Source organism: Phalangium opilio, unplaced genomic scaffold (assembly GCF_054372755.1).
Source record: "Phalangium opilio isolate 3A_F unplaced genomic scaffold, DU_Popi_V2 ptg000209l_1, whole genome shotgun sequence".
NCBI classification, from domain to species: domain Eukaryota; kingdom Metazoa; phylum Arthropoda; class Arachnida; order Opiliones; family Phalangiidae; genus Phalangium; species Phalangium opilio.
In genome coordinates, this window is record NW_028324217.1 from 14,948,493 (window position 1) to 15,020,581 (window position 72,089).

Consider the following 72,089-nt stretch of genomic DNA (forward strand, 5'->3'; position numbering starts at 1 on the left):
GTGATCTCAAACACGGTTATAGATAAAGCCCCGTCATGAGTCCCGCGGAACACGCGACACTTGCAGTTCTACAACTATGGCAGACCGCTGCCAGTAGGTAACACCAATAAACAGCGAAACCACGAAAAATAGTCCAAATTACAGACTATAATAATAATAATATAATAATAACTATAATAATAATAATAATAATAATAATAATAATAATAATAATAATGTTTATTGTGTTATAAAACAGTACATTCGTGCCAACTAGTTATAACACATTCGTCAGTCTAGTCGTTAATTTAATTTAATTTAAAATTAAGTGGTGACTTATTTTAAAAATTTTAAGCAATAGTGGAATAAATTATTTTTAAGGGAGGAAATTCCCAATTTTAATTTCTTTATGTTAACGTCAATTCTTTAAGAAGAAGGTTTTTTTTATTAAAAATGTCAATATCCTTTCCATAGGTGTGATAATTGTGAACTCTTCTTGATATGGGTTAATTAATTGTGGGTTGTGGATTTGAAGTTTAGGCTAGATAATATTGAGGGGCATTTGAGTTTGTCAGTTATTATCTTGTGTAACAAGATGATGTCTAATTTTATTATAAATGTTTCTGCGATTGAGTCCATATTAAGTTCCTTCAATATTAGTTCGTAGTCATAGGATGCATCCTTGATAAATTGGGTATGATAATGTTCAATATATTTCCTTTGAACTGCTTCTATGGACTTTATGTTGGTTTTAACATTGTCATTATAGGTAGTTGCTCCATATATAAGACATGATTTGACTAAAGAGAGGTAGAGCCGATGAAAAGCCGTTGCCGAGTTTAAGGGTTTTGTGATCTTTAGGATACATCCAAGTGTCCTTTTACATTTTTGTGTTATGTATGATCGATGTGGTTTAAATCGTAGTTTGGAGTCGAAAATCACTCCTAGGTGACGTTTCTCTCTTTATGGGTTTCCCATTTAATGTATAGCTAAATAATGCCGATCTAATTTTCCTTGTAAATGAGATAATAACCGTTTTATCTAGGTTAATTGGTATATTATTGGTTTGACACCAATCGGCTAAAATGTTTAGATCATTTTGTAGGCTATAGCAGTCTTTCAGATTTGATATAGTTTTGGCAAATTTGTGGTCATCGGCAAATTGATATAGTGAGCATGAAATATTATTTGGCAGATCTGCAATGTAGATATTAAATAGAAGAGATCTGCAATGTAGATATTAAGTAGAAGAGGACCCAGGGATGATCCTTGTGGTATTCCACATGACACTTTTTATTTTACGGAGGTTATTTCCCCATTACATTTTAGCTGGTTGTGTCTATCGGTTAAGTAGTTCCTCACCCAACATAACATATTTCCATCCATGCCGTAGTGATGAAGCTTTTTTAGTAATAGCGGATGCGATACGCGGTCAAAGGCTTTTGATAAGTCTACATAGACTTACATATAAAACATCAACTTGCCCTTTCTGGAGGACCTTTGGCTTTATTTGGTTCAAGAAAGATAAATGATTTGTTTCCACAGATCTTCCCTTCACAAACCCATGTTGTGAATCAGGTATGTTCTTGGAGAACCAAGTGTATATAATTTATACATGATTGTTTCAAAAACCATACCAAACGAACAGAACAGAGAAGTGATATAGGCCGATAATTTGTTGCGTCGCCAGTAAATCCTTTCTTGAATATGGGTGAGACTATGGCTACCTTCCATTCCTGTGTAGAGACAAATTGTATATATTTGTTAATAATGGGGCTAGAGTCTCCTTGCAGCCTTTGATAATGATGTTAGTAATCCCATCTTTGCCTGTTGATAATCTGGTCTTTAGCTTGTTGATAGCCTCTACAGCGTCTGCGAGAGTGATTGTCGTGATTCTGAAGGTATCTTCTATTTTTTGGTCAATTAAATACGGGTTGTTTTGGTTAGTGTTATCATCAGCGATATTTGCGAATGTTTCTGCGAATTCTTTGGCAATTGCCGAATTGTTAGTGATGAGATTTTTATTTTTTGTTAGAATTATTTCTTGTCTTTGAGCTCTTGTCCTCTTGTTAACATATCCCCAAAATGATTTTGGGTCTCTGGTTACAGAGACTTTGATCTTATTGGAATATGATTTTTTATCTCTTGTTATTAATTTTTTGATTTCGGCTCGCAAACATTGAAACTGTTCTTTAGCCTTTATATTACCGGTCCTTTTATGTTTTTTATGGTAATACTTTTTGCGTTTTAGGGTCTTTATCAATTCTGCCGAGAACCACGGTGGATATGAGACATTCTTTTTATATTTCCTGTCTTTTTTCGGTATATATAAAGTGATTGCCGATTTAATTGCTGTCGTTAGTTCTGATACGCAATAATTCACATCTTTAGATTCAGTTATTTTGGACCAATCATGGTTCCGGATATAATAATATAATCCCAAGTAATCAGCATGGTAATAGTCAAGTGTTAACTGATCGTCATTTTGGAGTGTTTGTTTTAGGTGGTAATCTAGTATTAGTGGCGGGTGGTAAGGGTCCTTCTTAATTAGGGCCTCCTTTGTTGTTGTTATTTCACAGCAGTTAGTGTTTGAGAAGCATAGATCTAGTTGTTTACCATAATGGTTTTTGATGTGGTTAATTTGCATAAGTGCGCACGTGTGGCAGGTATCAATTATTTGTATTCCTTTATTTTTGATATTGCCAATGCAGTGTTTTGTGCTCCATGTTTCCCAATCTAATCCCGGTAAATTAAAATCTCCCAGTAGTATTATATCTCCTTTGTGTTTTGGTAGTTTCTCTTCTAGGTTCGATTTTAGTGCGCAATAGGACTCGATTGTAGTGTCGGGTGGTATATATATGTTACCTAGTAGTAGGTTTTGGTTATTTCCTACTTTTATTTCAAGCCAGATTGCTTCAAATTCTTTTTCTAAATCAGGGCGTCTAATAACTTTGAATGAGTTTTTTAATGCGATAAGGCTTCCTCCCCCACGGCGACCATCAGTCCTATCGTGTCTGTGAATTTTATAATTAGGCGGGAAAAAGTCCTCGTTATAATCTGTAGGTTTTAACCAAGCTTCTGTGAGACAGATAATATGGGGTTCAATAAGAAAATTATTTGTATAAAGTTCGTCCATTTTATTACATATGCTTCTTGCATTTTCTTCATCTATAAGTGGCTGTTCCTCATTCATAGTATGAATCTCAGTTGGAGGGGGTTGAAATTTCCGTGTTTCACTCAGATAGCCATGGAAATCCATGACAATACAGTCTTCGGGGAAATTTTGAGGGTTATTTAGTAAATTAAATTCGCTTTCGTCAGCAGTACTGACGTGAAACGAGGAGTAATAAGCAGATTTCGTTTTTAGTCTTGTACATTCAACAGTTTCAAGTTCACAGTCAGTTTCAATATATTTTTTCAAATCATCGGCCTTTAGGTTGGGTGGTAGGCGAGATATGAAAAGTGCCCTTTTTTTGGTTCTCGAATCGGTTTCGCTATTGCCTTGATAGTGTATAGTTTTTTTGAGCCAGCCTGAAGGGGCTTCTTTTTAGTCATGTCGGGCGGTTTTTTTGGGTGATATTTGTGGTTCTTTTATTGCTTGGGATAGTAGGCCTATCATTAGCGTCGGCAAGGAATGTGATTCTGGGAATACCATTATTTCGCCCTGTCATGTCAACTCTATGTCGGTCAAAGCTATGGGGTCTCACCCTTCTCGCTGTATCCTTTGAGAATTGTGATTTTTCGCATTAAGTCACACAATGTTTTTTTAATGTTTTAAGTTCTAGTTGCATGCCTTCTACTACATTTTGTAGATCTAGGTAAGCTTCTGTTAGTACTTTGATTAATGAGATAGAGTGATCGAATATATTGTCTTTTTCGCGGGTTAGGCTGTCCGTTCTAAAAAACTCATTCAGTATGTCTATGAAGTCGTCCACTTTAGTTTTCGGGTTACCTTGTTTTGAGTCCGTATCGTCATCGTCTGTTTCGTCAGAATCGCTTGAGTATTCGTCTTGATCTTCTACTTGTTTGTTGCGGCATTTCTTGCACTCATGGGAGCTTGATTTTCCATTGTAGATATTTTTCGCTTCTTCCACCGTCAATTTTAGGCACTTAATATGCGTTTTAAATTGACAAGTTTTGCACGGTATCGAGTTTTGTTTTGCTGCAATTATTTTATCACAAAGAAGACACTTTGCGGGAATCTTCGCGACGGGTTTCGCGATTTTTTTCACCATTTTTAAGAGTGTAAACAAGTTGGGAAAACCAAAATATTACCTCTCCGAGTCAAGACGACAACTTACAAACTTATTTACCCAGATATGGAAATGTTTCTTAAGTTAAAATGTATGAAATATTAAAGCAGTATACAAAGCATAGCAAATATACTGTAAATCAGACGACATTTTACATCCAATAATGATATACTTGTACACATTAAAATCATCCGATGGGGGAGAAACGGGAAATGAAGAGATAAAACTTTGGAGGGATATTACCTTTACGTGTTTGTAAAGGCCCAATTTTCTACTCCTCAACTGTATGCCCTCTATGTTCAAAGCCATATTCACAACAGGGTTGCCATATAAACACTATCCTCTCGTTTCACCTCAACGATTTTCTTAGTTTGTCAACATGACTGTTAACGTTAAGCTTATTTGTGGCTACACACACTAAAAGTAAATGCGTACCATAAAAAGCATGAAAACACGAAGCTATTATCCGATTACGATCAGACCTTTCACTGGTCTGGGCTGCGTTCAGCAGAGCTCACCAAAAAAGACAGCGGATTTTGGAAATGTTTACCGGTGAGCTCTGTCGTCATAGCTTCTCTCCGGTCATCGGCGTTTTATAAATGACGCTAGCGCAATAAAGCGTGCAAGGTACCAAGGCTTAACAAAAATTGTATGATAACATATTTATAGAGATAGATAACAACTTTTGTAATTAAAATTAGAAACTAGCATATCTCTCAAAATTCTCGCGTGATCAACTGGTTTCACGCCAATTAAATAGCTATAGTCCCAAAGAGCTATTTATATTAATTCATCCATGGTTTTTTCGCCAAGCTGAGAACTACACGTTTTACGTCACGTTATCCAAAAAGCCGACTATTTTCTTTGAGGACCGCGCTAGCTCAGCGCTAAGCACCGTGACGTCAAAATTCAAAAACAAAATCCCGTTATGTAGGACACTGTTAACAGCGCTGGGCTCTGCTGAACGCGGCCCAGATTTCCACCATGATTATAATATCTAAGCCTAAAGTGTACTTAACTTTCGGCTCACTCTGAACCGTTAACGTCTCTGCATTACAGAAACGAAATCCAAACCCAAGCGTTTACTTTTTGGTTCACTAGGCCTATTGATAAATCAAAGTTCATTTGACCAACATAGTAGCATTGTACTTGAATTCACTTTAGAAAGGATTATGCTATAAACAGATGTAGTATAGCTTAGGTAATATATAAACATCCATTTTAAATAATAATATTAAAAAACTATTTTGGAATATCAAAATGAAATAGAGCTTTAAAGCTACAAAAGTACTAAATGCATCATAATTACGAAAAGTATTTCCACATATTCACTTTATATTAAGGATAAAGGGAATATTATGGTTCTGTAGGATTCCTTTACACATCAAAACAAAACGAACTTCTAACGCAGCGCACTACTGTAACAACGGACGGACACACACAGACAAAAGCATAGACTGCTTTTTAACTCTTTCCGTATTAATTTTGAATTGAGAAACAAGATTATCTTAAATATTGAAATGAATATAATTAATATTTAATATTTTCTTCGCTAGTTATTCGCCTTATTGAACGTTACATCGTTTTAAAAAAGAACAATTAAACATTCTTGAGAGACTTGACTAATATTGGCGTTTGAAATGAAGCATACGCCGGTTGCTTCGCCTTATTCAAATAGGTAGTATATAAGGGTGTCGAACTACAGTTAAAAGCAAGAACAACCGCAATTGCGAAAACCTATCGTGGACAACCCACCCTAGGGAGGCTAGACGTTTCTCGTAACCCTAGCTGATCGCCGCGAATGTCTTAAACCAAACGATGACGACGGAGTAGAAGCCAGGTGTGCAGACTGGTGTCCATGTGGGATGGACAAAAACAAAGACCAGAAGATGGTGGTGTAGAAGCCAGGTGTACAGACTGGTGTCCATGTGGTATGGACAAAAACAAAGACCAGAAGATGGTGGTGTTAGAAGCCAGTGTGTACAGACTGGTGTCCATGTGGGATGGACAATGACCAGAAGATGGTGGTGTTAGAAGCCAGTAAGTACAGACTGGTGTCCATGTGCGATGGACAAAAACGAAGACCAGAAGATGGTGGTGTTAGAAGCCAGTGTGTACAGACTGGTGTCCATGTGGGATGGACAATGACCAGAAGATGGTGGTGTTAGAAGCCAGTGTGTACAGACTGGTGTCCATGTGGGATGGACGAAGGCCATAAGATGGTGGTGATTAGAAGCCTGTAAGTACAGACTGGTGTCCGTGTGGGATGGACAAAGACCAGAAGATGGTGGTGTGAGAACTCGCCATAGAGTAGCCATTTCCGTGACTGTGAAAGCAGTTCGGAAATGGCGAACACGTTTGCTCCGATTTGGAAACTGCGAACGCGGTCACGTGGGTGTAACAACAGACACACACACAGACACACACACACACAGACACACACACAGACAGACACACACGATCGTTACAGAACCTCTCCGTGACATACGTCACTCGGAGAGGTAAAAAATACTAATAATAAATAAAAATATCACTAACACGGTTCTCTTCCGCGGAGAGCTATAAACTTGCGACTACTCCGTTCAAAGGCTAGAATAGCCTTTCTATTGGTGTATATCATAATTTGGTCTCATATTGTTAAAGAAGAATCGGTTTCTACTCAGTTACTGAAACAAATGGTTCCTGAGTTGTTGCAAACGACGTTTCGGTTAGGTTTTTATTTTTGCCTAGGATTGAGATAATAATTCGCGGATTCCGAACAATATCAAACAAAAGCAGTATGGCCAAAAAGCAAGTTTCGCGTTATCGTGAATATTAATAGAATTTAAACTTACTGCTAAATATCCAACTTTAATCGGTTCCATGTTCTTTCTCAAAGAATAGTTTAATATTGTTTTTAATTTAAATGAAAAGGTACTGAAATTACCAATAAGTTATCAAAGATTTAAGCAAAACCTACATAAACCAGTATTAGATGCAGTTTCTGTATCGAAGGGACTATATAGCTAATAGAGTTTCGTACGACTACTTTAAGAGAAAGGTCTTTCAAGTTGGCTGACTTATATTTAACTATGTAGTAAGATCTTTTTTTGCGTTTGTTTGAAATTATATGGTTTTTGATGATAATTTTATTTTTCTTTTAAGATTATCATTTCTCTTATACACATAAAAAGTTTTTCCATTTCTAACTGAATGGATATAGAGTAACTTACATTTTTGAAAATAAATTGAAACTCCAGAAAGGCAAAACCTTTTATGATGTGACAATATTCATAAGATAAGTTAAATAAGTTTGTCACTGGTTACTGAGAGGTTATAATGAAGTGAGGTAGGTGAAACGTCATGAAGCGACGCCAGGTGAGGCGCTGTCAAAGGCTGAGTACAGACTTAGTAGGATGATGGACTGAAAACCGGGTGAAGTCAATTTTCGGGTCGTTCTCGAACTAGCTCTCAGTAAGTCTCCAGCATTACGAAGTATATGAAGGGTCATACTTATAGAATATATCTTATAAAATTGCTTTTATAGAAGCAATCATAGATAGGAGGCGTTATTAAAATGGTGAATACCGTATAAAATAGATTTTAGTTCTTTATGTCATATTCATATGAATTTGATTGCATTATAAAATTCATTCGAAAAAATAGACGGATTTATACATGCATATTGTATTTCTAGTAAAGTGGCATCGTAACAAAAATGACGAGCCCATCAAACATATTAAAGCTTGAACGGTTTATATATATACTTTACGAAATAAAGTGTTATATTGATATTGAGAGACATTCAATGCGACTATTGATTTTTGAAATAAAATAGAACCTAATAGAATAACTAAAAGGCTGTGAAATCCAACATTTCATATTTGAACTTAATTTTTTCAGAGAAGTTTATGTTGGAGCTAGGAAATGCATTGAACATTTCCCCTGTTATGAACAAAATTGGACATGAACCAAGGTTCTTAAACTGGCCTTCGCTAATATAGGTTGGCTTATAAGGGGGTATTTTTTCTAACTTTTGCAAACGATAGCCTCATATACTTCGGGGACACAACACCTATGTATTTTCTAGGACAGAAGTCACTGATTGTCATAAAGAATGCAACAAGACGTCGCAATTTTCCTTCCATCTATCTCTTCTCGGGCCTCATCTCTGACTGATCAAGTCTCCCCTTGCAGGAGCAACTCGCGGAGTCGCGGGACACGTCACGTTCAGAGTTTTAAGAAAAAAGTTGAAAAAATAATGAACTTTAAAAACGCAAAGGCCATGTGTCTAGTCTTATTTTATCAAGTGTATGTTTGTTCCATTTTTACATCATCGTCGCTTAACTTAACGTTATGGGAAGAAATTTCCGACCAGAGCTGGAGGTTTTTTCCACTTTGATGACTACTAAATTATAACATCGGAAGAAATTTCCAACCAGGATTGCAGATTTTTTCCCGTTTGATGGCAATTAAATTACACCATCGTTCTTTTTCTTGTTATAAGGAATTTCTCAAATTATAGGACATGTACACGTTAAAGGCAATAAATTTAAAATAATCTGCTCTATAAAAGTTTCAATGCAAATTTTAATGATCGGTTTATATGATACAATAGCTTTAATTATATTCGGTTTCTAAAGTCAAACAACATCAAATGATTAGATTACTATAATCGAGAACCACTGTAAGACGTGAGAACCATGGACTAAGTAACAACATTTTCCGAACTAATACTTTATTTCCCAAATTCAATGGGCCGAAACGGATGTAGATATAGCGTCATCAAGGAAGATGGAGATAGGGAAGTTTGGTCAGTATAGGAATCTCTATTCACGAAATGTAGCAGGTCACATGACTTATATTCGGCGTTAGTTTGAACTGCGCAGGAAACCGGTAGTGCCGCTTATACTCACACGATGCGCGAGAAAAGTGCGGCGCATGCGCACATGCACATTCACGCCGAAAACGGGATTTTTGGGCGACCGGAGTTATAGCGTTACACGAAACTTCCCTATCTCTATCTTCCTTGGTGTCATCTCTTGGCAAAATATATCGATTTGGCAGATTTTAAAGATGGCGGCTCCCAATTTAGGCGGTGTTTGAATTCCGAGACTTTTATAATTAAAACTTATTTCATGCTTAATTAATTACAATTATATTTAATGAAAACAAAAATAATAATTTTTAATATCAACGGTTTCTTTTCATTTTAAAAACACCACGTTAATAGCAAAAAAATCATGTCGGTCAAATTAATACCTTCCAGCTTAATTACTCCTAGGAACCACTTTTATTTCGTAGTCAGTCGCTAAACTAACCAAAGGATTATTATCCTTTTCCATTTCGCTTTTGTTTTTCGGACCATGGTACGTTATATGTGCCTTTTGCATTACGTTGGCAATAAAGAGAAACAAGTCGTTTCGAGCCATTTTCTCCCCAATACACATTCTCTTTCCTTCGCCGAATGGAATGTAACCTGTTATTTTCCTTGTCATGTAATTGCCGGATGAATCCAGAAATCTCTCAGGTTTCAGTTTGTTTGGTTCTTCCCACAAATTCGGGTCAAAATGGGTAGCGTTTACATCAAAAATTACCATGGTTCCCTTTGGAATTTTTCGCCCTCCGATTGATGTGTCGACGTTTGTAGCGTGAGGAAGTAGCATTGGTACTGGTGATCGCAATCTCAAGATTTCGGAGATAAAAGCCCAAGTATAAGGACAGACATTTTTGTGTTCTTGCACTGGGAAGCTGGTACCTGCGATTTAAAACCGTCAACATTACCCGTCTAACTGTATCGAACCATTTATTTTAAGCACAAATATAATGAACTACTAACCTATATTGTCGTCTATTTCTTTCCTAATGCGCTCCTGGATGTCAGGATAGGTTGCTAATGCCAAAAAAATCCAAGATAAACTAATTGTTGTAGTGTCCGTGCCGGCTAAAAACACAAAACGGTTACGCGTAAAATAATAAGTTAAATTTCTTTGAAAATTAATTAATACCTAGAAACAAATCGCCTAAAATTTTTTTTAAATGATCGTCAGTCAAATAATCTTTGTTCGCAGATTCCTCTTTTTCGGCTTCTATTCCAGATAATATTACGGAATCGGCGAAATGCCTTAACTCCCCTGTAATTATAAAAAAAACAAATTTTTTTACACTTAAAACCAATCTTGCCAGCATTTAGTCTCAAATGTTTTGACCCGTTTTCAAACCAACGGGGCATATTTTAATTCTCAGGGGACTCACCGAGAGTATATCCCTTTTTAATAGCCTGTAATTTTTCACTTAAAAAATTTCCAATTCCTTCAGCGGTCACTCTGATTTTCTTTTCTAAACCATTGAAGAAAGGGAAAAGAAGCGGGGAGAAATCACCCGGAGAAATAAGCATAGTATCGTGGAATAAATCAGTTCCGGTCTTAAACAATTGTATTTCAGCCTCGGACAGTTTATTAAACCTGTTAATTACCTCCATTAAAAATTAAAGTGTATTAGATAAGATTAGCGATTAAATACCCAAAAGCAGTTTGAGCTATAATAGAAAAAGTTGTTTCTTGCAGGTGATCCCGTGGATTGAAAGGTCTCTTTTTAGACATCATATCTTGTAACATTTCTTCTACATTATCATTTACAATCTTAGCAAGTACATCAGAGTCAGAGAACTTTCTATTGCAAACCAAAAGAAAGCCATTAATCGAAAATTGGACTTCAAAATGAGCTACGTACCTTACAGCTGCGAAACCAACTTTTCGGCATACTTCCCATTGTTTGTTATTTCCTTGAAACACCATAGCGTCCGTATGTTTGATGGCATGTTGAACTTAGGTATACCAAAGTCTTACTAATATTTTAAGTTTGAAAATAAATTCGTCGAATCTTACTGGAATTGAATTCTGGTCTTGAAATTATGTCATTTCGTTTTGTCAACAAGCCTTCTCTCGTCATCTCCCAGTCTGCAACAATAACCATCGGAACAGAGCCAATCCACAATGTGTATATTCCATTGTACTTCCTCTTTAACCTCTCCAAAACGTCACATATGTTATTTTTATTTCTGAGAAAAACTGCGTTGAAAAAAAATAAATTAATGTGAAGAATAATGATCGATTTAATCTGATATTACGCACGTAAGACATTCCCAAGGAAGGGAACTGGTAAAGGTCCGGGTGGTAGAGATCTAATTACAATCCAATATTTGACGATGTAAAATGTTAAGAGTCCAATTGCAACAGCATAGAGCCACGACCAATCCACGGAAAACATTTTCATGAAATAAAATCAGTTTACTTAATCCTTCCACTAAATATCACTCTCTAGTAAAACGACTTTGAAACTTAAATACTGCTAGGCTGGTTATATAAAATGTTATGTATGAGATAACTTTGCAAAAAATGATAAGATATTTTTATGTAATCTATCAATTTTAATCATATTGAGTAAATATGGATTGCAATGTACCGACGTGAAAATTATGTATTCAATTACGTGCAAAGTGGTTGAAAAACCGTTGAAAATTGCGAACCCTAAATATAACTTCTATATAATTTTTTAAGTGCCCAAAAATATGTAATTCAATTTACTAATTATTCCTAAAACATTTTAATTTTTGCTTAGGTTAAGTTCATGGTCGTACGAGAAGGATTGTTATCTTTTTTAACTCAAGGATTTTTATTTATCAATGTCAGATTGGAAATCGTTTTTGTGCTCTGGTAATAATTATCTGTAAAGAGGTGGTAGACTGTAGAGTTATTAGATAATAGTGACACTTTGAACTAATTACACAAGATGTTGAGTGCATTTCACTGTTCACGCCTCCAATTCTTAACTGAATATATAACTCTTCCACGCTTGCGATGAAGGTAGCGGATTTGCATTGGGGTGTGCAAGCGACTTCTTGAACCCTTTAACTTTATTTCGGCATCGTAGGTTTTTCAGACAATATAGCCAAGTCACTCAGAAGTAATTCCAAATAGATTTACACGTTAATGAAAGCGTAGATCAACTCTATACTTAATTAATTCATATTTTTCGCAAGTTTATTAAATCCATGAGTCTTTTAATAATACAGCGTTCTAGTAAGCGACATGCTAGTGAAGTGAATAGGCATCAGGCTGCACCCGCAACATAGGACATGTGAAGAGCAACTGAGTCAATAATAAACGCTGCTAATCGAGTTGTACAAGCGAAACGCTGTCGGTGTTAACAACAGCCTGATGAAAAATAAAAGCAATGAAGTTTTTTTCTAACTATAACATTTGTGTTTTAGTCTTTCATATGACGTTCTTTGCTTTTAGTTTCACGCCTATTTTAAACTTAACCTTACATTTATCGTAAATCTTATTATCAACGTATTCTTAAATATCTTTGATTATTTCATTTAAGGCCGCACTGTTGCAAATCCATGCTTAACATCCCTTGCATTCTAATTGCTATTTAAACTCGGCGCTGAATTCTAGGGACGTTAGTCATACGAACAGTTTTTGATGCAAAGTTGCTAAACTTAGTCCAAATTAACCTTTTCACTGTGATCTTAAAGCGGATATTTCACCAAGTTAATACTTTTAACGAAAAATAAGGATTAAAAAATAACCATATATAGCTTAATAACAACTTATTGTTTATACAGTGTATAATCCTAAAAAAGCAAAAGAAGTTTGTCACGCTTTTTACTATAGATTCCGGGTTTCGCATCACTTTCACTATTGGGGTGAGCGATTGGCACGTTATAATGAGAATATGTCTAGGGGTACAATTGAAAAGTCGATATTGAGGTTGTCAAAGCAGTTTAGTTTAATCTTAAACTAATCATAATTTATACACTAATAATTCTAAACATGAATTGTTACATAATTCTTAATTAGAAAAAAATAAAGCTTCCATGGAAGATAACTAAACCTTGGTCAGGGAAAAATATAGTTAGCTATGGGAATAACCCAGCGATCACGTATTAAATCAAATATCGAAATAACAATATAAATTAATATTATGGGAATAAACCCAGTGATCATGCATTAAATCAAATATTTAAATAACAATGTAGATTAATCGTATACACAGATTTAACATAACATTGTGGTAATAACCATAAACCATGAAGTCATAAAATTTAACCACCAAGGTCGGTACGATACTGATTTGGAAGATGAGCCAGGGGGTTGTCCAGCGGTCCAATATTCGTCAGGATCGTTGATATCCAGATGAGCGTCGAGTTTCTCTCGAAGTAATCCATATTAATTAGCCGGACATTCAACGGTCACCATCAGTTTAAGAAACGGGTCTTTGGGTGTTTAATTTTAAACATTATCCTGAAGATAACGAGGCAAGTTACTGGATTACCGCAATAAAAGAACAACGGGTTGCCTCGAGGAGTCGTACTTGTTCGCAGCCCCGATTTGGGTACAGGGCTAAGAAATTAGTCAGGTTTTCGGCTCTCGGACCCGAGGTCACTCAAACGTCTTTCTCGTTGCTCTGCCTATAGCCCAATCTTTTTTTGTCTACTTTTCAGTTTCTCTATTTTTAGTTCTGTTTAATCGGAAACTTTCCACGATCTATTCTACCCATTCGTCCCCGGTGGTAACTGGAGATTTTCCACGTTTTCAAAACACTCTTTCAAATACATTTAAAATACACTCTAATACAATGACAGAACTAGTAAGCTCCAAAATATCTTTACAAAGTTTGCCAACCTCAAGTTTCTAGGATTTTCTTACAACAAAAAGGGATTCGGATGAAGGGTCAATCGCTCCGCCCATGTGCATAGCTGTCCGCGCTCACCTCAATTTAGCGAGCCCGAGCGCGAATTGAGCGAGGCTCTTCGAAATAATTGATAAAGTCACGAGCTCGAGCCGAGCCCGAAAGTTTATGAAAAAGTTTTCTGAGCTTGAGCCCGGGCTCACAATACGTCACAAACAAAGTGAGCCTTGAGCTGAGCCGAGGTTCAACTGTAAAATAAACGAGAGCTTGCGCTGAGCTCTCTTACAAATGTTTTGGCTTTCCTGAGCTCGAGCGAGGCCAACTGAAAACTATGAGACCGCTCATTTTGAAAGGGCGCTCACTGTTTTGAGACTGCGCTCAGCTTGGCTCAGCGCCGTATTCAGTGCCAACAGAAACTAGCGTAATTCATTGGTAGATGAAGTTTTAAATTTTTTTTTTAATACAAATGTAGTGCAAGTCATTTGGATAGTAAATATGTATTGTAGTTTTGCATTTATCGCGTAAAAATAGCTGCAAAATTATTTATTTCAACATCTACACTGTTTGGAAGAAATTTTCTCCGGAAATATGAGACCAAGCTCGAGCTTGAGCTTACTAAATTGAATGAGCCCAAGCTCGAGGTGAGCCTTAAATTCTATCGATTTTGAGCCCGAGCTGAGGCCGCGAAAGATATTAGAGAGAGCTTGAGCTCGAGCTTAGCCCATCAAAATTATGCGAATGAACCCGCGCCCGAGGCGAGCTCATTTATAAAAACTAACTGAGCTTGAGCTCACATTGAGCTCTAAGGAAACATTGTTTCAATTTTGAGCTTGAGGTGAGCTCGTTGTCAATTTCTATAAAGTAACGTGAGCTGAGCCCAAGCGATGGTGGACAGGTATGCCCATGTGTGTTATCAGATGATGTTTTTGCTAGAAGGGAAAGGGAAACCGGTATACCCCAAGCCCTCTAGCACGTCACCACGGGGCCAACCCCTCAATAAAGTGAACGACCAGCGTTCCATTGAATAGGTGACCCCACGTATGATAATTAGTGTAGCAAGTTGCAGGCTTTTCCTAATTCACTTTAGCAGAAGACTATGCTATTTCTCGACATATGAGAAAGTTGAAATTTTGACGACTTAGGCCTAAATTATTAGCAGATGCAACCCCAGATTCGTGTTACGAGACATTTGCCACTTTAAAGGAAATTGACATTCATTCAGGGATCAAAAGCGCATAGATCAGAAAGTGAAGAACATTAAACCTTTCCAGCCTATAGCAACGGTTTCGTGTAAAATGAGAAGCAAGGGGGGACACAAATGGGTGGTTGGTGAGCCTCGTTTCCAACTACCAATCGAGTCAGAGATATATTAGGTCATCGTTAATGTCACGTGACAAGCGGAAAGTAGTTCGCGATGGTAGCGGCTCCTGGGGATAGTGGGGAATACTATTGAGAAATCGGCTGCTTAACTAGGCTTAACGGTTGTTCTTTAGCGCTCTTTCGGTTCAATCGTCGTGGAATTTTCAAGTTTCGTTAAGTTGAATTTTGATATTGTTTTTCATACATTCTATTGCACCTTTAAGTTTTCCGTCTTTATCAATCAGGAAAAAGTCATCCTTTTCGTAGCTTTCTAAAATGTTTGCTAAATTCAAATCTGACATTTAGACAAATGTGCCAATTCCCGACTACCTAAATGAGTAGATTATATTAAGCCTTGGAATTAAACTATAGCAGACGACATGAAAATAAAGAAATAAGTGAACTATATTTTCGAGCCAACTTACGCGTGTACCTTGTGTAAAACTACGCGAAAGTAACTCTCCGCCGCGGCATAAGACCAACTCTTCCCATCGCTCTGTAAGGGGGACGGAAATCTTGAATCGACTATGGGGGAACTCATTTTTCACGTTGCGGTTTAGGCTTCTCGTTCTTCACTTTCTGGTTATCTATGCGCTTTTGCTGGGATATTATCATGAATAGATACGCAAAGACAGGAAGCTGCAAATTGAAACTCCGCAATTCTTTATTGACAACCCACGGTGTGTTGTATTTCAAGAAAAATATTTCGCAAGCGTTAGTAATGACTGTTAACAAAGGGTTCGTGTGTTCTTCAAAGTTTTAGGTTTATGGAAGAATTAATTTCACCACATTTGTCAGAATACGACAGCTGACCCAGGGCAATTGCTTCGAGGATCTGAACCCGTCTTTGAACGAATTGCATCCCTGTCCGAGATCGGAAACCCCTGATTAATTTGTCGTCATCAATGTGCCCACTTTTATGGTCATTTTTCGCGTCGGACTCATCGAATTCTTCGCATCCTTCATCACTCTCGTTCTCGACATGTTGAAAGTTAACATGGAAGCGCCTTAGCTTAAAGGTGTCACTCCTTTAGACCGACATTAATCCATTAAAAAAAGAATAGTGTATACACAAGTTGGGAAAACCAAAACATTACCTCTCCTAGACTATAGGAGGACTACCTACAAACCTATTTACCTAGATATGGAATTTATGCTCTTTATTGATAAACAATTCCAGAGGTGAAAATAATTAATTATGGAAGCGTCATTCAAAGCAAAGATAATAAACAGTATACCAGACAAAATTTTTCATCCAATAAGTATTTGTTTTGTACACGGGCAATCAGCCAATGGGGAAATGAAGACTACAATTTGCCAAGATATTCCCAAATGTATTGGTAAAGGCTGAGTTGCCTAATCCTCGATTTTATACACTCTTTGTACAAAGCTACATTCACAGCTAGACTGGCGTGGAAGCATCCTCTGGTTTCACCTCAACATTAATCTTATTTGCTACCCTGACTGTTAACGTTGCATAATAGCAAACTGATTTGTGGCTGGCCGCACTGAAAGTGAATTCGCACAAAAACGCATGGGAACTCCGAAGCTTACGATCAGACCTTTTACTGATCGAGTTGCCACCATGACACTAACATTACATCTATCATAAAACGTGAACCAACTTTCCGCTCACTCTAACTCGTTAATGTCTCACAAAACCCACATTTTTACCTCTCCGAGTGACGTATGTCACGGAGAGGTATTACACCGGCCGTGTCTGTGTGTCTGTCTGTCAGACCCCACGTGACCGCGTTCGCAGTTTGCGTACCGGAGCAAACGTGTTCCCAATTTCCGGACTGCATTGACAGTTCACGGAAATTTGGGTTTGTCTCCTCTGGCTATTCTACTTGAGTTCCAACACCACCAGCTTTGGTTTTCGTCCACTCCACATGGACACTAGTCTGTACTTGCTAGCTTCCAAGCACAAACATCTTCTTTTCTTCGTCAATTTCACCTTGACACGAGCTTCTATGCACCACCATCTTCTGTTCTTCGTCAATTCCACATTGACACCAGCTTCTATGCACCACCATCTTCAGGTCTTTGTCCATTCCACCTTGACACCAGCTTCTATGCACCACCATCTTCTGTTCTTCGTCAATTCCACATTGACACCAGCTTCTATGCACCACCATGTTCAGGTCTTTGTCCATTCCACATGGACGCCAGTCAGTCCATTCTGGCTTCTTTTCCTTCGTCACCGTTTGGTTTCAAGATATACGCGGCGATCGGCTAGGGTTACGAGAAACGTCTAGCCTCCCAATGGCAGGGCTTCCACCATCGGTTCACGCGAATGCGTTTTTATCTATTATTGTAATGGAAACGAATCGTGTATATACCCCAAAATTTGAAGAAAGCGGGCAAGAGGGGTACCCTTCACTTTAAACGTCAATATTAGCAAAGTTTCGAAAGAAAATAGGAACAACTTTATTTTAAACGATTTAACTATCTTTAAAGTTATTTACTGGCGATTAAAATAATTAATATCATTTATATTTAATTAATTATTTAAGATAAACTTAATTCTATGTACTGACACAAGTGAGAGTTAATATAGAACGAGTAATGGAGATTGCATCTGAATCGAAACAGTACACGCATATCAAAGTTAATATAAAGCGAGTAGGGTGAAAAGATCTCTTACAAAACGATAACATTTTCTTTTTGCAGAATATTAAATGGAAATACTTAAATATTTTTCGGCATTACGATTCTTTTAGTAGTTGTGTAGCTATAAAGCTCTGTTTCATCTCAATATTCCAAGAACATCTTTTGATATTAACATTTAAAATTTGGTGTTTACTTTTTAATTCATCTTTACTACATTTATATATAGTGTAAACGTAACTTTTAGCTTCATGAAATAATAAGGATGGTAATACTTCATCTCTCCATACGTGTTGAAACGACTGGGTCTATGAGATAAGATAACCTACATCTTAACCATAATTGACCTTGTTTCATATCCTCTTATAGGAGGTCTTAACGGTTCAGATTGAGCCGAAAGTTAAATACACATTTAAGTGATAGATATTAGGTCCTCATTAGAATTATTGTGGATACGCAGGAAATTATTAAAACGCTTTAAACTAAATGATCATGGCAATATCTCGCCGATTAGAACTATGTATTTCCGGTTTGCCTCATTGGCTTGCGGACCTGTGTTTGGAAAGTAAATTCGTCTCGGCTCGGAGAGGTTTATTTTGGTTTCCCAACTTGTAATTCATTTCACCTCATGCCTCAATTCTTTACCTTTTGGTCCACTGCTAAAAGATATAACTTCATTGGAGTGACCGAATCTAAACATAACTTTTCTTGCATCTTATACACTCTAAGAAATTGGGGTGTGCTTTAACACCTTTAAAAGTAGTTTATATGGGTCCAAATTTGACACCGTTACAGGTGTTCTTTTACACCCCTGAAAGGGTTTAATAACACTTATTAGAACAATTGGTGTTAAAGATAAGAATAAAATGGTGCAATAAAGGTGTAGTTTAACACCTTTTTAACTCTTATATCGAACTAAAAGTTAATTTTTTACTCTCATATGAGTGTTGTGCTATTCCTTAAAAGGTGTAGAATAGCACCTTTCCGAGTTTAAAGAACGTTTTTAAGAGTGTAGCATAAAGGTACGTTCACAAAGGCGCGTTTAGCTGAAGCTGATTGCCGAGAGCGTAGTCTGAATCTAGTGTCTGCTTCTCGCGTGACCGTTCACAAAGCCGCTTAAGCGGTATTGGGAATGGCGTACGCTGGTTGCTGAGGCTGATTGATGGAGTCCGCTTCGATCTGTTGAGGATAGATATATTCGAGAAAAAGCTCTTGCCCCTTCCCATCTTGCAGACGAATTTTAACCTCTAGCAGACTATTTTAGGCATTGGGATAAATTTCGCGTGGTACTTTTGTAATAAACATGACGAATTTGAAAGAGAAAAAAGAAATTGACAAAGCCTTGAAAGCCGATCTACGGCTTAAAGATATCCAAAAAAAGGAAAACCTAATTGAAATCGTGAAACAAAGAGATGTGATTTGGAATAAATTTGCGAAGAAGCACAGAGATAGAGATGCTGTCGACTGCTTATCTACCCGCTGTCCCCAAACGAACTGCGATGAAGAAACACTTTTGTGAACGATAGAGAGGAAGCTCACGCTGAAGGCTGAGAGCAGACGCTCACCTCGACAGCTTCGCGCGAGAAAACTTGTTTCAGCCATCCGCGATCAGCTTCAGAAAAAAGCGCCTTTGTGAACGTACCTTGACACGTTTCTGAGTGACGCAAAACACCTTTCAGAGTGTCGTATAAAACCTTTCAGAGTGTCGCATGACACCTTTCAGAGTGTCGCATGACACCTTTAAGAGTGTCGTATAACACCTTTAAGAGTGTCGTATAACACCTTTAAGAGTGTTTGATTTATTCGCGAATAGCGCTATATTCATAGCAAGGTTCTACCTTGAGAGAACTTAAGAGGACAGTTCTAACATGCAGAGCCATACCCCTTTTTCAAGGATAGTTCTCTCATGCAATGTGAAACTGCATACAATCCAGCGTGAATCTGCATGATAAGTTTGTCATTTTCACCGACTTTATAACTTCTGAAAAAGGCAGAAAGTTTTAACTTAGTATAAATGCATCGGGTGTTAAATTGGTTTTGGAGGCTATAATATCCCAGCAGTAGATATAGACGAACTCGTTAAATTTAACAATATCTTTTAACGAAGAGTTTTTCGAACACCAGAAACGCGTTTGACTTAATCTACTCTAAAATATTTAAAAAAAACCATTTTCTAGTCTAACTTTTCTCAAAATAAAGATAAGACATGTCACAAAAGCACGTGCCCCACATATTGGCCTCTCAAGCTGGCGTCATAAGTGAATCTATTACAGCTCCCTATAAGTACTGGACGTAGGTTATGCTTTTGCAAACAGCGTTTTCTTCCAAGACATCTAAGCCCGCCATCTATAGCTCAGTTTTAAAAGTATAGTTTTCCCATTAACCCGGATCTTGAGTAAGGTTAACCTACGGAAGTTCCGGTTGATGATAATGGCTGTCAGACCGCCGTCAGTGTCGTGATTAGTGTGAAGCTTATTATCGCGTTATAATTTTGATTTAGAATGGCTTATGTTAGGATCAATGTAACTAATTGCAATGGTTGCATGCCCACATTAAAGAGACCCATCTGAACACGATCAATGTGATATTAAAAGCACTTAAGCGTAAGCAACTAAAAAAACGTTTTGTAAAACTGAAAAATATTGACCAGCATCTTTCGCAATCGGAAAACGTTAAAGCATTGAAAAAATTTGTCACACTTAAAAAAGGAAAACAAATTTCTATGTCGATGCACATAACCTTTAATTAGTAATAAATCGGTCCAACTATCCCCGCTAAAAACCTTTAAATCGATCGGTGGAAGCTTAGCTCAGTGCTGTACTGTACTAGGGATACATTAGAAATATTCTAGCATGATGAAGGCTATTTTGATAATTTGAATTCATATTAATTTCCTTTTCAACACAAGCGTTTAAAAAATACCTATAGACCGCCAATTATTTTTTAAAATAGGGAAAATAAAGTGGACTTCTACTATTATATTCACAACCCAACACTTTGTATGGAACAACTTGTTTCCTTCCGCGCTCTTCTCTCTCAAACCTTTCCTCCAGCCTACCACTTCCGTTTGCTTCGCCCGCTTATTAAAAATTACTTTCGCGCCAAAATCATTCCTCTGGTTTAGTTCAAAAAATTCGCCGCTGCGTTTCGCATATACCCATTTCTCTTCAGTGCTAGGAGACAATGCTGATGCACGGCGATTTTATATCGTCCAGTACTTCTAGGGAGCTGTAATATGATCCACTTCTGCTGGCGTCTATAGTCCATAACGGTGGAACGAATTCTACGCTACATCGCGGCCACAGGTCTATTCAAGGCCTGAATATGTGGGTGCACAATATGCCTCTGGCATCGGTGCAAGGATGTGAGCCCCCCTCTCCCCAATAGTAACAATAATAGTCGCCCTACTGTGGGGCCAGTACCTAACCTAGTCTCGTTTTTATAGTGTCACACAATACTTTTAAGAGTATCACATAGCACTTTCAAGAGTGCAATAGCGTTGCTAGGGCTTGAAATTTGGGGGGGGGGGCTTAATCTTATTATTCGTATATTAAAGATATACAAACTTTTATTGATAAAGAGTACGGAACCGAGCTATTGACTATGAGACAATTGTGGATGAAAGAATTTCACTCGTCTTTTTACCTCTCCGTGTGACGTAGTCCAGGAGAGGTTCTGTAACGGCCGTATTTGTGTGTGTACCTTTGTGTCTGTGTGTCTGTCTGTCCGTTGTTACACCCACGTGACCGCGTTCGCAGTTTGCGTATCGGAGCAAACGTGTTCACCATTTCCGAACAGCTTTCACAGTCACGGATATGGCTCCTCTACTTGAGTTCTCACACCACCATCTTCTGGTCTTCGTCCATCCCACACGGACACCAGTCTGTACTTACTGGCTTCTAATCAACAGCATCTTCTGTTCTTTGTCAATCCCACATTGACACCAGTCTGCACTTACACTGGCTTCTAACACCACCATCCACTGGTCTTCCATCTATTCCACATAGACACCAATCTGTATCATTGGCTTCTACTCCATTATCATCGTTTGGTTTTAGGATATACGCGGCGATCAGCTAGGGTTACGAAAAACGTCTAACCTCCCTAAGGTGGGATCGCCACCAAAGGTTTTCGCAATTGCTCTTTTTCCCTACTATTATAATGGAAACGAATCGTATATATACCCCAAAATTTGAAAAAAGCGGGCACGAGGGGTACCCTTCACTTTAAACGTCAATATTAGCAAAGTTTGAGAAGATAATAGGTATAACTTTATTTTAAACGATTTAACTATTATTAATGTTAATTATTGAAGATTAAAGTAATTAAAAATAATTATATTTATTTAAATATTAAAGATAAACCTCTCGTGCAAATAGAGAGATTATCATTGCCTCCTATATCTACCAAGGCCCGTGCATGCGATATATTTCATTCATTGCCTCCTATATCTATCAAGGCCCGTGCATTGTGATATATTTCATTCATTGCCTCCTATATCTATCAAGGCCCGTGCATAGCGATATATTTTTCAAAACAACAACAAAAATGGGAAACCCCAACTCAGAAACATAATAACGTTTTCATTGGATACTTAAGTTTATATAATCTTCTTGACACGGAGAGGTTATATTTTGGTTTTCCCAACTTGTTTAAGTTTAGTTTTCGTTTGCTTTTAGTCCCCATTACTGTTTGATATTGAAATTCATCTCTACAAAGATGAAACTTAACGAACTTTTCATTATAATTTTTATACACTATATTGTTAAAGAATTTTAGGGGGCTACGAGCAATTTTTTGGTATAGTTTACAGATTCTTTTGAGGGGGCTAACTTTGAAATTTGGGGGCGATATAGCCCCCATAAAAGGTCTAGCGGCGCCACTGCGGGAGTGTCGCATAACGCTTTTAAGAGTGTCACCTAACACGTTTAGCAGTGCTTTATGAATGTACAATACCGTCGGATTACCAATTTCCTTGTTAATTTTATTTAAAGGATAAAAAATACTCTTTCATGAATATCATCTTTAAAAATTTTTAAAAAATTAAGGTTTTCAATAATGTTTTACTGTTCGGATTGACTTTATATTAAAACATTAATGAAAAAGAAAGACCTTTTTTAAGAAACCCGCAGTATACTATAATTTTACATGTTTAATTTCAAAACGGTGTTTTAATAGTGTTATTTTACACCGAATTTACACTTTAAATTGGCCCCTAAAAACTCAAGGTAATAAAACTCTCTTTTGGGTGTTTTTACGGTGTTTACACCATTTTAACACTTTTTTAACACTTCCATTTCTTAGAGTGTATTCTCAAATTCAAGGTTTAGCTATATACATAAGGACAAAAACGGATTTATGGGATAAGAACGTCGGATCATAGCTTTAGCCTCTAGTACCATCCTCGCATACTTTATCAGGAAGCGTCATCTGCTTATACTTTTGGCCCCACCCTCAAACATGTAAATAGCGCCTTCTCAAGTTCTCGTTATGAATTGATGCATTTGAAAATGGCAGCCGAAATGGATAGTTTAAGCGGACCAAAACCAAATTTTTTAACTCCCTCGTTTGTGGAACAAATTGTTAAAAGTACCATTACTGCTTCTGGATTTGACGATTTAAATACTACAACGATGAAAAAAAGGGTAGTTTCTCACTAGTAATTTTCAGAAACGGTCATTGTTACTATCATCGCGTCCCGGAACCAAGGCTTAGTTCATCAATTTCAGGACCTGGATTGAGTGTATCAACTGGTAGGCGTTTATTATTTTTAATTATTATAAATTAAAATTAAATCAAATAAATCACATTATCTTTGTAGCTTTTTCATTAAACCGTCAAATTTCGAATGAGCATAACTACTGTAATCTTTCACTTGGAGAGCCAAACCATAGCATAGAAAATAGTGAAAAATACCTTATTTTGCATCCATTTCGAATCATTATTTGTGGTACAAGTCTACGTGCGAGCTTTCAAGTGTTAGGTGTAGAAAAATCCTTCATGTAATAGTGGTACCCTTCAAGTTTCGGAAGAACTGTTGCCGCTGTTAAACTATCTGTCTTCAAAAGGAAATTACAGGGTCTGTGAAGGTATTTCCCCTGATGAGATATTCATCAATAATGAACAAAAGATAAACAGTGTGACTCTAATAACAGCAAGGACACCGTATTTAAGATACGAATCTCCTTCTTGCTCATTTGTAAAACCCCATCAACAAAAAAACAGCAAAAAATGTCCTGACTGCCAGAAATGGGTCAATAATCGCAGAGGTTATTTGAAACGAAAGGCAGTGATTGAGACTTTACCTTGTAAAAAACCGAAGGTGGATATTTCATCAAAGAATACTCTTGCCAATCTTACACCTAATAGTCGCAAAAAGAGACTATCAAATTTAAGAAACGAAAGAAAGTGGTTAATAACCAAAAACCAAGGAACGGAAAACAAGTTGAATGAACTTTAACTTCCACTTAATAAAGAGCAAGATAAAGAAATAATTAAAAGAATTGATAGCGACTTCAGTGAAGAACTAGATGAAGCCATCGAGCGATGTGATAATTCAATTGTTGCAGAGCAAATTAAGAAAAGCTTGGAGTAATGACAGAGAGAAACTTCACAAAAATCAAGCAATCCAGTTTTTCTAGGATCAGCAAAAAAAAATGGTGGGTAAATTTGGTAAAATTTTAAAGGACAGCTGTCACCAGAATCAAATTGTTATTTCTGAACACTCTGATAGATTTTATATCAAAGTAACGATTTTTTGATGTCATCTACCTGTTTTCATTGTTTTTAACCCAATTGTTTGTGGTGAGAGTTGTCCTTTAAAACAGAGACGTGAGCCGGGAATACATTTTGTAATCATTCAGAATCTGGAAAAAATGGAAACGTATGGTCAATGATAACGTATCGTCTTGCTTTGGCAATCTACCTTCGAAGCCCTTCAGCATACAGAGCACTAAAGAGTTTCAAAATTTTACAACTTCCCTGCGAGGATTCCCTTAAAGACTTGACAAGAGCTAGGCTCCAAAGGCCTGGTATACAACATGAATATTTAGAAGATCAGAAGATTCGTTATGAAAAAATCCAATCTGAACAGGTTCACAAAGGTCTTAAAAAACCGCTGGGTGAAGGTATTCTAATTTTCGACGAAGTGCACTGCATAACAAAAGTGCTTTGGAATTCGAAAAACAGTGAATTATCTGGTTTAGCAATGTGTCCTGATGAATACAGATCTCTAGCTGACGTGTATAAAATGATAGAAAATGAAACCCCAGCACCAACTGATTACATACTGCAGTTTCTTTGGAGGGACATTTCCTACAAATTTGATGTTATTGGTCCATACATTACGTCTAGTGGACCGGTTAAACATACTACTCCTTACGCAATTGTTCTGGATGTTTTGGATGCCTTCCATAGCTATGGATTTAAAACCAGGGCTTTGGTTTGTGACGGAGCCAGCTCAAATTTGACATTGATCAAGTTTACACTTAAAATGCAAGGATCATTTGGATATGTCCAACGTGAAGATGGAAGGAGCCATAATATTACAGCCTCTTTCAAACACCCTTGCTGGGCATTTCAGAAGTTGGCTTGGTTATTTGCAAGGTGATTCACAGTTTCTGGGACTATTATACCATTAGTTTTTTCCTTCTTCTTTGAAGTAGGCTTCCGTTTCAGTTTTGACAAAATTCCTAGTTTGTCTCGTAGAAGAAATCCTCCCCTCGAACCACTTTCGGAATAAAATGCAAACAAGAAATCTTTGAATCTTGCGTTTACAATTTTTGAAATGAAACCTCTATAGAAGGATAAGCAATACTTGTTGCCATGACTTAATATATTTGCGGCTTTCAGAAAAAGCATTTCGAGCTATTTATCTTGCTTAATTGTTGGGCATGAGATCTATAAAATTAAAGTAAGAAGGAAATTATTATGATATTTTTAAATAAGTAGACATAGGTTTACAAAAACTTACAATGGCTAGTTTTGTTCCCAATTCCTTGAGATTTTCCCGTCTCATTTGCGCTTTAATCTTTTGGTCTACCATTAACAAAAATTTGTCAAAAGCCTTTTTAAGAAAGAACAGGTAGCCCTTGTCTTTTAGCTGCAAACTCAATGGCAGAAATTCTTTCTTCTCAGCTGGAGTCATAGACAGGCAATGTATGAGTGACAAATGATTTCTGGCCTCATTAGAAGTAGACTTTCTTTGCCGTAAAGCACTTTTTACTAGAGAGTGCATTATTTTTAATGAAGCACCTCCCAATTGCAACAGACGAGAATCCACAATGACCTTAGTGACACCGTTTACTTTAGGAAGATTAAGCTTAAATTAAAAATCCTTGATATAAGCGTTGAAAGAACACCCTTGGAAATAGGTATTATTAGAGTTGTGAAAACATCTAATTTGTCCTACAGAAAAGTACCTTGGGAATTATTTATATTTTGACATAAAATTAATGCAAAAACACCATAAATTTACCATTTTTGATTCCCCTAGATCCATCTCCAAGGCTTGCAACCACATGCCATTCAGTAATGACAGTCTTTCAAAGTCTTTTGAACTCGAAGCTAAGCTTTCATCCTCATTTTCGTGCAAAGTGAGACAGGCCTCAATATCTAACATTATCATTTACCTAAATGAGGCTCTGAGATTCAAGTTGTTAATTTCAGAATCTTTTTTTTTTCATTGAAACAATTCTCAAACATCTTAACGCATTCTATCCATAGACAGGTAGCGATTTGATTAAAGTATGAATCACGAATTTGCTTATCACCACTGGCCTCTCACGCCAGTTTTCTATCACATCCTTGTACACATTTAAAAGTAGGAACTTTTCTTCGGTCAAAAATAAATTTATCTCATCTAGGAACTCTTTAATACTAATTTCTTTTAGGTAACTCATGTTTTTGTCAATAGTGCTTTTTATTTTGTTATTTTTCTTACTCTGGGAGGAACTAACCCTACCTCCTACAGACTCCATCATTAAAGCTAAAAAAAGTAAGGGGATAGATTCCGATAGACGCCAACAGATGGAGAGCGCGAGTTTTAAATATTATAACCACGCCCTTCGAAACAACGAAGTATGCGAGGATGGGGAGTGAATTCGCTAACTCCGACGTTCTTATCCCATAAATCTGTCTTTGATAAGGAGTTAAGTTTAAAGGAAAAATTCAGCTAACCTAAGATTATATCTCAAAAGAACGGCCTTTTTCTAAAATTACGTGTAGTATTGAATTAAAATTTGGCTTCTTATCTCAAGAAAATTACAACGGGTAAATTTCACTAAGTTATTTCTTCCTAAGAAGTTTGCAGAACTAAGTTGGAGTTAGACAATATTTCTGACTTTAAATATCAGTACACAATTAAACTTTGCAGCAGTAGCAGCACCTCTTTGGTTCAATTGTAAAATTAAAGTAAATACTTCAACATCCGAGGCTTAAAAAGCACTGAGTCACTCTTCCGTGAGTTGGCCGAGGATGGTCAATGTTTTCAAGATCAACTTTATTTTAAACATTAAACTTTACATACAAAATTACGGGCGTTTCGTCTCAATGGAAGAAAACAGCTTGGGGTCTTATGTTTTTTTGGAGGGTGAGGAGCGAGGGGTCGGACGTTTTTGAAAAGGTTTACGGGATTTCGAAATCCTATTTGATTTCAAAATTCGATAAAATTCAACGGATTTCGTCGGATTTTGCGCTTTTTCTGCTAATTTCGACGGATTTTGGGATATTTCCCTTGATTTTGTTGGATTTTGGGATAATTCGCTTGATTTCGTTGGATTTTGAGGTCACTCGAGTCCCTCGAATTTTGAGATTTTTCCCGTGATTTAGTCAGATTTTGTGATTTAATTTGGTTTTGGATTTCGTGAATTTTGTGACGGATTTCGCAATTTCTTTACGGATTTTCTTTCCTATTTATGATCTCGCTTCTGATTTTGTGATTTCTTTGTTGATTTTGTGATTTCTTTGTTGATTTTGTGATTCCTTTACTGCTTTTATGATTTCTTTACTGATTTTGTTATTCCGTTGCTAATTTCGGACTTTTTATGAGATTTAAAAATCAGCATTGATTCCGGATTGGATTTCGCGGGTGGCGTACGGGATTTCATGAATGATCGACCCCTCGGTGGGGAGGGAATTAAAATAATGGATTACATTATTTTTCGTTGAAATCAACGCGATATGTTTCTTTGTATATAAGGTAGAAAGGAAGAAGAAATATTTTTTATTTGTTCCTTAACTAATTTCTTTTCCCGTTACGCGTAGCGAAACAGCCGAGAAAGATTTCAAAATACGTTTAGATTTCATCAATAATGAAAGGTTTTAATCTGCCTCGCTGACCAATCGCGTAAGACTAGGTCTTCCCGATAACACTTCTGTGACAAACCTCCATGCAGAGACAAAATTCAGTACACTTACAATACATTATCTTAATTATTAAACTTCCAATCATAAACCTAAAAACGGTCATGTTGAACCCTGACTGACCCCGGATTTTTGGGAAGCTCTCACAAGAGCAGTTCCCGTATGAGCGGATTTCATAATAGCGGTCCTCATAACAGCAGTTCCCTAAATATAGCGGTTCCCTAAATATAGCGGTTCCCGAAATGGCAGTTTACCCGTTACAGCAATAACCAATACAGCGGTTCACGTAAACGTGGCGTTCCGTTACAGCAGTTCTCTAAAGAGCGGAAAAATAGATATGCGAAAAACGATAGTTGTTTATTATGGTGTAAGCTGGCCCAGCTGGGTTATATGAACTCAAAAGGAACTAGGTCAGATATGGATAATTTGGTTAGGTTAAAGTTGATTATTTCAAATAAATAGTATTAGGTCAGGTCAGGTTAGATTTTGATTCGTTTGGTGAGACTTAGGTTAGTAACATTTTGGAAATAGTGTAACAATATTACGCCTTTTCTAAAATATTGTTGTTTATCTTCATTGACTTCCAAAATAATAATATTGATTTTTAAAAATATTACTGTTTACAATTATCTACTTCCAAAATAAAATAACCTTTCTCGAATTATAATATGCATTTACTAAAACCTCATTGTTTACAATTATCTTCTTCCGAAATAAAATAACCTTTCTCGAATTATAATATGCCTTTTCCAAAAATTTATTGTTTACAATTATCTACTTCCGAAATAAAATAACCTTTGTCGAATTATAATTTACCTTTTCCATACATTTACTGTTTACAATTATGTACTTCCGAAAGAATATAACCTTTCACTAATTCTAATATGCCTTTTCCAAAAAAAATAATTGTTTACAATTAGCTACTTCCGAAATAAAATAGCCTTTCTCGAATTATAATATGCATTTTCCAAAAAATTACTGTTTACAATTATCTACTTCCGAAATAAAATAAACTTTCACTAATTATAATATTCCTTTTCCAGAAAGTTATTGTTTACAATTATCCACTTCCGAAATAAAATAGCCTTTCTCGAATTATAATATGCCTTTTCCAAAAAGCTATTGTTTACAATTACCTACTTCTGAATTAAAATAACCTTTCTCGAATTATAATATTCCTTTTCCAGAAAGTTTTTCTTTACAATTATCTACTTCCGAATTAAAATAACCTTTCTCGAATTATAATATGCCTTTTCCAAAAAGCTATTGTTTACAAATGCCTTTAATAAAGTTATCGTTTTCGTCTTTACATTTATTTTGAAATAATCAGCGATTACTATTATCAGTTTCTATTTATATAGAAAGGAATACAGACAGATAAGTTTCATATAAGTTGTGTTTGTTCCTTATAGAACCTCGTAGAATTATTATCTTAATTCCAAATATTTCATCGCCAAAATTAACGCTTGCTAAAATGTGGATAAAAGCTTTGAAAACGAAACACGTGGAATTTTGGTTTGGACGTTAAACTCTCGCGTTTACCAAGGTCTGCGGTATAGAGGATTTTACTTCCACTACGTCAGCAACTGTTTATTTCAAATAAAACAAGACGGCCCAAGGGCTCGTAATAGTAGCCATATCGTACGAGTGAATAGCCCCTCTATACCCTACCCTAATGAGTGGATAAACCCTCTATACCTTACCCTAATGAGTGAATAGCGCTATCTTTTTCTATGCTTAATTGATTTACCGTGCATAAAATCAGAGTTAATAGCCCCTCGATTCCCTACTCTAAACATTGATTAAATTATAACCGTATAAATTTACTTATTCTGTAATTCTAATATTCCGGAGAATCGAAGAACAGATAGTTTTTAGTGATAATCCCCTCGATGAGTTTACAACATAGACTTATGCCGATGCACACTTATCGCATCTTATAAATTTCTAACAAGGACTTATGCCCAGAAACTCTTGAAAGAGAAAGTTTAGTTATAGTGATTACGCATTTTAGTTATTATCCCCTCGAATCACCTATAGCAATGCTAAAATGATCAAACGCATAACGCTCATTTAACACTATGTTAGCTCTATCTAAACCCACATTTGAATTAACTGCCAAAACGTTCCAGTCTAACATAACATAGATGACGATAGCTACCGAACGAGAACGAAACACACAAGGAGCGCTGTAGGAAACGGGGAAAATCGTTATCTATTTAATTAGCACATACATAAAAAGAAAATAAATATAAAAACCCCAAACATTTAAATTCATAAGTATCCGACCCCACAGATGAAAATTCAAAAGCTTCCGACCCCACAAATTAAGAGGTACCCCACCCCACATCACCCAGACATTATAGAGATAAAAATAAATAATAAAAAACTCGAAGTTTCTATCAAGTCTCTATAGTTCAGTGGTTAGAATGTCTGTCTATTGCGCCAGCGACTCGGGTTCGATTCCCGGGTCTGACCTGAAAAACATTTAATTAAAATTAAATCTCTAACCGAGCCCAGTTACCCCTGTGGGTGGGTTGTGGTAATATAAAGTTCCTTTTAAGCTAAAATCTGACGATAACGAAAGCGAAAACTCCGGCCACAACTACTACTACTACTACTACTATTACGGCTCGGGTCAAACTAAGAGCCTATCGTATACTACGATATGGCTAAAAAATGAAAACGTCATCAACAGCTTGGAAAACGGAGAATTGTAAAAGCTAAATGTCATTCTCGATGGATTTAATTTTTTAAGTGAAACTTTCATTTTTGAGGTCTCATAGCTATTTTTCGGGGAGAAAGGCTACCTCATCGGCCCTGAAGCTTGACAAGGGCCCCATAGAGTAACGTTCCTGCGGACTGAATATCTTCCCTATAGGTCAACCTCCTTGGATTTGGTTTTAGAAGAGCTCCGTATTCCTTCTTTCGAGCCTATATATGGTTTTATTCCTTGTAATTTTAGATTAAAGCTTATCGTATCTTTCATCAAAAAATTAAAAAAAAAACTTCTATTCATGTAAGGGTTGGATATCTTTACAAGGATAAAATGTTGAAAATATTTTTCTCTTTAAGTTCATAAAATAATCTGTAATCAGCTATCCAAAGATTAGTATACAATCTTCCCTCTTAACAGAAGTCCATTAAATTAGCCTAGGAAGTAACAAAAAACGGGGTTTTGGACTCCCCTCTCTTGTGTAGCAATACTGAAGAAGGGCGACACATAAGCCACCTCGCGCTAATTTTTCTCAGATCTCCGGTTCAGGTGCGACTCTATTGAGAGAGAAAAAACTATTGGCTGAAAATGAACACTTTATCTCTAAAGGGACCGGAAAACGCCCCCTTCCACTGTAAAACCGAGCCCTCTTTAGCATAGAATCAGAGAAGGGATGGGGTGTGAATTTTCGAACAGTCAAGGTCATTCAGGTTTTTACGACTCTTCATAAATCTATTGAAAAAAAACCATTTAACGACCGCGGGTGTTCCTTTTTTATTGTTTTATAAAGCAAACAATCTACCCTTTAGAGATCCAGCGTTCATGGGATGAAGAAGTCATGCCCCGCTCACGTCAATAAAGACTTCCTAGAGAGGAGCTCGAGGTTTCTAACAGTGTTAGGAAAGGGGGGAAATTTAGCCCCCTATCCATAGAGTTAGAAGGAGTTCTTACCCCAGCAGAGACGTACGCTATACCAGCTTTTGTAATTGTTTACTTCCTTGGCTAATTTAATGGACTTCTGCTATTAATATGGAAAAAATGTACAGTTCCTAAAAGAACGATTTTATCTGGCAGTTTGTTATTCAGCTCCAGTGTAGACGAATTCGTTCAGAAATCCACTTGTGTTTTGCTAGTGAGACTTGAGCAAGGTCTTTTAATGTACTGTTTTAAAACATCACCACAAAATTTTACTCGAAAACGTTGGAAGGATTAGATAGACGCCCGATATCATCACAGCAACTAACCGGTTTAAAATTGCTCAAAGTTAGTGTTATTCATCCTCAAATGGGTTCCTTCGTATTGGATGACTTTTGCAATTCTCCATTTTGGGTATGTTACGTGTTTATTATTTTACCAAGGTTCTGAAAACATTAATTGTTAATGTTTGCGTTTTAATTATGAACTCTGTAATTATAATCAATAGGACGATAATTTGACATGGAACTCAAATGATCCAGACTTTACTCCATGTTTTCAAAAGACCATTCTGGTCTGGGTGCCATGCGCGATACTCTGGTTGTTCCTTCCATTGGAAATCGCGTTGATTGCCAAGGCGGAGCGGCGAAGCTTTCTTTTTTCTCATCTTTCCATTACGAAAAGTGTAAGTCCACTGACACCAAACGAGCGCGAAGCATCATTACTCATGCAAGTACGCATTGTACGTCTGACGTAGCAGGATGCAGGCGTTCTTGCCACTGTAATACTTAAAAAGTAAATGTTACTTTTGCTTTGTGTTTTCAGCTCTTGACTTTGTTACTGGCAGCAATTAGCGTCTCAAAATTTGGAAAACAAATATACTACAGTGATTTTCAAGTCGTGGACAATTTGGCAGTCGTCCTTCAATTTGGAACTTACGTAAGACAATTTAAAAAAAAATCCATAACATTTTGATGGTATAAACTGAAGTCGCTTGTTGCAGGTCTTGGCGTTATTCCTAATTATTTACGGTAGAGGGGGTGGCATAGTGTTGTCCGGAATCCTGACAATGTTTTGGTTCCTCTTAACACTAACGCAAACTATCACGCTGAGATCCACCATCATGAAATACTATTTACAAGTAAGTCCAGGATTCTTTTACATTTGATAATAATATTACGGCAAAATAAAAACAAGATATATTTCAGAAAGACAAAGATGATTATTTCGAGTTGGTAATTCAGTCGGTAGTTTACCCTTTAGTAGTAGTTACCCTCGTATTACACACACTGAGTGACACCTCTCCGCACTACAAAGAACATACACACGCAATCGAAGTCAAAATGGTAACACTACATGTATGCAAGTTTATTATAAGTGGTATATGTATTGTATTTTTTTACGATTTTTTTCAAGAAATCAACTGAAGATGATGCATCGTTTTGTTCACGTGTGGTTCACTCATGGCTTACCAGGTAAATCTGGTCCTGTTCTTGCGTTCTTATGTACTGCCCTTACTTGAAGAAGTCATTAAAGCTCAGAAAATTTTATTTTAATTCTAACTTTCAAGTGCTTCTTTTCAACTATAGCGCCCTGTGGAAAGGTTGGAAGAAAAACCTTGAGCCATCGGACGTGTACGACTTGAATTACGCGGAGCGAGCACTGACTGTCTCGCACATTTTCGAAAAACACTGGAAGACCCAAGATGAGACCAAAAGTGACGGCAATGAAATGGAAATGAAAAGATTTTCGGAGGAAAGAAGCAGAACCAAAAATCCAAGCAAATCAATCAGTTGCCCCTTGTTGAGGACTGTTGGGCCTTGCTTGATAGCTGGAGTGGTCTTTCAAGTTCTGTCCGACGTAGTGTCTATCTGTCCAGCCCTTTTGACAGGGTAAAGAATTTCACATTTTCAGCCATTTCAGAAACGTCATAAGTTCATAACGTTAATGTTTTTATTTTTGGTAAATCAAAAATATAATATTAAATTCAAATAGAAAGATGGAGATTCACTTAAAACGGGAAATTAAGTTACTTTGTTGCTGTCAGTTGGTTTTTTGCTCGTACTGAAGCTTAGAGAAGAATCCAACACATTAGCAATGATAATGTTTGTTTCGGTAGATCAGCTTTCTGAATATTTCATTCCTATGAATATTCTTTATAACTGATTCTGACGTTTAGATAGCAAGCGGTTTTCACCCTGCTGTCAATTAAGTAAACTTTGCGACCGAGTTAATCAGCTTAAAAACTTATGTTTTCAGTTCCATTATTGATTATTCGACGAGCGAAGATCCTTTGTGGAACGAGATTTTCTACGTTTGCCTTTACGGTTTGGCCGGTATTACGCAATCTTTGTTGCAAGAAGGCAGCGCCATTTTCCACACCAAACTAGGACTGAGACTCAAATCCGCCACCATGTGCGTTCTGTACAAAAAAGTAAGCCTGTGTTATCGTGATAGTGGAACGCTAGTTCATTAATGAGATTCGCCGAAGCAGACATTTCGCCTGACGAGCAGCGATCGACGTGACCTGACAATGGGCGAAATACTGAACACGATGTACGTCGACACGAGCAGATTCCAAATTCTGTCGCCGCAACTAGGTCTCTTGTGGTCAGTCCCTGTACAATTAGTACTGTGCTTCGGCTTCTTCTATCAAGAACTGGGCTATGCAGCTTTTGCTGGAATCGTGCCTATTGTATTTCTTCTTCCACTGAACTATCTCAGCACCAAGAAATACAAAGAATTGCAGGTAAATTTTTATCCAACCGTTATGGGAACCATTCGCATAAATTAATCTCCAGTAAAAAAACTACTACTATATATCACGACCGGCACAGTTTCTATGAATCGTTTAATTGTCTCGTTTACTAGACTGAGTTGATGAAGCTGAAGGACAACAGAATGAAAGTTATGAGCGAAATCTTGAACGGGATCCGTGTCTTGAAGTTGTACGCCTGGGAAAGATCATTCCACAGAATCGTTCTTGACATCAGGAAAAAAGAAATTGCACTCATGAAGAAACAAACCCTCTTCGAAGGAATAAATATATTTATATTTGCTCTCATACCGGTTTGGGTACGGACGTAAAAAAAAATTACAAGTAGATTATTATTATCATAAGTGGATCATATTACAGCTCCCTATAAGTACTGGATGTAGGTTATGATATTGTAAACAGCGGTTTCTTCCAAGACATCCGAGCCCACCATCTATAGCTCAGTTTTACAAATTTATTTTGTCCATCAACCCGGATCCGGAGTTACGTTAACTTCGGAAGTTCCGGTTGAGGGTAATGGTTGTCAGACCGCCGTCAGTGTCGTGATTAGTGTGAAGTCTAAACTTTATCGTGTTAGAAAGTATTGCAAAAATTTGTCACACTTAAAAATAAAAACAAACTTCTATGTCGACGCTGAGCTTCTTATTACCTTTAATTGGTTCAACTACCCCCTATAAAAACCTTTAAACCATTGAAAACTCAGTGCTGTATTAAGATGTATTAACAATGTTTTAGAATGATGAAGGATATTTTGATCATTTGAATTGAAATGAATTTCCGTTTTAACACAGGCGTTTAGAAAAGCGAAAGAACATGTAGAGCGCAATTTATTTTAAAATCCAAAAAAAAGAAGGTAAAATACTACTATCATCCTCACAATCCAGCAGCAAGTACGGAACAATTTCTTCCATAAACGCTCTACTCTCTCAAACCTTCCCTCATTGGCTACCAATTGCTTCCGCTTGCTTGCCTCACTTAAAATTTATTTCGTGCCAAAATCATTCCTCTGGTTTAGTTCATAAATTCGCCGCTACGTTTCGCATATACCCTTTTCCCTTCATTGCTGGGAGAAAATGCTGATGCCCAACGATGTTATATCGTCCTGTAGGGAGCTGTAGTATGATCATGGAAGAAGAAGGGTGTAATGGAATGGTGAGGTGAATAGGCAGACGGCTACGCGAAATGTAGGGTCACGTGGTAAAACTCTCCTCTCATCTCGGCACTAGCTGTAACTCGATTACTGCTCTGCGCAATATTGGCGTGCATGCCACCTCCTTGCGCGTACAGAGAGAGTGATACACTGTTTAGATCCGCTCTCTACCGCCTCTACTACTGCGCAGAAGCTTTCAACGTTGGTGATAAACTCGGGAAGGAGTGGATGAAAAGGGGGAAGTTACGATTTTTCAACGCGCTCTCTTTAACACTATAGGACCCTTCCATACACCCTTCTTCTTCCATGGGATGATCCACTTATGTTATTATCGATCCGGGGGGAGACGTGCTGATATTTCAGCTCCGTATCTGTTTCTCGTCCATGCGTTCTCACTCGAATTAAAAAGACAAATATCCCTGAAATCTCTACGAATTCACCAGATTCAAGAATGGCCACAAAGCCACATTTCAACGATGAAATAAAAACACGGGTTGAAGTTGCTCTTTCTGTTTAACTATTTATCTTCAGAGCTTGCACAGTCTTTCACGTCCATATTGATTTTAAGTTCCTACAAATCATGTTGTTTCTTAAAATTTAGATTACTACACCGTGTTTCGCCATATACGTATTAATTGACAACGATAACGTTCTAACCTCGAGGAAAGCTTTCGTCACGTTTCAGTTGGTTCGATTATTAGCAACGACAATGCTTACTTTTCCGGGTTTGGTAAATGCCCTAGTTTTGGTAAGAACAGTGTCATTAAGGGTCAAAATTAAAATCTACTACCATTTTTTTTTCTACTAAATACAGGGTGTATCTGAAATGGACGTAGGAGCGAAAGTATTTGGGTTCCTGGGGCCAATATAAGGCGAAACTGTCGTATGACATTTGGTCGTACGCCAACCCATTTGGAAGTTACTTGAACCTAACACTTGCTAGTTTGCACAAATCACAGCATGTTGACTTCGTCTAAAACAGTAGGAATTAAGTTCAAGATAGGATGATTATTGCAAATTAGTGGTCGCCAGCTAAAACAAAAAAGCCTCATAGCCATAGAGTTTATAATCAATTTTTAAGGGGTAGAAAGTTGTACAGTTGGTGAAGTCCTCATAAAGAACATCAATGTAAAACAACATGTTACGATTTAGTGTGTTGAAACAACTGACCGATACTAACGGGAAACTCACAGCGATAAGTAGCGCAAACTAATAAGGAACACAGACATTTTGCTTCATTCTTCAAACAATCGAAAGGTTGCATTTAGTTTAAAGATTAGGTTAATGTTGCAACTTATCGAAATCAGTATTCGTGAATAAATGTTAGTGGGCGAATGTTTGGGATGAGATGTTGGGCAACGCCTGTTAAGGATTAAATTTTAAACATTAATTTGTAAAATTTAGTCCTTATAAAAATCAACAAATAATGAAGAAACCTAAATGTTGAAAATAAAATAAAATTTATTATGGTTCAAAGTGACCAAAAAAGAGAACATTCCTTTCTCCAAAAAAATTACAGTGAGGGAATAATGGCGTTTTTCTTGGGGCCTCACCCGAAACTTCACCCGTAACAAATTAGGTACGCTATGTTGAATAGCGTACTTAGGAGTGCTCTTCATGAAACCTAGTATTCCTTCTCAAGGTCACACACTACTAACTTGTTCAAGAAAGGGTTGAAAGGCTCGTGATAGGCCTACACTGATTACGAGGTACCACCAAAAGTAATAGCAGAGAAAAATTTTAAGAAGAAATTTTCGTTCTTAACCTCGGAACCGAACGGATGACCGCAAATAAAAGTAAAGAAAATTCGAGAAAAAAACCAAAAGTGGAGGTTTAAGAAAAAACTTCGCAAATAAATTAATAAACGATTAAACCTTAGTAAATTTGCAGACCACCCTAAAAACTTTAGACTAATGACGTTAACTAACTGGCAGCAATCTGCCAGCGTTGAGAACGACAGGAGACCTACGTGCAATGTAATATACCCATAAGGAAATGTACATTCTTACTCCTTAGAATTATTCTATGAAAATTGCCAATAAAAACGGTAAAAAAGGTTCTTCTTTTAAAGGTTCAAAGTGTTTTAAAGCATGTAAAAAATAATTTGCTAATTTAATGGAAACAAGACGTCGCCGGAAAACCAAAATGAACGCTTTTGCAATCTTTCGATTGTTTGAAGAATGAAGCAAAATGTCGGTGTTCCTTATTAGTTTCCGCTTCTTATCGCTGTCAGTTTCCCGTTAGTATCGGTCAGTTGTTTCAACAAACTAATCGTAACATGTTGTTTTACAATGATGTTCGTTATGAGTCACCAACTGTACAACTTTCTACTCCTTAAAAATTGACTATAAACTCTATGGCAATGAGGCTTTTCTTGGTTTAGATGGCAACCACTAATTTGCAATAATTATCCTATCTTGAACTTAATTCCTACTGTTTTAGACGAAGTCAACATGCTGTGATTTATGCAAACTAACAAGTTTTAGGTTCAAGTAACTTCCAAAAGGATTGGCGTACGACAAAATGTCACACCACAGTTTCGCCTTATATTGGCCCCAGGAACCCAAATACTGCCGCTCCTACGTCCATTTCAGATACACCCTGTATATGAAACGTTTTCCAGTAATGAAAGATTTGTAAGGGTCTGGATTTTTGAAAAAACTGCATTATTTGTTGTGTTTTGGTACATAATTTTGAATATTATCATAAGTATATATAACTAAACGTTTCGGTTCACCACATTCGTATGTGGTTGCCACCTAATTATTGTAGATGCCAATACAAATCGAGCTTTCACCGAATCACAGACAGTTTTAGTTACGTTATTTTTAATAATTCAATCCAACTCAAGAAAGAAAGAAATATATAAAAAACTGAGGCTATTAAATTTTATTTAACAACCAACGAACTCTAAATAAATGGAAACCCGTGATTATTAGATTATATTAAATTGGCCTAGGCGTAGCTCTCGTGAATGTTTCCAATTCCTCTGACTTGAAGTAGGACGGCTCAAAAGGGCATTAGAAATTATGGAAACGGGTATGACCTGGCACCCTGTCGCCTGCTTGAACGAGACTTTTGGTTTTAATTTGTATACTTTTGATATTATGTATCATTCGATTGTCATCGTCTTTCCGTAAAACGAAGTTTTTAAATTATAGTTGGCATCATTACATAACCGAAACTAATTTCTTGTTTTAAAACATTAAGAACAAAATATTTTCCCAACAAAGAGTTATTGATTTTTGAAAAAGAATGGTAGAAGATGGTCACTATGACCTTCCATTTAGTTAAAACATATCAAAATGTAGCAGATTCTCAAAGTAATTCCTTACAGACACACGTCTCGGTAAGGAGAATTGCAAACTTGTTGAGTCGCGCGGAAACCCAGCATTACGTGGAGCAGATGGCTAGTGACGCCCAATATGGTATGTAATTTTATCATTTAATTGAAAAAATGAGATGGGTCACTTACTATATCCAGTGAGCACTGCTCTATTCGGCAGCTATTCCTACCCAAGCAGGTGAATTTAATCTCAAAATAATTTTTTGGTAAAAGGTAAAAGTACGAACTTGAGAACGGAGAGAAAATTGAGGGATTCTCTCCTGATCTCAACCCACCAATACAGAGCAATGTTATAAACAGAAAAAATCCTCTTATAATAATGTTTATTAAAATTGTAACTTTATCCCGCGGGTCAAAAGGAATTCCGGCTAAGCACCATAATAAATTCTAAAATAATTCAATCAACGTTACGTTCTAAAAGAGGAAAGCTTGAAGTTCTTTTATATTGTTTCCAGATATTTTTCAACTTGCAATTGATCAATTTTGAACAATTTATATCAATATAAATCTCGGCAATTAAGATTAAAAAGGGAAACTACAGGATTGTCATATTGAGCTTCTCTTCAGTTAAAGCATCTAAAAACGACACAAATTCACTAAATCCTTTACACGTGTCGGTTTTTAGAATTGCAAACTTGTTGAGTCGTGGGGAAACAAAGCATTTTGTGCTGCAGAAAGAACGAGAAAGGTCGCTTACTTTTTCCGGCAGTTATTCCTACGCAAGCTGATGACTTAAAGCTCCTTTAAAAATTTCATTTCAATAGAAGCCAATCTATATATCGTTCTTAAATAGGAAATCCCGAAATTTAGAAATTCTTTCCACATTTTCTTAACCTAACAATTGTTCAATTTTCACCAATGTTAATATTAATTTATTTCTATGAACATTTCAGCAATTGAGATTGAGAAGGGAACGTTTCAGTGGAACCTGGAAGAAGAAGCAGCGGCGTCACTTCAGGACATCAATTTGAAAGTGCCCAGCGGCTCGTTGGTGGCTGTGGTGGGTCCGGTGGGTTGTGGCAAGTCTTCGCTCTTGTCCTCTCTGCTTTCCGAGATGCAGAAGGTGGAGGGTGAGGTGAGAGTGGCCGGGAGAGTGGGATACGTCACTCAACAACCCTGGATACAGAACGCCTCACTCAGACAGAATATACTCTTCGTCGACGAAATGGACCAGGAAAGATACGACAACGTCATACGCGCATGCGCCCTACAACCGGACCTCGACCAGCTACCCACTGACGACGAAACGGAGATCGGAGAAAGAGTACGTAATATCATAAGAAGATAATCTTCTTCGTTAAGTGTCCATCATTAGGTCTTTGGTTGAACGTCTCTTGCCGCTTCCTAAAAGAAATTGGGCGCCAAAAATACAAGAGATCTTTTTGTTTCCCTAGTGGCGCCGCCAAGTCACTAACGGCTTAAGAGAGCAGTGTATATAAGCGTGGCCTTCTTTTGGGAAAACTTTATCGAAAATATATAAAAAACATAATGCGCTGCATTGGTTAGTAATAATGTGTTCGATTACTAATTTTCCATGATAGGGTATCAACTTGAGTGGTGGTCAGAAGCAAAGGGTCAACGTGGCCAGAGCAATTTATCGTGATGACGATGTTTATCTCTTTGATGACCCGTTGGGGGCGGTTGACTCACATGTGGCCAAACATCTCTTCAACGAAGTCATCGGACCGAAGGGATTTCTTCGAAAAAAAGTAAATAATGAAAACGTTAAGCGACCATTGAAGAGTTTAAATGCTGGTAGTAGTTGAATATGGCATCCCGGAAAAGATTTTATATCTTGACTGTGAAATAAATTTCAGCTTACATCTCGTGTATACATATGGTGAATAGATTTTGATTTAAATACGTCCAACTTAAATAAAAGCAGCTCTCAAAGTGATGAAAATTCTACAGAGCCGGTAGGCCTTCTACATATGACCTGACACCCTTCCGTAATGTCAAATATTGATGCTATAATTCTCAAGCTATATATAAATCTTTTGCGTCGCTTGCTTTTGAAAATTGCTTCGGTTTGGTAGTTCGTTGCTCGCTCGACAAATAGCAATTCAATTTGTTACAGACGAGAGTTTTGGTGACGCACAACTTGAGCTGCATCCGAGAAGTGGACGAGATTTTCTTCATGAACAACGGACGAATCGTCGAGAGGGGAAGCTATGACGAAATCATGTGTCGTCAGGGAATGGCCAGAGATTATTTCAAACAACACATGACCCACGAGAATAAAGAAGAACACTCGTGAGTAGATTTCGAGTTATATCTACAGCTTCTACAGCCGCTACGTAGTAGAAAAGCGAAAAACGTTAAGTCGTGGAAGTTAGCCATGTACTGTGTAAAATAACCGAGCGAATTTCTTTACGGACTGCCGCCGTGTGACGTGTACTCTTAGTAGAGATAGCCCTATATTTAAATTTCTTGAATTGATTATTTCAAGTTGAAATATGGGGGCTGTATTGTAAGAAGAGCGGCAAGCGCTAGGTTTCCACTGTAGAATTTGTCTCTCACCCTGTATCTATCAGCTTGTGCAGCTCACCCAAGGTAAAGCCCGACGGGATATGGAAACGCCTATTGATAATTCTCTCATAAATGCTGTATATAAGAGCGGACTTATCTAAATTGACCCTGAATTACACTTCAGACGGTATGATGAACATCTACGAAGTGGGTCTTAGTTTGACCTGCCCTGTTTTTGTCGGTGGGGGCGGAGGAGCGGCGTCGTAGTAGTAGTGTCAGAATACCGCTTTTGACAGTATAAATTTTTTCGTTCGTCATTGAAGGGAGAGTGAATGGGAGAGAATTGAGGTGGGGTGATATTTTCCTTTCGTGTATTTTAAGAGGAAGAGGATTATACTCTAATTATGGTTAAGCATTGTGAATTGAGTTTTACGTTTGCTCGATATACTTAAAGCGAGGGAGAGCATTATTTTATTGCCTTAATTAAAATGGGAGATTTCCTACTCCCTTTAAATTCTCTGTCACCCGTCGTCAATAAGGATTTTACGCTTTCAATCACGCTCCCCTATCCCCTATTTCAACATTCAAAGAAATCGAAGGAAATTTTAAAAGCAAAAGCAAGTGCATACTGATGTTATTTTTAGAATGGTCCTAAGGCAACCGGGATATTACAATTATTGGGTGTTTTACCGAATTCTTTCTCTTTCAAACGCTTCTGGCCATAAGTTCATGTTAGAAATTTGTAAGATGCTAAAAGTATGCTTCGGCATAAGTCAATGTTGTAAACTAAAACTTTCTGTACGTGTATTAATCGAGTGATAAGTACGTAATCATTTTAGCACTGTTAGAGGTATCTCGATCATCGAGGGGTAATCACTAAAACTTTCTGTTCTGATATTAAGGGTTACTTGTGTGTACACATTTTAGCATTGTTGTTTATAGAATGGTCTTACGGGTAATCATTTTAGCAATGTTAAGGGTAGCGCATAGAGGGGCTACTCACTCAAAATTTCTCCTTGTGCCGCACTATTACGATAGGTGATTTCGCAAACTACCTCAGGACGTGCCAGCTTGTTTTAGTATTTGTGCAATGTCACTACGACGTCATAGGTTTATTGCAGGGAAAACATCATTTAGGGTTATATTTTCAAGACTAAAGTCAAAGGATTAACTGTCTGCTTGTTTAAATGTTACAGTTGAATTATTGAAAGCTTTAACAGCTAGATGGTTTGTTTCCTGTTTAACAATTATGATATTTATATTTATTTCGTAACCAAATTAATGAAGAGTAAACATGTTTATAGGCCTTGTAGCATGGCCTGTCTAATTGTTGTAGACGACACTTGACAATCACCCTCTAGAAATACGGTCGACCGAAATAAATTTTTTTACTGTAGTAGGACTTTGTGTGACGTCTCGAAAAACAGTTGCACGTGACCAGCCCGAATTTGCGAAATCACCTACTATAACATAAATAAATTTATTGAGGTAAGGATACGGGTAATCTTTTTAGCACAGTTAAAAGTAGCGCATTGAGGGGTTATTCACATAAATTTTAAGTACGCCAGTACAGTAGGGTACGATATGGCTGCTTTTACGAGCCCTTGGGTCGTCGTGCTTATAATCAGCTTTCAACGATTTTCGGTCCAGTTTATTCTTCTTATAGGGGCGAATACTCAAAATTAATTGTAAATTTTGATAGAGAATAAAGTGTACATGCGTATCATTTTTAAAATGACGCACATGTTTCATGATAAAATATTTTACTGAAGTAGTTTTGGTAAAAAAACTAATAATCAATGTATTATGATCGTGTTTCCAAAAGTGAAAATTTGAAAATATTTTACTTTAGGCAATTTCCTATACTCACCTTTTGCATTTCCTATATTTGTCTACAAAGAGAGTATTTATTAATTTTGATAATGAAATTATTGTAGGGTGTTAAATATCAAAGCTGAGAGATTTCATCTTGCATCCCATGGGAAAGTCTCGGAAGATGGGTCAAAACTCATGACTAAAGAGACGCTCAAAGAAGGAAACGTATGTACTCTATAATAAACGAGGAGAGTTTGGCCATTTCTTCTTGCAAAGTAATTTTGCCTACACATATTTTTTCTCGTGATAATGTTATTGCGCATTTGCAGATATCCGTATCGCAATACAAACAATATTTTAAAGCCTATGGTATAACATGGTTCGCAGTCCTCCAAGCAATAATCACCGGAGCTATAGTTTTTAATTTCGCGTCACTGTATTGGCTGTCTCTGTGGTGCGCCGACTCCAAGGAAGATTTTAAAGCAAACCCAGATCTAAAGGCAACCCGTATAGTAGTCTTATTAGTTCTTGGTCTAAGCCAATCCATTTTGGCATTTATCAACGTAATCGTCAATGATTTTCACTGTCTACGAGCGGCGAACTGTCTACTTGGGAAAATGCTCGACAGCGTATCTCGCTTTCCCATGTCCTTTTTCGACACGACTCCCGTTGGAAGGATACTCAATCGTTTCTCTCAAGATATCGACGCCCTCGATCAGCAATTACCCGAAGTGATGAGAAATACCAATTGGGGATTGATATATTTAGTAGTTTTCCCATTAGGAATCGCAATATATTTACCATTATTCATAATCCCCTGCATCATTCTGCTCGTTGGATACCTTATCCTCCAGGTAGGAACTGTATTTTTGTCTTCATTCATAAGTGATTATATGGTACTAGCTGTTACCTGCGGCGTCGCTCGCGTGTAATAAGAACTTCCATCAAAATGATATAAAAGAATGGGTAGATTTTACTGATGACTAAAATTTTTCTAGCACCCTAAGAGCCCATCAGCCCCTAGGGTGCATTTTTTATTACTTTTCACGCGGATATTACTCCAGAAAGAAGGGTTTTTAAATTTCTGGCCGCCATTTAAAAAGATGGCAAAAAATCGAACCCGAAAGACCATTCAACCCGTCTATAGGTTAAAGGAAACCAGTATACTAAATATTTGCGAAATCGGTTGAAACGCGCGGACTTGGTTGCATAGAGAAGATTTTTTTATATTTCTACGCGCCATTTTTTAAGATGGCGGCGGATTAGAAAAAATCTTTCTTAGTACGCGCCTACCACTTATGAGTAACGTTCCTGCAAATTTTGAGCCTTCTGGGGCCAGCGGTTTGGGCTGGGCGATGATTATCAGTCAGTCTGTCAGTCAGTCAGGACTTTGATTTATATAGATGACTCTACATTGTTTAATGTCGTGTTTAAACACGGAATTAGTATCGAATGAGAGGTAGTCGCTTTCGGATCTTTTATAATCTGGGGGTTGGTTGCAAGACTATTGAACATATGGAGAATTTTACGACTTTTAGAAAGATTTATTAGGCGAAGGAAACGTGGTCTCGGCGTCACGATTGTCATAACTGAGACTTCTCCACCTAGCACTTTCCCCGCGAAATTAAAATAACTGCATGTCTTTGAAATATTGAACCGCTTAAAGTGTTTCGCACAAATTTAATTTATTGCATATAGTGTAGAAAGCATGAACGTTTTACCCACGTCAAGCATGCAACCACTCCTGCGGGATTAACTTCTAAAACTGAAGATTTTTCCACATCTTTTGCAGCGTTTCTTGATGTCAAGCAATCGTCAATTCAAGCGGATAACAAGCTTGAGAAATTCCTTCCTGTTTTCGCATGTGGGAGGTTCAGTGGCTGGCAGCACTGTCATCAGGGCGTGTGACGCCGGAGAGAATTTTGAAGGACATTTCCTGAAACTCCTCGACGAAAGCGTTGCCGCTAACTACATGATGAACATAGCGCAAAGGTATCTGATTCACTGAATGTTGTATAATTGCGTCATTAAAGGTTAAAGCCTGGTTTCAATCGCGTTTGTTTCGCTTTGAAGCGATAGCCTATTCAGCATCAAAAGTAAATTTTTACCTTTGGTTTGAAAAGCGATGTGGATACTAAGCAAGCCAGAGCTCCACGTCGTTACTCGTTCAATAAAATGTAATTTCGTTCCAGATGGCTGACAGTACGCTACAATATCTTAGGCAATTGCTTGATGTTTTGCACCGCAATTTTTATAGTTTTGAGCAAAGGGACTCTGTCAGCTGATTTTGTTGGACTGATCCTGGCTAATGCCGATAAGGTAAGAGCATTAATTGGAAGGGAACGCAAAGAATAACTTGTATTTAACGAGCGGACGAACTCTAAAAGAATGAAAACTCTTGCTTAAAAAGTTTAAAACTCTTGATTATAAAGTTTAAAACTCTTTATTATAAAGTTTAAAACTCTTTATTATAAAGTTTAAAACTCTTGATTATAAAGTTTAAAACTCTTTATTATAAAGTTTAAAACTCTTTATTATAAAGTTTAAAACTCTTGATTATAAAGTTTAAAACATCTTAATTATTAGACCAATTTTTTGTCTCGGTCTTTCACCACAATTCGGGGAATTATGTTACCCGTACAAAAATTTTGAGCTGTAACTCATCTGCATACGCTCTTTTTTATCGCTACCACGCTGTAATATGTATACATTAAGGCTACATTTTCTGCAGCTCGAAAAACGCGAAAATTTCACAGCAATTCCAGAACTGCAAATTGTCTGCCGTTTCTACATTTTCTGTTTATTAACTGTTAATTGTCTTTACTGGCAGAAATATGCAGCGCGATTCTGCAAACGCGATGCAAAAGTAGAAATAACAGATGTTAGTTAAAAACTGTAATTTGACCACAGTTATAGACATGTTACAGATCTGCAAAAGTGATGGAAAAGTAGAAATCCAGCACCCAATTTAAAACTGCAATTTGACTATATTTATTGACATGTTACAGGTCTGCAAAAGTGATGAAAAAGTAGAATTACCAGCTGCTAGTTTAAAACTGCAACTTGACCACATTTATAGACATGTTACAGGCCTGCAAATGTGATGGAAAAGTAGAAATCCACTGCCAATTTAAAACTGTAATTTGACCATATTTATAGACATGTAACAGGTCTGCAAAAGTGATGGAAAAGTAGAAATCCAGCTGCCAATTTAAAACTGTAATTTGACCATATTTATAGACATGTAACAGGTCTGCAAAAGTGATGGAAAAGTAGAAATCCAGCTGCCAATTTAAAACTGTAATTTGACCATATTTATAGACATGTTACAGGTTTGCAAAACTTATGGAAAAGTAGAAATACCAGATGCTAGTTTAAAACTGTAATTTGACTACATTTATAGACATGTTACAAGTCTGAAAAAGTGATGCAAAAGTAGAATTCCAACTGCCAATTTAAAACTGTAATTTGACCATATTTATTGACATGTTACAAGTCTGAAAAAGTGATGGAAAAGTAGAAATCCAGCTGCCAATTTAAAACTGTAATTTGACCATTTTTATAGACATGTTACAGGTCTGCAAAAGTGATAGAAAAGTTGAAATCTATCTTAAAATTTAAAACTGTAACTATATCACATTTATAGACATATTGCAGGTATTCAATTCAAGTAAAATGTCCTACTTTTGAATCCCTGAAGTATGGCTCTAAATGTGGTCAAATTACAGTTTTAAATTGGCAGCTGAATTTCTACTTTTCCATCACTTTTGCAGACCTGTAACATATCCAAAAATGTAGTCAAATTGCAGTTTTAAATTAGCAGCTAGATTTCTACTTTTCCATCACTTTTTCAGACCTGTAACATGTCTATAAATGTGGTCAAATTGCAGTTTTAAATTAGCAGCTGGATTTCTACTTTTCTATCACTTTTGCAGACCTGTAACATGTCTATAAAAATGGTCAAATTACAGATCTAAATTAACAGTTGCATTTCTACTTTTCCATCACTCTTGCAGACCTGTAACATGTCTATTGAAATGGTCAAATTACAGTTCTAAGTTAGCAGCTGGATTTCTATATTTCCATCACTTTTGCAGACCTGTAACATGTCTATAAAAACGGACAAATTACAGTTTTAAAATAGCAGCTGGTATTTGAACTTTTGCATAGCGTTTGCAGAATTGCGCTGCATATTTCTGCCAGGCTAGACAGTTAACAGTTAACAAACAGAAAATGTAAAAACGGCAGTTACTTTGCAGTTCTAGAAATGCTGTGAATTTTTCCCGTTTTTTGAGCTGCAGAAAATGTAGCCTTAATGTATACATGTTACAGCGTGGTAGCGATAAAAAACCGTGTATGCAGATTTATATTTTTGTAAGGGATGAGTACAAGTTGGGAATCCAGAATAAACCTCTCCAAGTCGAGACGCAATTTACAGGCTATTTTTAAATATTTAAATAAATATAATTGATATTTATTAATTTAATCGTCATTAATTTACATTAGTTCTAGTTAAATCGTTTTAAGAAAGTATATTCCTAAAATCATTTTAAACATAGCTATTGTTGACGTATGAACTCAAGCGTAATCCTCTTTAACAATTTTTGGAGATTTAGGGTATATAAGGCGACTGATTCACAATAATTGATAAGAAAACCCACAATGACCCTGCAAATCATCTGAAACGCGCCTGCAATGATCCCGCAAAGTATCTGAAACGCGCCTGCAATTATCCAACAAGGTATCTGAAACGCACCTGCAATTATCCTACAAAGTATCTGAAACGCACCTGCAATTATCCTACAAAGTATCTGAATCGTGCCTGCAATGATCCTGCAAAGTGTCTGAAACTCAACTGCAATTATCCTACAAAGTATATGAAACGCGCCCGCAATGACCCTGCAAAGTATCTGAAACGCGCCTGCAATGACCCTGCAAAGTATCTGAAACGCGCCTGCAATGACCCTGCAAAGTATCTGAAACGCGGCTGCAATGACCCTGAAAAGTATCTGAACGCGCCTGCAATTATCTGAAACGCACCTGCAATTATCCTCCAAAGTATCTGAAACGCGCCCGCAAAGACCCTGCAAAGTATCTGAAACGCGCCTGCAATGACCCTGCAAAGTATCTGAAACGCGGCTGCAATGACCCTGAAAAGTATCTGGATCGCGCTTGCAATGATCCTGCAAAGTATCTGAAACGCACCTGCAATTATCCTACAAAGTATCTGAGAAGCGCCTGCAATTATCCTACAAAGTAGCTGAAACTCGCCTGCAATGACCCTGCAAAGTATCTGAAACGCGGCTGCAATGACCCTGAAAAGTATCTGAAACACGCCTGCAATGATCCTGCAAAGTGACTGAAACGCGCCTTTTATGATCCTGCAAAGTATCTGAATCGCGCCTGCAATGATCCTGCAAAGTATCTGAAACGCACCTGCAACTATCCCACAAAGTATCTGAAAAGCGCCTGCAATTATCCTACAAAGTATCTGAAACGCGCCAGCAATGACCCTGCAAAGTATCTGAAACGCGGCTGCAATGACCCTGAAAAGTATCTAAAACGCGGCTGCAATGACTCTGCAAAGTCGCGGCTGCAATGATTCTACAAAGTATCTGAAACGCACCTGCAATTATCCTACAAGTATCTGAAACGCGCGTGCAATGATCCTACAAAGTATCTGAATCGTGCCTGCAATGATCCTGCAAAGTGTCTGAAACTCAACTGCAATTATCCTACAAAGTATCTGAAACGCGCCCGCAATGACCATGAAAAGTATCTGAACGCGCCTGCAATTATCCTACAAAGTATCTGAAACACGCCTGCAATGATCCTGCAAAGTGACTGAAACGCGCCTTTTATGACCCTGCAAAGTATCTGAATCGCGCCTGCAATGATTCTGCAAAGTATCTGAAACGCGGCTGCAATTACAATGCAAAGTATCTGAATCGTGCCTGCAATGATCCTACAAAGTATCTGAAACGCACCTGCAATTATCCTACAAAGTATTTGAAACGCGCCTGCAATTATCCAACAAAGTATCTCAAATGCACCTGCAATGATCCTACAAACTTAGCTATTTCTGACTGCAACATGCATACAATATAACTGGAAGATACCTGTAATGAGCCACGAACTACTTGATTTCTAACGGGAATTGCTGTCTCACCTCTGTTTTCCAGCTGTAAGGTAGCTATTTATGACTCTAGAGTAGTTAAATTTTGTAATTTTGTATGTATATTAGCTGTACTGAGTTAGCCAGCTATTTTTTCTGCAAAACTTCTAAAATGTTCTGCAGTGCTCCCTGGAATTCATCTAAATTTTGTCTGAAGTTGAACCTTTTTCAGGTATATTCCAGAATATTCCAGTATATTTGCAATATTTTGCAGATTCTGAATAAGCTAAATAAAAGCAAAATGCAGCCATAAATTTTTGTACGGGTACCGCTCTCGTCATCAGTACGCGCAATTAAGCAAAACTGCAGTAACAGAATAGGAAAAGTTCTCTGTATCCATTTTCCTCGACTCGAAGCAGGACGGCTGAAAAGTGGGTAGGACATAATTGACCAAAAATATACAATATATTCTTATTATGAAATATGTATAATGAAAATATTATATATTTTTGAAATATCCTCCCACTCTATCCCCTGCTTGATTTTCTGTCCCGTGGAACAAATATTTATTTTCTACAAATTAAGACTAATTTTTTTTTTTAAATCACAGCTTTTGCAATATCTGAAATTTTTTTTCAATGGCCTTATGGTCTTGGAATCAAATGTCGTCTCCATAGAAAGAGTTGACGAATACTGTCGTTTGGAGTCTGAGGCCGAGTGGGAGAAACCAGAATCTCAACCGCCTGCTGAATGGCCTAAACGAGGACAAATCATATTCCATAACTACAGCACGAGATACCGAGAAGGATTGAATTTTGTCTTGAAGGACATCAATGTCAGGATCGAAGCTGGAGAGAAGGTGGGCGTGGTGGGGCGGACAGGAGCGGGAAAGTCGTCGCTGACGCTGGCGCTCTTCCGTCTGATCGAGGGGGTGCGCGGTCAGATCGTCATAGACGGAGTTGAGGTGGAGAGATTGGGCTTGTCCGATTTGCGTTCGCGGCTGACCATCATCCCCCAAGAGCCCGTCCTCTTCTCGGGCACGCTAAGACTCAACCTGGATCCAGCGACTGTGGTCCGCCCTCGAACACTCGCATCTGAAGCCCTTCGTAGCGGCACTGGAACAGGGACTGGATCACCCCGTGGCCGAAGGAGGTAATAACTTGAGCGTCGGTCAGCGTCAGTTGGTCTGCTTGGCTCGAGCCCTGTTAAGGAACACCAAGATCCTTATCTTGGACGAGGCGACGGCCTCGGTCGACATGGACACCGACGATCTCATTCAAGAGACCATCAAGGAGGAGTTTTCCAACTCTACCATCATCACAATCGCGCACAGAATAAACACCATCTTAGACTACCACAAGTTAGTATTTAACTGGCTTACCAATATTTGATTAACTGTTTTTATGTCTCTTAAATATTCATAGGGTGATGGTTCTCGATCAGGGCCGAATTGTGGAGTTCGACTCTCCATATGCTCTCTTGAAGAATGAGAAATCAATGTTCTACGATTTGGCCAAAGATGCCAATATACTCTAAATCACCTTTATTTTAAACCTTGCACCCAACGTCTCATACACTACCAGTCTAACCAATAACATTATCATTCTATATTATAATTATTTTTAAACAAACTGGTCATAAAATTCCCTGAAAATTAAAACGAATCCTTTCTAAACATCTCGAAACAATTAAGAATTGCCGGCAAACTGGCAAAGCTCATTTGAGGCACAAATGGATCTGTTGTTGCAACGGCAAACAGAGATAATTTAATCACTAAAGTGAATGAATGTCTTTCCCCGTATGGTTTACGATGCACTCCAACCAAATCTTTATCTGTTCCTCTCTAGCTTCTTTGTTCAACCTGTCTTCGATTTACATCATTAATAAGTTATATTTTCTCACCGATGAAAATGCTTTAACTTACGAGACATTCGAATAGTATAGTTTTGTTTTTTGATAATCTTAGCTTTCGTAGTGCAATAAAGTTAAATGTAATATGGTTTACAAGCATATAACTCACCTAGTTTGCCACTGGAGTGACAGTTATTGCGTTTTCTCTTGACGTGTGATTTGCAGGCTGATTTTTTTCAGGGTTGACTAGAGGGACCTGCAAGGGCTCAAACTGGCAACAAATAAGTCACCTCTACTACAGGCGCGTAGGAACGTTACGAATTTAGGGGGGGGGTAAGTCTAAATATGGATATGGACGCCCCCTTCCCAAAGATAAGAAAAATGTCGAAAAATATATTGAACAAGATTGAAACATTTCCACTTTTTCGTCAAAATCTGCGATTAATTTTATGGAAATGAAAACTACCCTTAGCAACTTTATTTTTTATAAAATAAACCAATTAAGGGATCTCTTTGACATTTTAACCACACATTGTAGATCCGTGGAATTTGTTCAAAACAGTAAACATAATACGAAAAATGTTACATCCAATAAAAAAAAACCACCCTTATACATTAAAGGCAGTAAGAAGTTTATCTAAGAGAGCTACATGAGCTTGGAGATTTCGGATGAAATTTCTTAGGTGAAATTAAATTGGATCGAAGCTCAGAATGCAAAGGAATTGCTATAATTTCAAATAAAAACGAAAAAAAATCAAGTTCGATTATGAAGTTTCGGCTTCATACACAAGCGACCGCACTTTCTCTCGCTCCCTTATAAACGCGTATTATAGATTCCAAACTTGGACAAAAACTCTACACTTTACACGCGCGGTTGTGAGACGACTAAATTGAGGTGAGTTTTAAATTTCGCCCATGCGCAGAGAGAGAAAATATGAATTTCCCTCTCACTCTATTCCGTTGTCGTGGTGACAAATCATATTTTTTTCACTCATCTGAACTGGCGCGTAAGCGAAATACCTTGTGCAGGGAAAGAGATGGGAATCCATAATGCGTAGTATTATACAAATCCATTGGTTATCTATCCTTTAAATACGACCACTATCTAGGTTTTGTTGAAAGACATTGTTTTACTTAGGGGCGGGCCCTCTATCAAAATTATCTTCAAACAAATCACGCTTGAATTTCGAGCTGTTATCAAAGCATTGGGAATGGACATTGGCATTTCCGTTGAATCGATCTTACTGTTCCACGCTTACTATCTTTAAGCCTACGAAAGACAGTCACGTGACATTTCGCAATCACTAGAAAATAGAAACGCTAATACTTCAAAATCATGTTCTTGACACGCCCCTACACTGTAAGAAAAATGAGTCCAACCTCTGTCCAAATTAGGACAAAGTAATCCAAATTTGGATGGCAAGTGATGTAAATGTCCAAAAATGGTACCTTTAATCAAACAATTGATGCCTTCAATTTTTGGTTCTAAAACTATCCAAATTTGCAAAAAATAGTCCAAATTTGAATGGAAAGTGAAATAAGGGTCAAAAATTGGTAGCTTTATTCCAAAAATGGATGCCTTCAATTCTTGGTGAGAAACCCATCAATACTCTCTCAACATAAACGCCTTAGACTCAAACAAAGAGGGGGCCTCAGTAAGAAGCCTTATGATTCTATTTCACCCATGGACTTCAAAGAATGCTATTGAAATTTAATCGTTATGACGTAAAACTGACGTATGTTTCGGGAAAGGACTTAGTCATTGCAGATGCTCTGTATCGTGCTCAACTTCCCAACAACAAATTTGATCTTCCACTCAGTGATGTACAACCGGCACGTGTTTGCTTATTAATCCAAGAACACACTGGAAAATGGAGTGCATTGGCGGAAATGACACATATGGACCCGAATCATGTTGATGTACTGCAGTATGTGAGAAATTGTTGGCCAGATAGAAAGTGAAAAACCAAACTAACCACACGACAATACTGGCACTGCAAAGACGAATTATACGAAACCGAAGATGAAATCATATGCCGAGGACAAAGATTAGTCGTACCTGAGGAATCCAGATCACACCTACTGATGAAACTACACATGGGACATCGTGGAATCGTCGCAACTAAAAGCAAAGCCCGTGAATATTTGTAATGGCCAAACATGGGTAAAGACATAGAGACCTACATTTCCCGATGCCGCCTGTGTGAAGAATACCAACGAACAAATCAATACGAACCACTCCTCGATCACGCACTACCATCTTGCCCATGGAAAAAAGTCGCTTACGATTTCTTAAAACTTAACAGTAAACATTACATGATTATCATTGATTATTTTTCAAAGTATGTAGAATTGCAACTCATGCATGGTAAAACGGCGCCCGCCGTTATAAATGCGATGAAAACCATATTTGCGAGATACGGCATTCCCGAAGAATTGGTTTCAGATCATATAATCAAGTCTCTGGAAGAGCTGTAAGACCAACCCTAAATTAAAATATCACAACTCCTTCACAACAATTACCTATCTCCACAACCTCATTAACATTTACCCGATCTAGAAGTCAATCAATGGAACCTGATCGGGAAACAAGAAATGCAACATCAGTTCCAGAGACCATGAATCCCGTGACTGAAGACGTAAAACGAACTCGTCTGGGAAGGGTCATTAAGAAGCCTGCTCGTTACCAAGCCGAATAATATTTTTCAATAGATAATATTAATAGTTTTTTTGTGATATATTGTATAAGTTATCTTTATAACATATCTCTTGTATGTACTTTACCAAAAATAAATAGGGGAAAGTGTCGGACTCTCTCCTTCGTCTGTGACATGCATTTGGAGGGGTGAATGCATACTCGCGAAATCTGTTTCATCCCCCTCGCCCATTCACCACGTACCTAAGACAATTTGTGATATTGCGCGTGAAGAAATAGTGCGGTTTTATTTTACATTAGCTGCTTTTGACATAGGCTAACCGTGGCCACTGCAGTTTATCGCCACAATTTAATTTGATGATGTACATGATTGTATTAATTTAGTTTGTTAATATAGATGTTATTTACCAATTCGGGGTAGGATCGCCAGCTGAAAAAGCCAGCTCCTAATCCCTTAGACTAAGCCAGGGTACCGAGAACGAAATGCTCTTGCCCCTAGCGAAGTCTCCTCCGTACGGGAGCTCTCCGCGTACCGTCGCGTTCACGGGTCGAACATCTCCGTCCGTCCAAGGCTTAGTTTCCTACGGCCGTTTGTCATTGTACATTTTCCGCTTACCGTTAATAAAATTGTAAAGTTAAAGTTAGAAACTCCGTCTCGGTACTAATTCCTACGTAACAATATTGATGTTATTTACTAATAGAAAAACGTTTTAGCTTATAATGACAACCCAGGGCCCAAGTTTAAACGAAATTCTAAAGGATTTTAACGATGAGTATTTTTGAATTAAATGATGATTCAAGAACATCTGGGGCCGAAAAATAAACCCGTTTCTAACTTAGGAAAGTTAGAAACATAAGCCCGTTTGTACCCAAGGAAAGGTAGAAAAATTAACCCGTTTCTTTCTTTAGAACTTAGGAAAGAAACTAATAACGATGTTTAATGGTTTGAACACGCCACAACATTCATTGTGGTTGGAAATTAATAGTTCGGAGAAGTCCAAGCTAGGAAAGTTTCCTCAAGCTGTGTTTAAAATTCTTCGCCTTGGATTCACGCATACGCGGTATGCGAGGAACAATCCCCTCAAGGTCGCCTCGTTTATAGATCTAAACGGGCAAGCTTCCATTCTTTTGCGGGATAGGAAAATATTAGAATTGGTCTCCCTGATTTGGTCGTGGGACTAATCGGTCTCACCGATTTGGTCGCGGGACCATTTGGTCTCGTGATTTTACGGTCACGAGACTATTAGGTCTCCTGATTTTTTGGTCTCGTGATTATTTGGTTACCTAATTAGTTGAATCCTTTTCCAAAACGACGGTCCCAATAAATCGTTGCCACCTATTCCAAAACAATTGTCCCAATAATTCGTTCCCACAAGTCCAAAATATTCTCCTATTAATTAGCTACCACCTTTTCCAAAATATTCTCCTATTTATTAGCTGCCACCTTTTCCAAAATATTCTCCTATTAATTAGCTGCCACCTTTTCCAAAATATTATTTTTAATAAATTGTTCGTGCTAAGAGGCGGGCTTTTCATACTAATATAAATAATCTTCTTACCTACAAACAAGGTTGGGTTAGGTTAGTTAAGGTTCGGTTTGGTTTAATGGGTTTAGTTAGGTTAGGTTTGGTTAAATTTGGCTGGTTAAAAAAATGCTGAAAGGGTGATAGGGCATTCCATGCGATTTCGACCAGTGATGTCACCATGGGTCAATAGATTTTTTCCAAATTTGGTACACCACTAGAAACGATTAAGAAACTAAGATTTGCAAGATTTTAGCTCAAACTATTGAGAAGTTTTCAAAATATTCAAATTTTCCCGGAACCCTCCATTTTTATAAAGATTTTTTTGATTTTTGCACCCCTTTATATATATGAACCTAACTTTTTTTCTATACGGTATTTCTGAACAAAATTTAGCACACTTATTAAGTGTTACTAGGGCTACGTATTGATGAAAATTACACGGTTCTAGCTCAAAGCAATGCCGAGTTATTAAGCATCTAAAATTAAACTTTTGTTTTCGGGGGGTCCCATTCATGGTGGTATATGGTCATGTGGACAAGTGAAAAATTTATATATTTTAGTACCATTAGATACCTCTCAAAGAGATCTTTAAAATGAGCTCTTAAAAAAAATATGGTTTTTCTTAGTTTTGATTTTACAGAAAAAAAAACAAATTTCTCGAAAATGACTGGTTTTTAAAATTTTATTTTATGAACATTGGCAAGTATTTTTATTTAAATGCTAGCGATTCGCAATATACCACGGTGAAGAGAGTTGGGATGTAAAAATGCTTCGTTGAGGGAAGAATAGCGCATTCAAAAGGCAGGCTGAAAACTATTGGTTGATCGTTTCCCGCTCAAAAGGGAAAAAACATGTTCAGTTGCCGCTTTGTCAATAGAGGGCGTACAAAACCACATAGTCCGTTGTTCGGCAATTTCAAAAAGTTCGGTATTATTTAAAGGTCGTCTTATTTTTCGCGGAAACGTTTTACATTAGATTATCTTTATTTATTCGTCGATAATGGCACTTTCACAATGTTCAGTTGGTGAAATAAATGATGACTGTTGTCACAAACTAGTTTTTTCAAGAAAGGTTGGTTTAAATTTATATTCTGAAATTGAAAGCGAGGACCGTGTGCTTATATCTTTAAGGTCTGGAATCGATGCTGAACTTTTAAAAACTGTTTGTTTTCATCACTTTTCTGCCCTTGTGTCGAGATATTCTTCATTACAATTAAAATGCTGCAACCCATTTCAATTGCACCTGAAATGTTTACCTTCTGGTCCCTCTTTGAAAAAACTTATATCTTTAGAAGAATCTGTGCTTCTTAATGAAAGAACTGGCAAGGATATTAAGCCAGGCCAGAAATTATGTTTACAATGTACTATCAAGTTAAATTCGATTCGAAATGCTGAACCAGAAGAGTCACAAAGTCTAAGTGAGAAAAGTGATAGTGTTCAAGAAGAAAGTCAACCTTTAACCCTAACTCAAGAGAACGAACGACAGTTAGAAACCTTTAACAGTTCGTTAGTGGCTCTTGAAACGTCACCACTAAAGCTACATGGTTTACACGAGCATCAACGCCCTGCTTATGCTAAACGAAAAGTTAGAGAAACCATGGAAGGAGTAAAATCTAAAGTGGCGAAACTTCTTAACATTCAAGAAAACGAATGCGATCCTAGCTCAACAAATGGCAATGATGAAGTCTTCGACACCTTGATATCCCAATTAAAAGAAAAAGTGAGAAATTCATCAAGACAAGATAAATGCAAGCTTTTGACATTAGTGCCAAACTCCTGGCCTATTTCGAAAATTTCTGAAGAGTTTCAAGTGACTCATTATTTGGCGAAAAAGGCTCGAAAATTAAAGAAAGAGTTCGGAATTTTACCAGATCTTCAACAGAGGACTGGTAATGCATTAAGACCTGAGATAGAAGCTCAAGCGCGACTGTTTTACGAAGACAATGAAGTTTCAAGGATGTGTCCGGGTAAGAAAGAATACGTTTCAATTAGAGAAAATGGTGCCAAAGTGCAAAAACAAAAGAGGTTACTGCTCGCCAATCTTAGAGAGATTTATGTCCAATTCAAGACAATATTTCCACAGGCGAAGATCGGATTTTCAAAATTTTGCACACTTAGGCCAAAGTGGTGCGTAACGGTTTCTTCCAAAGGTGCCCATAGCGTGTGCGTCTGCGAAATTCACCAAAATTTAAAGTTGATGGCTCTGGCTTTGCCAACGAAGATCGACTATAAAATTCTAATGCTGAAATCTGTGTGTGACGCGAATGATCGGCAATGCATGCTTCACGGCTGCGAAAACTGTCCAGGTGATGAAAGTTTCGCAGCTTACCTTAAAACATTGTTTGAAGAAAGAGAATTCGATTCTGAAGATCACCTTTCGTACAAGCAGTGGGTGCATATTAATGGGCAAACAAACCTCATAGACGTTAGAGAGTCATTAAGTGATTTTATACCTAATTTTACCACACGCATGGCTCGTGTAGCGCCTCATCATTTCATAGCCAAGTCACAAGCAACTTACCTAAGAAATTTAAAAGATAATCTGTTAGAAAATAACATAGTGACGTTGATGGACTTTGCTGAAAATTTTTCTTTCATTGTACAAGACGCTGTACAAGGGTTCCACTGGGAAAATAGCCAGGCAACACTGCATCCGTTTGTATCGTATTACAAATGCGAAAATGAATTGAAATGCCTGAGCTGCTGCATAGTTTCTGACGAAATGGACCATGGTGCTTCGACGGTAAACTTCTACATTACGTTAGTTGTTCAACATCTTCGAACTGTACTCCCAAACTTGAAGCACATACACTACTTTAGCGACGGAGCCTCGTCCCAATATAAGAACTGTAAAAACTTTGTGAATCTTTGCCACCATGAAGACGACTTTGGCGTTACGGCTGAATGGAATTTCTTTGCCACCAGCCACGGAAAAAGCCCTTGCGATGGCATTGGAGGGACGGCTAAACGTCTAGTATCTCGAGCTTCACTTCAATCACCAACGCAAAATCAAATACTAACTCCAGAAAAGTTCTTTGAGTGGGCAGATAAGAATATCCCTTCAATTAAGTTCTTTTATGCTCGAAAAGAAATGGTTCAATTGCATCGGAACAAAATTGAGTCAAGACTTTCAAAAGCGACAACAATATTAGGTACTCGAAGCCACCACAAGTTTGTTCCAATCTCGAAAACCGAACTATTTATGCACCGAATATCTGCGGACAATTTAGGTCAGAAAGTCAAAGTTGTGGTAGAAGAGTGCCACGAACACGAAGAGCTTTCCTTTCGTGACGTGACAGCTGGTCAATATGTTGCAGCCATTTATGACCAAGACTAGTACATTGGTTTGGTTTTGGAAACCTTTCAAGTAGAGAACGATTTCCTTATTAAATTCATGAAAAGAGACAAGGACACTAATCGCCTTTCATGGCCCAAAAGAGACGACAAATGCCATGTGCCTCTTAACTCCATTTTGCGTCTGATATCAGGGCCAACGGCCATTGCATCCAGAGCGAGATCATTTAATTTAAAAGATTATGATTTGGAAAACATTCGCACCCTATTTTCCAAAAGAAGTTAAAATACTTGCCAATGTTCATAAAATAAAATTTTAAAAACCAGTCATTTTCGAGAAATTAGTTTTTTTTTCTGTAAAATCAAAACTAAGAAAAACCATATTTTTTTAAGAGCTCATTTTAAAGATCTCTTTGAGAGGTATCTAATGGTACTAAAATATATAAATTTTTCACTTGTCCACATGACCATATACCACCATGAATGGGACCCCCCGAAAACAAATTTTTAATTTTAGATGCTTAATAACTCGGCAGTGCTTTGAGCTAGAACCGTGTAATTTTCACCAATACGTAGCCCTAGTAACACTTAATAAGTGTGCTAAAGTTTGTTCAGAAATACCGTATAGAAAAAAAGTTAGGTTCATATATATAAAGGGGTGCAAAAATCAAAAAAATCTTTATAAAAATGGAGGGTTCCGGGAAAATTTGAATATTTTGAAAACTTCTCAATAGTTTGAGCTAAAATCTTGCAAACCTTAGTTTCTTAATCGTATCTAGTGGTGTACCAAATTTGGAAAAAATCTATTGACCCATGGTGACATCACTGGTCGAAATCGCATGGAATGCCCCTGATATTTTTTTTAAACGAGACTTTCGTTACCAGAGACCAATTTGTCCCGTAGACCCAATTGTTGCGGGACCAATTGTCCCGAGACCCAATTGTACCGGGACCAATTTGTCCCGAGACCCAATTTTACCGGGAACAATTTGTCCCGAGACCAATTTGTCCAGAGACCCAATTGTACCGGGACCAATTTGTCCCAAGACCCAATTTTACCGGGACCAATTTGTCTCAAGACCAAAGTGTCCCGAGACATAATTGTACCGGGACCAATTTGTCTCAAGATCAAAGTGTCTCGAGACCCATTTGCCGCAAGTTCGAATATCTGTGAACTGCGGTCCAGAAATCGCTAGCACGTTTGCTCCGGTTTGATAACTGCTAAAGACAGACACTCACACACACCCCGAAACATAAGGTTTCCCACAGTTCGGTTCAAATCGGTTGTGGACTAAATTTGAAACTGAATAGAAACTTTTCAGTTAGATTTTTCAAAAACTGAAACTGAACTGAAATTATCAGTTCGGTTCAGCCAGGAAAACAAACTGATGAGCTCAGTTTTCAGTTATAACTGAAGTGAACCGAAGACCCCTTCTGGGATTATCAAGAAGAGAAATACGATCTCATTCTACATAGCCGGGAGTGTGGCGCACTCCTGTAAGCCAATCGTCTGGACGGCAATGTTTGAGGGAATAAGACACATCTCGGCGATCCTACCCTATAGGTGCCGACTACCCCGTGTCCGCCGGAGGTGACTTGACCCCCACACCTCGTCCGTCACCTCCCAAGTAAACCTCATTTCCTTCACCTGCTTATACACATCCTGAAACCTGACTATTCACCTCCTTGACGCGGTTCACTGACCACTCGCAATGAAACCTCAAAAAAAAATCTCATTCTACATGCTGTAAATATACTCTTTGAGTGGATCCCTATTTTTGTATCTCCCCTTACATGACGGGCCAGCGGACTACCGTTCCGAACGGCCCCGGATTTATTAAACAAGATGGTCTAGCCTATAATTATGCCACATCGTTTACGTACTCTCGCTAACCCTACTACAATAAATATACTTCTAGTGAAATATCCCCTAATCAGAGGGAATAATTTTTCAATGGCTGCTTGGCAAAGAGAATCAAATATCGCCAACGCCCGTTACTAAATTACTAATACTAATACTACTACCACTACTACTCAGGTAAAACTATTAGTCCCATCGATACCTTGTAGCTAAGAAGAAACTAAAACATTTCCAAAGCGCGCTTCTAGAATTCTTGCCCGCTCGTACTTTCTTTTAAAATTCTTCTCGATTTGAGGAGAAATACACGTAAATTCACCCCACGTTTTTAGGTACTTGTGGGTGCTTGTAGGTACTTGTGGGTGTTTGTAGGTACTAGTGGGTGCTTGTAGGTACTTGTGGGTGTTTGTAGGTATTTGTGGGTGTTTGTAGGTACTTGTGGATGTTTGTAGGTACTTGTGGGTACTCGAGGGTGCTTGTAGGTACTTATGGGTACTTGAGGGTGCTTGTAGGTACTTTTGGGTACTTGAGGGTGCTTGTTGGTACTTGTGGGTGTTTTTAGGTACTTGTGGGTGCTTGTAGGTACTTGTGGGTGTTTGTAGGTACTTGTGGGTGTTTGTAGGTACTTGTGGGTGCTTGTCGGTACTTGTGGGTGTTTGTAGGTACTTGTGGGTACTCGAGGGTGCTTGTAGGTACTTGTGGGTACTTGAGGGTGCTTGTAGGTACTTGTGGGTACTTGAGGGTGCTTGTAGGTATTTGTGGGTGTTTGTAGCTACTTGTGGGTGCTTGTAGGTACTTGTGGGTGTTTGTCGGTACTTGTGGGTGCTTGTCGGTACTTGTGGGTGCTTGTAGGTACTTGTGGGTGCTTGTAGGTACTTGTAGGTACTTGTGGGTGTTTGTAGGTACTTGTGGGTGTTTGTAGGTACTTGTGGGTGTTGGTAGGTACTTGAGGGTACTCGAGGGTGCTTGAAGGTACTTGTGGGTACTTGAGGGTGCTTGTAGGTACTTGAGGGTGCTTGTAGGTACTTGTGGGTGTTTGTAGGTACTTGTGGGTGTTTGTAGGTACTTGTGGCTGCTTGTCGGTACTTGTGGGTGCTTGTAGGTACTTGTGGGTGTTTGTAGGTACTTGAGGGTGCTTGAAGGTACTTGTAGGTACTTGTGGGTGTTTGAAGGTACTTGTGGGTACTCGAGGGTGCTTGTAGGTACTTGTGGGTACTTGAGGGTGCTTGTGGGTGTTTGTAGGTACTTGTGGGTGTTTTTAGGTACTTGTGGGTGCTTGTAGGTACTTGTGGGTGTTTGTAGGTACTAGTGGGTGCTTGTAGGTACTTGTGGGTGTTTGTAGGTATTTGTGGGTGTTTGTAGGTATTTGTGGGTGTTTGTAGGTACTTGTGGGTGCTTGTAGGTACTTGAGGGTGTTTGTAGGTACTTGTGGGTGTTTTTAGGTACTTGTGGGTGCTTGTAAGTACTTGTGGGTGTTTGTAGGTACTAGTGGGTGTTTGTAGGTATTTGTGGGTGTTTGTAGGTACTTGAGGGTGTTTGTAGGTACTTGTGGGTGTTTGTAGGTACTTGTGGGTGCTCTCCCCGGGTGCTTGTGGGTACTTGCCCCGGGTGTTTGTGGGTTCTTGCCCCGAGTGCTTGTGGGTACTTACCCAAACTTTTAATGATTTACGTTTTTTTTTTTGAAGTATCATTATAAATAAATGTCTGATTGAGCCAAAGTTATGGTCCCCTTTATATATTTTTCTGCTTAGTGCAGATTTTGAAAATGTAAAACATTTTCTTAACATTCTTAATTAAAATGAAGACTGAAGGAACAGATATTAATCAAAAATGTCTTGATTAGAATCAAGACCTAAAAAGTTTCGATAAGACTGAGGTTATCACGTGACTGAAGGAACAGATATTCATTTTTCTTTTTAATTGAAACTTAAAGGCATGCTTAAGAAAAAACAACGTTACATTACCGTTTTCCGTTGAAATAAATTATTTTACTGGTAATCAATTTCAAAAATTTACTTATCTCGGCTTTTCGACCACAATTCCATTCCCCGAAAACATTTTATCATTACATTAAAACTTTTGGGAGATAACGTGTCAAAATCAGCTATGAAACAATAAAAAACTGTAATAGCGGTCTGTTTAGCCATGACAACAACCTTTTAAAAGTTACAAGCACTATATCACCCTTTCGAGACTAACAGGACCTGAGCAAACTATAGCTTAACCTGCTACTAGTACGACCAGGGAGAATTGATGTAAACTGGAGTTGAAATTTCATCATGTGCGTCCTGCGGCCCTGAAACTCTCCCATAGTGTGTAGTAGTGTGAGAACATAATTGTTTCGCTGTTATCTGCCAAAATCAATCTTTCTAGGTAGTGCCGCCTCCTCACTTGAATTTTTCATGATATATTAAGGTTTGAACGAACAAAATTCTAGATTACTATTTTCAGTACCATGTCCCTCTGCTAACTTGAAGCAAACTTTCCTCCCTTTTTGCTGCTCATTACCGATGTCACTCCCTTGACTTTCAGTTCGTTATAACTACTATCATGAGTTTATTTATTTCAAACCAAAATATAAAAAAAATGGATTCTTTTTCCTTTTGTGCTACTTAGAATTTACAAATGTATATAACGTTGTGCCGTGCCATATCAAATACTCTTTAACCATTGTTAGAAACTAGAGAGAGAAATTGGGCATGCCCTGAACTATGAGAAAGAACAATACGACGGTTGACTAAAGTACACTTGATATTACGTCATTTTGCAAAACCGCGAAAAAAATTGAATTTGGCGCCATTGGTTTTAGAATAATTACAAGTCGGGAAAACCAAAATATTACCTCTCCGTGTCGAGATTATATAAACTTAAGTATCCAATGAAAACGTCGACCTTTTTGCCCTCATCCTTTCCCGCGCTTTGCGCTTCCGCATTTCATCCTTACTCTCAACATTATCTTCCTCCATTTTACATACAAAAATCGAATACTCACAAAAAGGAGCGGCAAAAACCTGCTGGCTCTTTACAACCACTTAATTTGACTTAATATCCAACTTCCAAACACAAATATTTACTGGTAGATAAATTGACAACCTACAAGCAAAGAAAAATTCTCAAGAATGGCTCCCGCAAATTTAAAAGGTCTATTTTCAACTAGGTTTTTTTGAAATTTTTGGTCTAACTGTTATCTACACCTAGATGGTTTTCAGAGAAACAAACAAGGAGCATAAACACAATAATGGAAGCTTCAGTTTTATTTAAAACATGTGAAACAATTATCATCTCTGCAAATAGCTTACACATGTCTTTTTTACCAATGCCTAACCGTTTGGATTTTTCTAAAGCAATCTCAGCACCAAAAAATATTTTTTGATACAAAATAAATGTTTTATATTCTTATTAAGAATAAAACAAAAGGATAAAAAAGATCTGTCCTCTCGTAATTTTTTAAGCTTTTATCAAGATTACTCTATACAACAGTAACAAGGAGTATAAACCCATTAGTGGAAGCAGTATTTTTTTTCCGAAACAATCTCGCTTATGTTTATCCTCTCTAGGCTTCGCTAAATACGTATTTCTCTTACGTAAAATATTAATAGACAGGCAAGGATTCATACCATTAAAGAAGGAGAGCAATATTATCCATATTTTCATTTCATATACAGAGAAAAGAAATTATTATGTTTCTGAGAGGAGCTTCCCATTTTTGTTGTTGTTTTGAAAAATATATCGCAATGCACGGGCCTTAATAGATATAGGAGGCAATGAATGAAATATATCACAATGCACAGGCCTTGATAGATATAGGAGGCAACGAAGGAAATATATCGCATGCACGGGCCTTGGTAGATATAGGAGGCAATGATAATCTCTCTCTTTGCACGAGAGATTTATCTTTAATATTTAAATAAATATAATTATTTTTAATTATTTTAATCTTCAATAATTAACATTAATAATAGTTAAATCGTTTAAAATAAAGTTATACCTATTATCATCTCAAACTTTGCTAATATTGACGTTTAAAGTGAAGGGTACCCCTCTTGCCCGCTTTTTTCAAATTTGGGGTATATATACGATTCGATTCCATTATAATAGTAAGGAAAAAGCGCAATTGCGAAAACCTTTGGTGGAGATCCCACCTTAGGGAGGCTAGACGTTTCTCGTAACCCTAGCTGATCGCCGCGTATATCCTAAAACCAAACGATGATAATGGAGTAGAAGCCAATGATATAGATTGGTGTCTATGTGGAATAGACTTTGTGGATGGTGGTGTTAGAAGCCAGTGTAAGTGCAGACTGGTGTCAATGTGGGATTGACAAAGAATAGAAGATGGTGGTGGTGGAAGCCAGAAAAGTACCAGACCGGTGTTCTTATGGGATGGACGAAGACCAAACATGGTGGTGTGAGAACTCAAGTATAGACTAGCCAAAGGAGAGAAATACAATTTTCCAAATTTCTGTGAACTGTCAATGCGGTCCGGAAATTGGGAACACGTTTGCTCCGATACGCAAACTGCGAACGCGGTCACGTGGGTGTAACAACGGACAGACAGACACACAGACAGACACACACACACACACACAGACAGACACGGCCGTTACAGAACCTCTCCTGGACTACGTCACACGGAGAGGTAAAAATGTTCCACTGCGAAGCATGCCGGTCACGAATGGGAATGTAACGTCTTTAGGAACCTTTTAAAACGAAAAACCATAAACGTACTCTCCCAAAAGTTTTAATGTAATGATAAAATGTTTTCGGGGAATGGAATTGTGGTCGAAAAGCCGAGATAAGTAAATTTTTGAAATTGATTACCAGTAAAATAATTTATTTCAACGGAAAACGGTAATGTAACGTTGTTTTTTCTTAAGCATGCCTTTAAGTTTCAATTAAAAAGAAAAATGAATTATAATAGAAGAGGAACTTAATTATCACGTTCTATTATAATAGAAGATGAACTTAATTATCACGTTCTATTATAATAGAAGAGGAAATTAATTATCACGTTAATTATCAGTTCTATCACATATGAAAGGTTTTTTTAAATGATTAGATGGTCTCAAACATATACTAATTATACAAATAATCTTTCAATTGCGTTTGTTTTATATTTCGTCCCGATCTTGACTGTTTTTGCCTAGTAGTTCCGGATGTTGATGGCTTGGAAGGGCTGACCATAACGGTGCTGCAATCTGAGTCTTTCAATATTTTTGAACTAATCATCAACTCTTCTTGTTTTCTTAATGGCTTTGAGACGGAGCATTTCTTATCTTTGGTGGAACATTTCGTTGTTTTTGTCCTTTTGATATTTGTTCGGGTCTTCTTCACCTTTGGCTTAGGCTTGGTTATAACTGTCCGCACTTTTGACTTACTCCCCATCCCATAGAGCATGCAGCGCAAATTTTGGCCACCTACTCCTCTCCTACCTCTTTTTTCATTTCGTTTGCAAGTAGCCGCTCTGATTAGATCTGCTATTTTAGCGTGGACGAGCTTACGTTGAAACACCACTCTAAATTTTTCAAGCTGTTCACTAGAGAATCCACACTCTTCAACCTCTGGTATGTCCCTGACTATGGAATGAAACTGAATTTTAAAATCTTCATCGTCTTTTATCCGGTTCGCTGTTTCCTCTGAAAGAAATACAATTTAATACCAAATACATCATCTTTTGATACAGCCAAAACCAATACTTACTAATAGCTTTTCCTGGAAAGGGGCTCCTGGACCAAAACCTATATGAATCCACGACTGCTTTCATTATTTTCATGACGTACGGTATTAAGGTCATATTTGCAATAAACAAACCACCATTGTTTATCTGCTTTAAGGCTGCTGGAATGTCTTCTTTCAATTGTTCAAAATTTCGAATTGATAGCGCAATTTCATATAATGAAAGGGCTTCTTGATGTTGTTTTGGCGTCAAACGCATTTTACCTCCTTTTAGTCTCTTTTCAGTTTGAATGAAACCTTTATTTAACTTCCAGATTTCCCCCATGACCTCACCAACAATTCTATTCATCGAGTAAAGACGATCAGTCTTTAAATGGCGTAGCTTAACTTTTTTCACTTGGTCAAGGCTAATGTCAAAATCATACGGTCGTTTAGTTGAGAATACTTTGTCAATCTTATTTTCTACATTTTCTTCTAAATCTTTGAGTCGCTTTCCTCTAGCTCTTTTGTCAACCACCTTCCAACCGATCCAGTGGATAACATTCAACAGTTCAGATTGACATTCAATATCGTATTGTAGAACAGGATCAGGCTCCCCTTCTCGATAAATTAGTTCATAAATCCATTTACTCCAGGAATGCAAGAACATTGTATAGCCCCCACGAGCGGCATCTTCGTGTTTCGAATAAAATACATCATATTGAGAATTCATACCTTCCTACAATTCATTCAAACTACCATTGTTCCACATAGAATCTAGTAGCCTTTTTCTTTTATTATTGTTTTTGAAAAAGTCGTCAGAATTGGCAGCCTCCTTTAAACGGTGAGCTTCGTTATTTCCATCAATCGGGTCAATCCCAATTATCCCATTCATTTTCAATAATAAAATTCTAAACTTGCTAAGCTAAGCCTAGGATTATAAAACGCGCAAGGAACACGTCTGCCGTAGCAGACGATCATAAGATGACTGAAAAAAAGCCATGAACTACTTTCTTAAACAAATAAATAAAAAAAATAATAAAGACGGAAATGACGTCAGCGTTAGTTCCGGCTACCTCTTATTGGCTGTCCCGGGTAGGGGGAGAGGGGAAGCGCTTCAGCTCCGCCATAGAGATACATAGAGTCACTGTTGAGGCCGATTGTTGCTGACGTCACAGCATTTATGTATTTTACGTCATTATGGGGAAAAAAAGGCCATGCGACACTCTGCGGCGGCGGCGGTAACTAAAATATTTTTTTTTAATTTAATGCTGGAATATGATTGGTTAACTTATTTAAGTCATGCGCACAGCGTCACGAACGAAAAATGCGGAGAGAGGAAACGGATCTTGGAACACGTGGAGTTTAATTATGCTGTTGGCCCGGGTATTATTTATTTTAATTAAATTTTCGAATTAATTTATATATTTATGTTCAAGATAAAAATGAAATCAATGGAAAGCAACTATAATAGTGTTTCTCTGGGGAGAGAGAGGAATATATATTTTATTCTTTAACAAACTGTTAGCCTTTGCAACACTTTACTGCCCTTGAAAAAGGATTAATTTTGTAAGTTTTTTCCTTACAGCTTCTTTTTTAAGTTCATTGTTAATGTCTTTGCTGATTTTATGTAAACGAATTTTTAAGTAAATTTTGACAATTCGTTTTATTTAAGCGTTGACATGATGTTGAGAGCCCAGTTCATCGTCAAACATATGCTCGGCTAATGATGAAAATACGTCTGTATTGAGGAGTTGCCTCAAAACCAAGCACTCAATTCTCAAGTCAATGTTTTTTGCCGCAGTTTTAATTGGACCAAAATACCGCAACGCTTTCTCTGTTAAACCACAAATCTTTACTACATCAGCTGAGGGATGGCGAAGCCCACCGTTGTCTTTCAAATGTAAGAAAAGCTTGTATGGGTTATTTGGTTCAATTTCACTTTCAATTGTGGCGCCTAAGCATATTTTGCATTTTAGTTCTTTTTGCAATTTCTTTACTACGAAACCACTCATATAGTAAACTATATTTTCCCTAAATACGTTTGATGTTGATTTTTCATCATTTAGAAATGCAATAAAGACATCAGGGTCATCTAAATCATTGGCATCATCTGAACCAACATTGGTTTCTCTGTTCGGAGTTAAACTCTCACACAGATTTGGAACGTGAGTGTTGTCTAAAGCAACAACATTTCCACTTTTTGATGATTCAATTTTTGTCACAAGGGTGTTTTTGTATGCTGCAGTGAATTGACGACAGCTTGGATTATTGTTCCAGCCTCCTCTTTGTCGAATTGTAGTGAAATACAATTCAAGATGGTCTTGGGACAGTTTGGAAGTTAAAAGATACCTTCAAAAGGAATGAGTGGTTTTGATATTGATCAAAAGAGATTTAGTGTTTTTAACAAATACTTTAGTGGTGCATCATTCGGTGTAATATATTTCTCCGCAATTTCTAGCACACTGTGAATTGTAACTGTAAATCCCAAAATGGCGGTTTTCCTGGCACTTTCTAGAATTAAGTTGCCTTCGGTGTCAGTCAAATTTAGAAGAAGTTCCTTTGTCTTTAAAAGATCCCTTTTTGTAATTTCGAAATTTGAAGGTCTAATTGCTGCCTTAAAACCTTTACTCATAGGGTTTCTCGAATTTAAAACATCAAACAATCTGTGGAAGTCCAAGAGAGGAAAGATATGTCGAAGGTCTCGAGACATAATAAAGGTAAAAAATTCTATCTACCTATCAATACATGATATAAATTTTGATGTTGGGCCACTTTCTTGGAATACTGGATCCCCAGCCTCCTTCAAAAACTCTATACCCTTCGATACAGAGCTGCTAATGGTTTGCGCTGCCAAGTTTACTTTTTTTTGGCTTTTAAAATTTATGTGAAATTTAGTAAGCTTGTTTGCCAAGGTTAAACCCTCGTAATCTTGGTAGCTATGTAAGATGGCTACATATCCCCAGTCAATTCGCTAAATAAATACGCATTGTTAACATTATATAACTTTAGAAAAGAGTTGATTTTTTTGTACTTCGCCAGTGCGTTGGTCAAGCAAAACACCATAGTGCTCCCATAAATTTCTCATAAGTTTCAGCATGTGGCATGCGTCGAGAATAAAATATACCTTCTCACTAGTATCTGCTGAATGGTGTAAAATAACTGAGTCAGAAACAGTGTACACCTAAAGTAAAGTCTAAAGAACAAGGTCAAAAACAATATAGTACCAGGGTTCGGGAAACTGCTCTGTATAAAATCTTTCGAGATTATAACTCCAAGTAATTGAGCCATTGTGAGGTTGCTTTTTAGCCCATCACAGACAAGAGCGACACATTTAGCCCCGGTTTTGTGTATATTGAAAATACACTCTGTAACCAGAGTTTTCAACATGGAGCTGGGGGTTCCATGAACCAGGAAATAGCCTACTGGCAATTTCCAATGTGCATTTATAGCAACGGCCATAAAAACTAGAGCTGATGTTGCAATCTCGTCGGAATCTTGAGCGCAATGGCCCAACCCCAAGTTAACATAGCCGGAAAACTCTTTTCCTGTCCATTCCGTATGTTTTTTAATAGACATTTCATCCAAGGAGAGCGCTATTAATATTGGATGTTTTGATTTTTCCACCTCAGATTTGATAAACCCGAAGCTTTCGGCAGTGAACCCGGGTTGGCCATCAATTTTATTTGTCCATTCACGTAAGGTGTTTGGATGGGGCAAACAAAACGTTTTCCTTAAAAATTCATTCGCTTTAGGCGAATAGAAGTGGACCGTCAAGGCAAAGCTTCGAATTTCTTGAGTATATTTTTGCTTGGTTTTGTTTTTTAATCCTGAATGTCTTAAAATTTTAAACATTTCTTTTGCAGTAGGTCCGAATCGCTCTTGAATGTCCAGTGCATTTTCTTCTAAAAGAAGATTTTGCTTTTTCAATTCGCGGAGCACATCTTTAAGTGAAGAAAGCTTCAAATCCTTTCGCCGCCTTGTCTGATAAGCCATCTTAAGTTTTTTGCAAAGTGATAGATTCTTTTTTTTCTCTTTTTGTAGTGCATATTCGAGGGCCATTGAGTGCATGGATGTTTGACTAGATTTCTATTAAGTAATATTTAATTTTAAGTGAATTTAATGTTATTATTTAACCACAAGTTTAATATAGTTGAGATTTCTAACATCTGTTTTTACTATCTGATGACCCGATGAAGATTGAACACTACTGCGGTTCCTGAAATATGTCTTCAAAAACCCATAAAAGAGACTTACTAAATGAACTAATAGAGTAATTATTCGAAGCTCAGCCACCTACATGATCGTCATTGTCTGTTATTCTTGGCATCTCCTGATTTTCACTATCTTCTTGTGCATACATTGCATCATCGATATTCTCAATTATATCTATGCTTATATGAGAAGCTTCATTTATCGCGACCTCGTTTGAAGTGTTCTCCGCAATTCCTGCACGCTTTTCATTTCAAATAACATTAACAAAACTGACATTAAATATTGTGAAAATATTTACTTCTGGGTGATTGCTAGCTTGACTAATGACTACTTCATTGCTATAGAAACAGATATCAGGGATTGATGTATATGGTGGTGTGAGATGTTGGGTCACGACTGAACTAGGCAATGCATGGCTCTGTGCTAAACCTCTCTTGTCATGTTTGCTATAGGTGCGCTATTAGATCACGTATAATGTATTGCAATTCCGAATTACACTTTATACAATCATTATGTATACTTTTGAACCAGATTCATTAAATCTTAAGTAAAACAATGAAGGTATTGCGTCTTCCTTTAGAAATTTCCGTTTGTTACTGTCTCCACGTACGCGAAAGTCACTTTCCCGAAAGTGATCACCGCAAACGAAATTATTACTACCGGGGGCTAAGTCTGACCGTTTGATGGCAGCAAGCCATTTATGGCATAGCAATTTGTTTGAAAGTGGGAATCTTAATAACAGTAAAACAGCGAGTATTAATTATGAAATAAAACTCACAAAAATGAAAAACATGCCAGTGAAATGATGTTTTATTTGATGTTGAAATGCTTCTACATTCGAGAACCAAGCAAATTTTAACCATTTTTAAATTTATAAACTTACTTTCACATATGTGCCAAAATTCAGGTTTTTATTTAATTGAAATGTACAAAATAAATCATTAGTTTCTCCGTCCGCCGCTAGGTGGCCAACGTCTTGTTTTCCCCATAGCATATAAAATGGGTAAATAGCGTAAAATCGGCATCCAAAAAGCGCGTGTTTCTCTTCCGATAAGTGTGTCTAGGTTATTAATAGTATTCTAATGTCTATGATCTCCGCAGATTACAAGACATCTATGGTTTAAGCTAGGACGATCCCCAGAGCCACCCTTTTTTCTTCTATCCCCTTTTGTTATTATCTATCTCGAAATTTTGTTCTTGTATTCATAATTTTCATCTTCTTGGCTTCACAACAAACTAGATTTTCGTTTCGAAATAACCGTATGTGAATATTTATTAGCAAAATCAAGAATTTTCTATTTCTTTAAAACAGACAGCTAAGCAGACTACACTAGTTTGAAGCGATTTTTCCTCTTTCCCTTTCCAACGACCATATCAAAGGACTAAGATCTACCGTACCTTGTCCATGAGCAATACTGTCTGAATATGGTATTTGGTGGTTCGAGGATGTCTCGCGTGTTTTAACGTTATGCGGCTGCCTATGGCGTCTTGTATA

The 72,089-nt window shown here is 37.4% G+C and overlaps 1 protein-coding gene and 1 pseudogene across 1 annotated transcript; one reads left to right on the top strand and one right to left on the bottom strand.

Annotated features, from left to right (window-relative positions):
• Nucleotides 1–31,814: 31,814 nt before the first annotated feature.
• On the top strand, nucleotides 31,815–51,550 carry LOC149620798 (ATP-binding cassette sub-family C member 1-like; annotated as a pseudogene).
• Nucleotides 51,551–65,800: 14,250 nt separating this feature from the next.
• LOC149620799 (uncharacterized) lies at nucleotides 65,801–67,482 on the bottom strand. The gene is made up of 3 exons (XM_089855813.1): nucleotides 67,139–67,482; nucleotides 66,425–67,072; nucleotides 65,801–66,360 (listed from the first exon to the last, which is right to left on the bottom strand). Exons 1-3 carry the CDS (start codon nucleotides 67,272–67,274, stop codon nucleotides 65,801–65,803), a joined length of 1,344 nt encoding a protein of 447 aa, XP_089711939.1. The 5' UTR covers nucleotides 67,275–67,482.
• Nucleotides 67,483–72,089: the final 4,607 nt, after the last annotated feature.

Excerpts from the sequence above, each read along its gene's own strand:
- LOC149620799 (XM_089855813.1), bottom strand. The coding sequence starts at position 67,274 with ATGAATGGGATAATTGGGATTGACCCGATTGATGGAAATAACGAAGCT. Across the intron at positions 67,073-67,138 it reads AGATTCTATGTGGAACAATG|ATGCCGCTCGTGGGGGCTAT; the intron begins GTAGTTTGAATG and ends CGAAACACGAAG. Across the intron at positions 66,361-66,424 it reads CTTTCCAGGAAAAGCTATTA|AGGAAACAGCGAACCGGATA; the intron begins GTAAGTATTGGT and ends TATTTCTTTCAG.